The sequence below is a fragment of the Coccinella septempunctata genome, chromosome 4, assembly GCF_907165205.1.
Source record: "Coccinella septempunctata chromosome 4, icCocSept1.1, whole genome shotgun sequence".
Classification (NCBI taxonomy): Eukaryota; Metazoa; Arthropoda; class Insecta; order Coleoptera; family Coccinellidae; genus Coccinella; species Coccinella septempunctata.
Genome location: NC_058192.1, coordinates 20,194,527 through 20,266,615, shown reverse-complemented (window position 1 = coordinate 20,266,615; position 72,089 = coordinate 20,194,527). Strand labels below are relative to the sequence as shown.

Below are 72,089 nucleotides of genomic sequence, written 5' to 3'. Positions count from 1 at the left end.
CTCGGGCCCCGTCAACGATAAACAGAATTTCAATTTCACATAATGAATTTGATTTCCGAGGATAATGAAAAAATGAATTTTCGACGTTTATTGGTCCGGAATTCATTAGTGCGGATTGATGAACAAGATCAACACGTTCGTCGGGCGTCGAATAGGGGGCGGAAGGGGATGAGGGTTTGCGGCTGATGGATTAATGGATGGATTTTAACACACACGTTCTAATGAGTTTCAACAGGGTGTTCCATGGAGTTCTCGAAACGAAATTTAAATGTTATCGATCGATATTTCTGACGAAAACTGTGAAAAATGTGTGAGAATTGCTTTGTGTATGCACATGAAGAATGCCCTTTTTGTTTCCGAAATTGAAAAAATTATAATCATGATTTTATGAGAAATCTTCCGACTGATAAAGTGAAAAATTTTACCGGAGAAGTAACCGTTGTTACGAAATGGCGAACGCGATGGTATGGATTGAGCTTTCACTTCATCTCAAGTAGTAGCTGGATGTGAAATTTCCATTTCGTTTTAAATTTAAAACACCCTGTACAGGGTGGGCAAAATTCGTTGTCTACTGAGGGGATCTCGAGAACTTTAGCACCTAGAAGAAAACGGATGACACATTCTCGAGTTCTTTTTTCATGACTTATCCAAATCTAAAAACAGAATCGGCCTTTTATTTTTAGATTTCGAGTTGTAAACAAAAATTGAGATTTTGACGATTCCGAAAAGTTCTCATAACTTTTTTGTCTTTGAAGTTACAGATCTGAAAGTGAAACCTTCTTAGGCACTTTCATACGTAGGATCTACCGACAAAAGATTTTTTTCCAATTCCAAAATAAAAAATTCAATAACACATCTGTAAATTACATTAAGAGATGAGTCAGATATTTCGGTATTTAATAAAATACCGAAACCATGGTCAGCATCTGCTTTTCTTCAGTGGAACGTTCTCCATTTAGTAATCCCGACGATGGCAAATTGGCTAGTCCAATTCAGATCGTAAAATTTGTTGATATTCATTTCGGAGGGTTGTATGAATCTGAATTAATTTAAATTATTGTTAATTTTTATGTTGATTCTGACACAATTATCATGCACCTACAGGCGCCACATTAAACAGCTTGAACAAACGCAACAACTTCATCTAAGACAAATAATGCACATCAGATGGTTCCACAAAGTTTCAAATGCAGAAGTCTTGCAGCGCGCGAGTTGTATAACTACAATTGAGACTCAAGTAACGAGAGCCCGACTCAGATGGAGCGGCCACATTCTGAGGATGCATGACAGAAGACTCCCCAAAATAGCTCTTTACGGACAATTCACAGAGGGAGCTCGGAAACCAGGAGGCCAGTATAAGCGATTAAAGGACCCTAAAATCAGTAAATCCCAATAATAACTGGGAACAACTATAGCGTTAGACAGATCATGCTGGAGGTCTTTGGCCCACAGGAGACTCGAGAAGAATACAGCGGCGGCCAGATCTGGTTGGTGACTATCCATGCCTGGAGTGTGGAAGGATAAGTAGGTCACGATTGGGTATCTTCAGTGACAGGAGGGCACACAGAGACTTACTCTCGGTAACGAGATTCAGCAATGAATGAAATGAAAGGCTGTTGTCGATTTAACCCTAGCGAATATCAGAGATATCAACGAGATTTATTTGAGAGGAGCAATAACAATATTTGCAAAGGCTTCAAAGGCTATTTCAACTATGAAATGTTGTGGACCTATGGACTAAAACTTGTTAATATGGCAACATGTTTGAGTGAAGATGATACGGGCAGGCTATAAGATGGGAAGCCGCTCCTTAAATATTATGTGCTATGCAGACTACGCCTTTCTAACAGCTGAAAGTGAAGATGATCTTCAACGTCTTGTATACGAGTTCAAAAAAGCTGCAGAAGAACTGAATATGATCGTCTCCTGTGAGAAATCCATGACCATGGTTGTTGCCAAAGAGCTCATCCGATGTAAGATAGTAATTAACGGAAAAATCTTAGAGCAAGTGTCAAGATTTAACTATCTAGGAGTGACAGTATCCAGTGAACGATGCGTCGTAGAAGAAGTCCGAACACAGGCGCACAAAGCAGCTAAGATTGGAGGCTGCCTTGGAGATATAGTCTGGACCATGAGTCACAAAGCAAAAACTCGCATATATAAAGCGTGTGTGAGACCATTGCTCACATACACCGCCGAAACGAGGGCAGAAACGTCGACAATAAAGAGAATAGCGAGAACAACTGAAATGAGGATATTAAGATCTATCAAAGGGGAAACACTCAGAGACCATGTGAGGAGTTCAGACATAAGGGAGGAACTGGAGGTGCAGGATGTCGTAAGATCAGTGAGAGCTCGCAGGAGGTTCTGGGGAGACCACGTGGCAAGTATGCAGGATGAAAGACTGGCCAAATGGGCGGAATCACAAAAGCCTAGCACACACAGACCATTGGGGCGCCCTCCAAAGCGTTGGAAAGAGAGCTGGAACTCGATGTCCCAGGAATTCTGCCAATAACAGGCAGAAAACAGAAAACACAGGACATAGTCCTATTCAAAAGTGGAAGAAGAAGAATATGGCAACAAATTTCCAACAGTGAGATGAAAACAATTGTTGCAACCAATTTTACATCCTATACCTATATCTTGAACAACATTTTTATATGGCAAGCTTGTCAAAATCGTCTAGTAGTATCCCCAAATTCTGAATTCCTCTTTCGTTTGAGACCACCGCTTAAATAGATGCAGCACACCTAACGTTTTACCGTTTTTCTGGAAATGTTTTTTTTGTAGACTCTGAACAAGAGCCTAAGTTCCTGACTCCAGTCAGTGGTTTCAAATTTCAACTTCCGTTTTCAAATACACATTTTCATTTCGCAATATGTAGACTAATCGAGCAAAACTCCAGTCGTCCGACCGATTGCATAGCGAAATCAATTCAACCGAGGCTTCGAACTCGCTCGCAATACGATGGGCATGTTGCAAAACCCCACAGCGTGATTGCGAGCCGCAAAATCCCCGATATCCGGGCACAGACACATCGATCTCCGCCCGTTCGAAAATTCCCGCCGGAAGATAAATGGCGAACGGTTATGATGCATTTATCGTTTCGGTTTTATGTGTGCGCAAGGATTACGGACAGCAGACGTCGACTTAGATAGCGGCGCGATGAAAGGACGAGATAATGCCGGGATTCTCGATATCGATGTCAACATGATGAATTGCTCCACGGATTGTAAATCACATATAATCTAACAGAGGTGATTGTTGCCCGTGGAAAACCAAACAGGCCGCTAACGTCGATAATGCTGTTTGAAGACGTGTAAACATATGTTAAGCAACTATTTTCCGGTTCGCTCAGGCATACATAACTATTTCTTCTGCTTGATTTATCGCCGAAGTCTTCCATTAAGATTCAAACGATAGCTGCAATTTACAAGAAATTTGTACTCCAGAATGTACAGGGCGAGTCTTGACTTATACACATTTCAACAGTAGATTCTTGGGGCCAAAAAAAAAAACCTTTTTTCTTTACCACTTTTTCTGATTCGGCCTAGATGAAAAGATATAGTCATTTTAAATTTTCATAATGAGCTGTGCCACCCCTTGAAAACAAAATTCCCTTCAGAATAACAAGCTAAATCTATGACATCACACATCTGTGAATGTTTTAGGGGAAAATCGGGTAGTAACTGACATGATATGAAAAAACGGTAAAACAAAAATTTATTCTCGAAGTTTTCCAACAAACTTAGTTTGAAATGATTATTCCACATATAGGTACTTCATATATCGTGAAAAGGTACAAACATACACTTAAAAAATAAACATACATCGTTCGAAGAAAATAAAGTGAACATTTTGAATTTCTTCAAGACTAGCGGGTAACATCGGACACGAAAAAGAATTGTAGATACTGTTGAAAAAGCTAAATTTCAACAATAATCATACCTGCAATACGTATGACCCTTTTCTACGTCAGAGCATCCCCACAGACCCATCCATTATACTCACAACCAGAGACAACCTTGGTTGTCTCTGCTTACAACACCGGATCCTGTCTTCGTCGAAACATTCATGGCAAATGAGAAAATGAGTTTCCTGCTCTCGTGTTCTTTCGTTTGGACGAAAATTTTAGTTTTCGTTTTTTTTTTTCGAATAGTTTCGACACATTTTGATTTGAACTTTGGTTCAATTTTTTTTTTACTCCTTTTGCCTCATTTTTATTTTTTTCTTCCAAGTCATTCATAATGGAGTGCAAGGGAGCACTTTTTCCAAGGATTTTTTTTAACTATTCTGTGTTCTGCAGCATTCGGAACTGGCAAAATTTCTTCGAGATTATCACAAACATTTTATTGTGAATTTGTTCATCAAAAATATTTTCTTTTTGACCATTGGTTTCTGCTTTTGGTGGATTGTGCTAAGCATAAAGTATCTTGTTCGTTGATCTTTGTTGGAGTATTTTGGTTTTGAGGAGATTTTCTAGAAACTTATGACTTCGGCATTTTTATAACAAAATATTGAAATTATTTTTGTCCGGTCATGCCCGACATGCACCTTGCAATCAATTAGCCATTTACTGGGCAGATATTTGAAATGCAGGGTATTTGTACAAGGTTTCATACTCACTACTCATTAATGCTGGCACTATGCCTAGGAGACCATCTGAAATCCTACCAATCAAGAGAAGAGAGGCCTCAAAGTTTATTCTGTCCATGTCAATCACGAAAACCACAATTCAACGTTTATTTAATAAACGGCTAAAAATATCCAGGTCAACTGACGATATGTTTGTGCTTGCATAGAATCAATTCGCTTTTTTTTTGACAGAAGATCGAACTCATCAAAATAAGTCGTTTAACCAAAAATTGACTATATAAAATATCCAAGATGGCTTAGATACAACTCCTAAAAGTTCGACAAAATTTCATTGAATTTCAAGTACGGGCAATGGAAGGTGACTCCGTCATCGCAAAAACGAAACAAAACATAAACATATGGTCGGACAATTAATGGTTCAGTACCAAGTTCATTGGATTATATGAGTCAGGTCACTTTTGAGAGAATCATAATTGTTGTATCATGCAATTTAGGGTAAAACAAGAAATGTAGAAAATCGAGGCAGTTTCTTGAAAGTGCTTATGTTAGTTAAGTTGAAAAAGTGCTATGATGTTTCCCCATTTCATCCCATTTTTACGACGATTGTTGGAATGTTCGAACAAGAAGATTGTGATTTAGACGAATTTTATTGGTGAGATTTTGAAGTATCCTTCTGTTTTATACACTTGTGTTCTAAGTCTCTTCTGTCAGTTGGTATCGAAATGAGCCATTTCATAAAATCGTGTAAGTTACTAAAAAATAATGAAAACAATTCGGCCATCCTAAATTTCCATTTTCGTTACCACGTAAATATCGAACGAGCCAATATCTCAAACGAAATCACATGGTCGAATCCGGAAAAAAGTTTTTTACCACTGTTTTGCGATAATTCAGCTAACAAACGGTCTAGGGTCGTATTAGGATTTATTTAAGCAATCATTTTTAATTTTTTTTTCAACTTTGTCATTCTGAAAGTTTTGTATAGGTGATTTTTGGTGAAACGCTTCATTTGACCAGTTCTACTTTCTGTTGAAAAAAAAGCCTCACCTTCAAATACACCCTGTATGAATATGAATTTTGAGTGAGATCTTTATAAAAAGAAAACAACCAAATTCACTCGTTGGCAACGCCCACTGGTCATATGTCGAGGTAGCTTGCATCCGCAGGTGCTTCAAATAAATTCCTCGATAAATTCAAAAAGTGCAGTGGGTCGCGGTCGCCAGAAACGCAATGCCACTTGACGTGAATGTTACCGCAGGCAATGAGTTAGATCACTAGGTACCCAAAAAACCCACCCTCACCTACACCAGAAGCTCCCGTCAATCCAGACGTTCGCTCATCTGATTCATCCAGCCCGGAACCCCCAAATCCCGATTCTGTGCGGGGACGCGAATCCGGGAGCGAAACAGCGGGCAGGTTTAGCGACAAATCGGTCCTCGTTGTCGGAACGAATCGTCTACGTAGCCGTGAACGTGTTTCGCAGGGTGTAAATTGCTGTATGTCCCGGGGGCACACACTGCAATCCTGCCCTCTCAATTACGACGACATCGTCGTCCCACCCTCCGTCGACCGCTATTATTGCTGCCATTTATTAAGAGCCAGGGATGTGAGGCTGCTCGTTGGAAATTCTCGAAGTTCGTTATTGGATTGGAAGCGGAGAAGACTAATGAAAGGATGGTGAGGATCGGGGAGAATACATTAAGGAAAACTTTAATGTCCATATGAATACTATTAGATCAGAAACATTCACCTACTTCTTGAATGCGGAAGTTCGAGAAAAATTTATACCATTGTATGGCAGTTGGCGGCAAAATTTTTTAGATTAAACTGTTCAGGACTCCAAACTATCTCGTTTTTGTGAAAAAATTTCTCTTTGAACTTGGTAATCAACGCATGTTCCAGGTAAATTATTTCATATTCAAAATCGAATAATGTTCAAATCAATGATCAAATTTAAAAAAAAATATGTCATGCTCAGAAGGAAAAGACCTTTTTGAAAGATATAGCACAACCCATCTTTCCCTCTTCAAATTTAAGGGGTTGGGGCTATTGCGCAGAGGGATGAAAATTATATGAACATCGGCAGACCCAAAAAATTTCGAAAACCAAAGATGTAAATTCTCACTTGTGCCAAATTACCAAAATATAATTGCCTATGTAACTACATAATGTATACAAATTCATAAATCAATTTCATCAAACCTAGGCTCTCTCGCATGTTTAACTGTTTGAGAACGAAAAGTGTATGCGGACGAAAAGTAGACTTTTCGTTCGGAAATTAGTTCGTAAAAAGTAATTTTTCATTTTGGTCGTTGAAAAAAGTATTTAGTCAAGTGAAAAATTACATGTATGTAAATCATGAATTAGTGAATGATGATTCACAAGGTATTGATTCCCGTCAGCAAAGCACTCAGTCATCAAGAAGATCGAAAAAGCATCGTGAATCCATTCATGCATATTTTTGATATTTCGTTATACAGGGAGAATCTTTGACCCGAACACATATTTTAACAGTAGATTCTTGAGGTCGAAAGAAACACTTTTTTTCTTTAACATTTTTTCTGATTCGGCCCTGATAAAAAGATATAGTCATATTAAGTTTTCATAATGAGCTGTGCCACCCGTGAAAAAACTTCATTATAACTTGCTGAATCTGTGACAATACTCATCTTTGCACCTTCTAAAAAGAATTGCATTCGGTCCGAATACCGAAGATTCGGGTGACTTCGGATGATTTTGGAATTCAACTTGTCATATTTCGAAAACGGTGACCTATTTTCATGTGAGACGGAGGTTCAATTATGCTTAATTACTCAGACTATTGATTAGGATATATACCATGCTTCAGAATTCGGATATAAATTAAAAAAAAAAAAATTAATAAACTTGTCCCAGGTCACCCACCGGGTTGGGAGGCTTGGGACACAAGTTAAAATCCATTGAATCCTCAACTCTCAAAGAAAATAGGTGACTTGTATAGTTTTGAGAAATTAGAATTTGTGATTATATAGTTGAAATTCGGTAAGGATATTGAATGATAAACCCCTATTACAGCGAAAGTAAATATATTGCAACTCAAATGTAAAAAAAACTAAACAAAACAAGGGAACTTCGATTTCTTTCATTCTTTGGTGATTTCTTTGTGGAAATAACGTAAATAATAAAATCCCGCGAAATTCGGCATTTTTCCTGCTGCCAATGCGCCGCTTGTATCTATTCGGCATTGTCCCAAGTCACCCTATGAAACAACAAAATAAATGAATGAGATCCGTGTTGCCGTTTGATTTGTAAACAACCTTTTTTCATGACATATCTAATATCCCAATATCCCACGTATCCAGAAAAAAAAATTACACATGCACAAAGTGAAACACATGTACAGGACACTAGATAGTATAAGGGCCATAAAAAATGCGCTTTTACTCTCCTGAACTCGGTAATTTTTTCTGTCAATTCAAACGCTCTGGTCACGGCAAACTCAACAGGAATTAATTGTTAAACTAACCGAAAATACGCTACACAATCTTATGAACTTGTCCCTTCACTCATAAATGGTAAGAAACAAAGAAATCTGCAAGGGAGGTAATTGTCCCAAGTTACAGGACTGTCCCAAGTCATCCGAATCTACCGGTACCCAATTTTTCGAATTTCAAAGATATTTTTTATTTTTGAACATCAAATTACTCGAAATCGTTGCATTATATGAGAAAATATGAAGATTATTTTATAAAACGTTCAAATATTCATTAGATAGCGTTCAACTTAGTCTCAAGAGTTGGGTTCTTTGAATTTTTGGTGTTTTTATGGTACGTAATGATCATAATGAGAAAACTGGAAGACGTGGGTGATATCTCGTGTTGGAAAATGATTAATCAAATAAAGAAAAAACTATATTCGCAATTTCATGTCATTTGAGGAAACTGTTTGTGAGATAGAACTGAAAATAACATTTTTTTACACTTTTTCAACAGCCAATATTTTCGGACCGAGCCGATTAGGAAAAAATGGTAAGGGAAAAAAATGTTTCTTTTGACCTCAAGACACAGAACACACCCATGTGACTCACTTTATGCCTCAAGAATCTACTGTTAAGATATTTGTACGAGTCAAAGACTCACCCTGTATAAACGGCCTCATGATCCACCTTCATCATGAGTTTAAGGCCAAAACCATCCTTCAGATCCGCATTCGAATAAACCGTAAAGAGGATTCCGCATGCATGTCAAGTTACAGTTTTTATTCAAAGGATAAAGGACTGTTTGCCAACACGGTTGAATGTTGATTTTAGGCCGCATAACAATTCTTCAATGCTGTCGCTGTTTGCCAAACGAGATCGGTATCGTTCAGGAGACACGGAAGAAGAACAAACAGCGAGACACGACAACCTTTGGCTGAATTTTCAAGTGAGACGTGTGTGATATATCGGTTATGGAAAGGAGGGATATTACGTATGAAAAAGGGTCTTGTCGGAGGGTTATGCAAGCAGCAAGCGATTCGACGCATAGGTATAGGTTTTTTAGTAATAACTCAGTCTTAACTTATCAATCTGAAATTGACTGAATTTAAATTACTAACCGACACGGTTCGATATTTCCACATACAGGTCGGTCCAACGAAAAGTTAACACCTCGGTTTTCCGAATGTGGAAAATCGCTCGAACCGGTCCATTTCTGATTCGAGAGGGAACAACTAATCCGCTTTTTTTATACTCTGGACAATGACTAATAAATTGATAGTGCGAAAAGTTCTTATACGAGGATATGTTGAAAAATTCTTAGCCCACTATAGAACCGAACAAAATTTTAATGTCAAAATATTTTATTACTCAACATATTCTCCTCTTATTTGGATACATTTATTACAGCGAACCTGCAACGTCTCTAGACCTTTCAAAAAAATTTTTTCTTCTTGCTCTGCAAACCAGACCTCCACTGCTTTTATTACCTCCTCATTGGAAGAAAATTTACGACCTTTTAACCTTTTTTTCAGTTGAGGAAAGAAATGATAGTCGGATGGAGCCAAGTCTGGTGAATAAGGGGGGTGTTCTAGTAATTCAAACCCTAAATCACGAATTTCTTGCATGGCAACAGGAGATTTGTATGCAGGGGCGTTGTCCTGCAAAACCAAAACACCTTTGTATTGCTTTCCGCGTCTTTTCTCTTCAATTTTTTCCCGTAGAATGGTCAATAATGTCGAATAGTAATCTCCGGTTATTGTTCAACCCTTATCCAAAAAATCAATCATGATTACTCTATGGCAATCCCAAAAATCTGAAGCAAGAACTTTTTCAGCAGATTTTTGGACACGAAACTGGTCTTGGAGAACCAAAGTGTCGCCATTTCATCGATTGTTGCTTTGTTTCTGGATTGTAGAAATGTATCCAAGTCTCATTTGTAGTAACAATTTGGTTTAAGAAGTCTACATCGTTTTCACATCGAGCACAGATCGAACGCCATGCTTCTACCCTTGCACGCTTTTGGTCAACATTCAAACCTTTGAGGATCCCTTTTGCAGCAATTTTTCTAATGTCCAAATTGACGTGAACTATATGATGAACGGGTTCGTATGAAATATTCAGTGCTTCAGATATCCTGTTTAGCCCAATTCGACGGTCTGATAAAATCAGATCATGAACTTCATCTATATTTTCAGGGACTGACACAGAAACTGGCCTTCCGAAAGGTCATCATCTTCAATGGAAAATTCACCTCTTTTGAAGCTTGCAGTCCAATTTTTCACGGTCGCATACGAAGGACATTGCTCACTAAGAGTATTAAGCATATATCTTCGTAAATCTGCTTACCTCTTAACCCTTTTAAATACAGGTACTTGATGATGGCTCGATACTCCAATTTTTCGATTTTCACAATTTCGGTGGGCATCTTCTTTCTTTTAATTTATTGCGTAAATCTGGTTTATTTTTTTGACCTCAAACTTCACACTGACACTTCTAATGAGTTATTGTTCGTTGCTATGGTAACGCAATATTTTTTTTATGGCATTGAACTGGTCTAGGCTAACGGGATATCAATACATCTTCGTAGAATGTAGGAGAAAAGACACTCTTACTATTTGAAGGTACAAACATAATGATGACTAACTCGAATATATCTTGGATGGATATTATGAGGTGCACTTCTTCCAAAGAAAATTAATTCAAATGCAATAACACCTGCTGATATTAAACTACCAAATGTTAACAAATAAACGTCACTCAAAATATTAACGGAAATACCATATCGACGAGAAAGAGTAGATTCTGACTATGGTTTCTGTCTCATTTGACCTCGTCAGATCAACACAACTCATACCTCGACGAAAATGGAATAAATTTTCTTCCTTTTTATTCGATGTCACTAGCAGATATGATGTAGGAATACATTCTAGCGACATCTGATAGAAAATGAGGAATAACCCAGTTCTTTTTCCTAATTCTCAGAGAGCAGAATTCCCTACTCAACAATATTTCCAAAATATTTTCATTTCAAAATCGTAGATTGCTTACTTATCCACGAGGAAATTCACCAGAAAACCGAACGTACAGATAAGCGTATTGACAAAGACGAAACGTAATCCCCCAAATCAGTGCTATAAAGATTAGATGTGACAAGGTTTTAAGATCAGTCGATAAACCACGGATCAATACCTGCGGATATCGATAGTTAATCTGAGATTTATTTCGGCGCGCTTTGTTCCTCAACTCGAGAAATCGTAAAATTGATTAGGTAAATCCTGTTACCCCATTAGATCCTTTGAACATAAATATTATTCGATAAAATCTAATCTACGATGAGGTATTTATCGAATTGCTTCAGTTTAGTCATCCTTGGGAAATTCAGGATTGTCAAGATACAGATCGCGAATGCTCGAAAACATTGGCCATAAAACCAACGCCTTTGATATCTCAAAATAGTTCAAGGGCCCTTCAGGAATATTTGAATACTATTTTGTTATAATCATTTCATTAGACTCAGGGAATGATTGAAGAATTTCTCAAAGAAGACAACATCAATGGCTAGCAGTAACCATCGTTAGGTGGGAACAACTCCTTAGGAAATTATGTATTTGAAGTACAACTTCACTAGAAAAAAGTTTGGGGATGATCATCCACATTTCAACTAATTTTGAAAATGAATTTGAATTCATTTTGAATATTCCAAACTTTTCAATTTTTTTCAAAAGTGAACTTGGTTTGATCCAGATTTCACTTCCCGGAATGCATTTCCTCATTCTCAAAAGCTACCCTCTCAGGTCTACTATAGAAGAAATGCTTCTTCGCGAAGGACTGGTTAAAGACGTAGTCGAAGAATAATAGTCAAAAGTATTTATACTTCAATTCAAATAACATAAACATAAAGTCGTGCACGTCGCAAAATAATAAAATTGTAGGTAGATATTGTATATTTTTTTATGGGCTTATTTTGAGGGGCACCACTAGATGATCTCTTTTCTCACGCGATACATAAGAAGTAAAATTTTGAAACGTGTCGAACGATCATGGTGCATTCATTCCTTATCCTTTAATCTACCTCTAGATGTATACAATGTTTATCCCAGATTGATAAAAAACCTACATTTAAATGATATTGAGTCATAATATATATTAATGACGTAATGTTATATGATATATCTACTGGTCAAGAATTTGTCGAGCAACTTCATTGTAACCTATCCATGTGTGAATACACGTACCCGATATATGCCTGATAATAATGAAATTGAAAAAAAAAACAAAGTACCTACTATCTAGACCCACATTTTCTTTTCGAGAACTCTGAAGGTTAGTTTTAAACCCTTAAACTGAAGGGGTAGAGCTAGAGAGGTAAAATACTCATCGAGCCACACTACAAAATCAATTTTGTGTGATTAGTTATGAATACATTTGAATAGCAATTCTATTTCTTGCTTTAAGGAAAGGAACAGTACTATTCCAAGTGTAATCTACACTGCACTTTGAATCAGCTGATTTTCAGTGTAGTTGAGCATAGACATAGAGACAAGGATTGAGCAATGTCAGCATGAAAATGTCTTTTTTATAGAAAGAGAGAAATGATCGTCGGGAATTTACCTGTCTCTTTTTTGTTCACATAGAGGTGAGTGTGGACCAATCAAAATTCTAGAAAAAGACAACTGCATTCCTGACGTGCGTTTCTCTCTGTCACTTTTTTTGACCGTATTTCATGCATAGCTATAAAGGGAAGGCACAGTCCATGTCTATATGTCTATGAGTTGAACAAACGAATGAAAAAAACACTGACGTTAGTTTGTCACGCTCATAGACTAATATGTAATTCTGATTTAAAATTTACGTTTCTCAGAAGATTTCTTGCTTTCTCATCCTTTTGAAAATTTTAAATTTAATCGTATCCATTTTGAAGTAGATTACTGTGACGTCCGTGACATTAACATCAAATTTTGCATCTCACACCACAGGATACTAATATTACACCTCCTTTTGACCAGGTGTAGGGTGTAGATAAATTACACCTCCTCTACACTGGTGTAAATCCAATCAGCAAACGAATATCTACTTAAATCGAGAGTAAGTTACACCGAGTGTAGGAAAGTGCTACACTTCCTATGCAAAAGAAAGGACCTAATTATACTGGTCCAGAGTTTTGTTACCTGATACTTAATCTATGACTATTGCAAGTGAGTCGAGCAATTTTTTTCATTAACTACAATTTACAATTTGAGTTTATTCGATCTCATGGATGATTATGTCTGTTTAAGTTATCAATATGATGACTTATGATTATATTCCATTTGTGGATACCTATTTGTGTTCGATTATATTTTGTTAATCAATATATTCGTTAGAGAACGGTTAATTAATATGTTTAAATATATGACTGAACAGTAATAACATTGAACTGTTTTCATTTCTATTAAGTTTTTTTGTATATCCCTAAAACAAAATGGTATTCCATATTTGGTGATTATCCTCTAGTACATTTTTCAATATAACTGAGTAAATGCACAGTAGATGTAAACATAAACATAGAGATGTTGAACACACTTTTTCTTGTTGTTCACGTTATCTTCCCCTTCCTCTATCTAGCCTATCTAAGGGTCTATCCTCTTTGATGGATAGTCAATAGTTATAAACGGGTTACAACCTTATGGTCTATTATTCCCCTCCATCAGAGCTGTTCTCACCTCTGCTCCTTATAGCTCGCCTTCCAGTTCCAGAGTTTTAATGAACTCGAGTATCTAGAAAGGCTTCAAGAAAGATATACTTGGTATACAAGTATGGCGAGACATTCTGTAACAGGAGTTTCCTCCCGTCAGAATCTACACTTGTCAATTTCGGATAAACCTATTCTTATCTTATTCCTGAGGCAATAGTGACCCCTAAGGAAGTAGGCGAGAAGGTATAACTTATTCTTAGAGGGATCTTTTTGAACTTGCAAACTGTTTAGTTTATAATGTTATTTCAATCCAAAAGACTAAAAATTTGGTCCTTCCAGCCAGATTTATTTTTTTTTTGGCTCAGGAAACTGAAGATTACCTTCGCTGGTGCTGACGTTTTATGTCTTTGGACTCGTGATGTTCTCTGGGCTCGTTGATCGTGGCACAGAAGCTGAAATTCCTGTCTTTTTGGTTCAGGAAGCTGAAGATGTCATTGCTGGCTCTAAAATTTCGGCTCAGAGTACTCGTGGTGCTTCTTTGACTGGTCGATTGTAGCACTGCAAGTTTTCATCACAGCCGCTGGTATGGATGTGATCGAGACAAGGGTTGTAAATGCTCAATCTTGATTCGGTTCGAAGGATCAAAAAAAAAATTTCCAACTGAACAGGGGCAGTTTTATTTGAAGGGAATCTTAACTACACAGTGTGCCGCTTAGGTCTATAAATTAAACTCTTTGGAAGAGATTCTGTATGAACTGAACTTGCGATACTCCAGATTCGAATGTCAATATTTTTTACAAAAATATCATCGATTACTGTATAGGCTGAGCAGAAAGAATACATCCATTGTCGTATGTTGTTGCAACAAGAAATGAGGCATTCATTTGAAGTTTCAAGTGATTACGGATTAAGCACAACTGCAAGTTCTACTCCGAAATAATTCTCGAGTTCATTTCATAGAAGAGGACAGGGAAACAGGCGAAACAGAAAATAATCAAATCGAAGACCATTATCCAATCTCGCCAATTCCCCGTTCCGCACAAACGTTATGGCAAATTGCCGCGACCCAATCTCTCTATGAATTCCATAAAGACCGGTAGTCAAAGTCGCTTCCTAGAAACGTCAATTCGCTCATTGACGTCCGCCGATCGAAAGGCCGTCGCCGACAAAGTGGATTGAAGGGAATAATTCGCCCGATAATAAGTGGCGGTCGGTGTGTACAAACAGACGGGCGGACCTCACAAGAGGTCGTCGTGATGTCACATCCGAATCGGCGAACCCTCTGTCAACGTGCGGACGATTATTTGTTTGATTTGTGACGAAGCCGTAGGGGGATTTTAATCAACCTACTGGAGAGTGTTTGCGTTAATTTTCTAAGGTCACAACAAGACAAGACGAGTGGGTTCGCTGGATGAAAGGTGCACTACCGTTATGTTGGGGGCGCGTTGGAAAGCGTCAAAACATTTTGCTTCTTAGCGAAGGGTTTATCAAAGACGTATAAGTATTTTACAGTTCAAACTGCATTTTCATCATGTTATCTCGAGTGTTCGATTTAAAACGTTCATTATACAGGGTGAGTCTTTATTGAGTTGTATGGGAAGTCCTGGAGAGTTAAATCCCTTTTCACTTTGAAGCCACTTAAGTTGTATCTGTAAATGGCAGCAACTCATTTTTTGCTTAAAGGTATCATGCGCAACTAGGTAACGATAGATAATAGTAAAGTGACGATGAGATGAACATTTTGAGTACAGCAATTCTTTTTTTAGGAACCGAAAATTGGCTCATGTCTCCCTAACCCATGGGAGAGTTGAACAGGGGACGAGGAAGACTTGACCATAAGTTTGTTTATACGGAAAAATATTGAAAAAAACAATTTCTAATGACCGACGATTGTCTATGTCAAGATTTTCATTATCAGATGTATCACCGTATGAAATACATATTTTCTATTTCAGAGTCACTGTCACTTATTTCCGAGATGTTTTACACTTTTTTGAACCTTTTTATATTCTTTTACATTCATTTCTATTATTCAATTTTCTTTTTTGAAGCAAACTATTATCTAAGCTCAGTGCGGGAAACTTGGACCACTGATTATGACTCCCGGCCATAGCATGGTCAAATCTCCCGCACTCCCTTTTAGCCTATTCAACAGATGTTTTCTTGAAACTTTTACAGCTATTTTTAAAAAGGTTCATCGTTTGTAAAACGATATTAATCAATGAAGGCAATAAAACTGAATAACACCGCGCATCTATTTAACTTTTCAGACAGGGTAACAAACAAAAATTATTCAATTTCTTACTTCCTAACAACAAAACAATAATCCTCTCACTATCCAACTGCCGAAATAGAGCCGCCACTAGTTATACCCTTTTACGAGTATGCAAGCTATTTACGATACGGCTAGCGCGAAATTTGAATTGAAATATTTGGTCTCCTACCTGAGCAAGTCTCGCGGACTTCCCCTACATATAGGTATTTCAACAGGAGATTCCTGAAGTAAAAAGAATTTTCCAATTCGGCTCGGTTGAAAAGATACAGATAAAAAAATTATTGTTAGTTATATTCTACGATTTAATCGAATAGACTGATTTTCATTGATGTGCTTGATGAATCTTCTCCGAAGTTCCACACAAATCCAGTTTCTTCCTTATGATATAACTCTTAAAAGTAATCTGAACGCTCACTTATGAATATTCGACCACTTTGGAAAACAATAGTATTCGTGATATTTTCTCGTATAATACGCCGTTTTCAAATAATTTGATATTCAATAATGAAAAATATCTATCGAATTCGAAACATTGGGTACATTGGCTGAATGCAACTCTGTCCAAAAGATGCACAGAATTTAAAACATAACACATTACATATGTGTAGTGTCATAGACTAAGCTTGTAATTCTGAAAAGAATTTTGTTGTTTTTGTTATAGTGTTATGTGTTTGTCCACTTGGCAGCTTCCAGAAAATAGATATTTTCCTAGCAAGTGGTACTTAGGTATACCTACCACAGGGCAAGACACTTTTCGCAAGAGTTAAGAACAATTTCTTTTCTAGAAGGGCTTGAAAGATATAAATATATCTATTTTACGAAACAAATCAAATTTACTCTTCAACATTTAAGTGCGGAAAAGAGACTATTCACGACTTGAAATGCGCGCGGGAAAAGGTTGAACGCGCACAATTGTAGAAAAATAGTATATTATTTAACGAGCGGTAATGTAGGTCATAACTCACGCAGATGAAGTTTGCAGCGCGAGCCGTAGGCGAGTGCTGTAATTCATCAAGTGAGTTTTGACCATTACCGCAAGTTGAATACTATACTTTATCTACGACTTTAACAATAAATACTAAGATACAAGTACAGAGAAAGAACTTTATTGACAAGTCTCAATAGTGACCTACAACAGTACTATAAAAATTTTAGTTTAAATTTTCGGGCGATAAATTCTGTATGGTAATATTAGCAGCTCGTCTTACTTCTGGAGGTGTACATAATACTTCATCTTCATTATCTGAATTAATTCTTTCGAGCAAAATATTCACAATAATTAGTTATCAACTTAATTTGAAAACGTCAAAATTATTCAAGTGACATTCCTCCCCTCAATATCAATAATGGACTGTTCCCTTTCGGCCAACCGGCTTGTAGAAAAAGCACAGAGCCGGTTCGTAAATCTTTCCTGATTTATTATATTATAGTGAGTTATAGTAGTGAGTTATTATAACTCACATTGTTTGTTTACAAATACTATTAATTGCTCAAAAGCATTCGAATAATGAATATATAAATTAATAGGAGTAGATAAATAACATTTACTAATTTATATGAAAATGAAAAGTTGAATGGATTATGTTTCAATCTGCTAACTCTTGTACGATTATGAAAGATTAGATACATATTAGAGATGAAAATCAGAGCTTATATGGGTAGTTGCAAGGGGAATTCGTTATCATTATCGAAAATGAAATAAAAATCAAGAGAGGACCATTCAATATTCATCGCCAACGAAATGAGCATTCAATGTATTAAAAATACTACTTCGATCAACAAATGGCATGGAAAAAGTTAGTTTATGCGGACAAAAGTGTGCGTTTCTTTTGACCTAAAGAATCTACTGTTTATATATCCACAAGTGAGTGTCTGTCCCTGTATTAGTTATGAATAAAAAAGGGGAAAAATTACAGTGATGTGACTAGTGTTCCTACTCGGCATCCATGTCTAATTTTGGGGGTTATGTTCGCAAAATCATATCATGTTGATATGACAAAATATTAAAGGACAAGTGCGTTTCTTTTGACCTAAAGAATCTACTGTTTATATATCCACAAGTGAGTGTCTGTCCCTGTATTAGTTATGAATAAAAAAGGGGAAAAATTACAGTGATGTGACTAGTGTTCCTACTCGGCATCCATGTCTAATTTTGGGGGTTATGTTCGCAAAATCATATCATGTTGATGATATACGTATATATGCTTGTACAGGGTGTTCAACAGCATGTATCTTTCAAACCGAGCCGATTCGGAAAAAAAGGTGAAAGAAAAAAGTGTTCCTTTTGACCTCAAGAACCTACTGTTGAAATATTTGTACGAGTCAAAGACCTGTATAACATGCTATGTGCTCAATGTTAGAAGAGCGTTTTTTATGCTATTTGCCAATACTACAAATAGTAGTGGGAATTTCACGGATTTAAAACGAAATCCAAAATCCATCTTTCTAGATTGAAAACTTGCTTCCTTGGAAAATACATTCTTGGCAGATGAACCTGTTGCCTATTCGCTTTTTGCTCTGCATGTTTCTTTCGAAAATGAGAATTTTAATTCATAATGCTTCGAAAATGGAAACGTCTTTCCGTCTGTTCCGATATTCCTGAACAGTACTGTCAGTATTTCAGAAACGATGCCTATTGGCCCAGTCGTTCGAGTTCTATTGTTATTCGATTGCGGGCCAGTACTAGCAGCAATATCGGAACAGGCCCTTTGATTTGTGGAAAATTATACAAGTAATTTTATTATTGTCGAACTCCCTACCTGACTTATCCTCTGAACTGTCAGCACCAGGCAGTGCTATACTGGAGAGATATCTAGGACCGGCGGGTAACAAATGTGAACCCCATAACATTCTGCAATACTGCGCTGATGGGAAATGTAGTGGAGAAGAGTCATTTCGGTCCGTAACAACTGAAAAAAATACAGAAATTACGTAAAAAAAATTATATTACCAAAAAAAAACAAACTATACTTTTGTAGAATTTGTTCGAATTTCCAAATCCTCTACAAAAAAATTTCTGTTGAAAAAATATTCCATCCATGTAGGTACGTTTGTCGTTTAATGATTTAGGAGAACAAAAACACAAGTGCGTTAATTTTACTTTGATTTGAATAATAATTAACAAAATTATCCAGTTCATGTGAGATATGCATCACTGTAAGAAATTTTGAAATCAGACAGACAAATGAAGGAAATTCCATCATCATAAAGAAAGATGTTTTGGAAAGACAAGATGTGGCACAATTTTCCAGTTACATTTGATGAAGAAAAAAAGCTACTGAGAATCTTCAAAATTTGATGCAGAATTTCTCCATCGACTACTAGCCCAATATGAAATTATTGTTTGAGATTTTATAAATACATAATTACAAAAAGTGGTTTTCAATACAAAAAGAACGAATACACCCGATGGCAAGTATCTTTACAGATATCTAGCAACTGAAGACCCGCCTTATAAGGACTACCAACTCTCAAGATTTCATTTGAATGACGTCGAATGGAACGTTTCGAAGTGAGAACGTTCAAATTGTTTTTCTTCGAAATTAATGTATCTATCTGGTGGCAAAGAGATAGCGAAATTTCGTTACGGCGTAGAATGGAAACGGCCGATACAAATATCCCAAAGCACTCATTGATCTTATCAGAAAGGCTGCTAAATATAGGATTCGAGGGAAGAAATATCCGCAGAGTAATCCTCATTCGCGGCATAAAATATTGACAATCCTCGAGATTTGCCAGAAATCGGTTCTGCTGTACCGAATCCGTAATCGGATTTACGAGTTCGGTTCTGCCGGGTATTAAATCCTATCTGGAAGGCGGATCAATCAAGAGGGCTGAATTATTTATTTACTGATGGACATATTACGCTACACCGCGCTCAGATGTTCGAGGTTTTCCATTTCCGATAAACGAATAAGAAATTAACCTTGTTCCGAGGGTTTTCCACTTATTCTTTCTGTAATATTACAACTTAATCTACGATATTTCGATATTATTCTACCACAGTCAAGCTTCAACAGTTTGAATTCAACGAGAAAATACTCTATTGGAAGAAAAAATCCAATTCTTCATAAAACGCACAAACATTACGTCTTCTTACCGAAAGAATGGTCAGAAAATACTTAAATATACAGTTAGTCTGTTGGGCGTATTGCTCCAACACAAAAGACCTGCCATTAGAACGTGTGGTCTATTGTGGCACATAAACAAGCTTTTGAGGCTGCACCTCCCCTCATAGTCCAATCTTCTTGAGACAAGAGATTATTGTCAGTGGAAGGAGTCCGTTCTGAGTTTCCCCAGAAGCAACTTGAAAGAACCAAGGGTAAGATGTTGCACTCTACCGCCAGGCAGTCGCCAGGATATACTATTAATCTGCAGCATCCCGTGGAGACAGCTATATTATAGATTTCAGATTCGTTTTAGATGGCTCTATCAAATAACTGGTATGTTTTCGGAAGGTTTATGTGAATAGAGCAGACCGGGTTGGTTTCACCAATGGTCAAGGACCTTTTGTTCGCATGCACCTAACGTACAATTGGAGGGGTTCTATAAAACCCAAAGGAGGCGGGTGCACCACCTGATATATATCTACAGATAATGTTGGACACCTATAAACATAAATACGAAGCTTTAGGCCTTAGTTAGACTCAATATTGAAACCAAAATCCTGATAAGTCTGCCAGAAAGCCTTCAAACAGACATCCTGTTGGATCAGTTCAAATACTTGGGAAGCTTCATAAATACTAGGGCTAACCTGGACACGGAAATACATAACCGTATCAATTCGGCATTAGGTCTTTCTGGAAGCTAAAGGACAGAGTGTTTCAAAATCACGACCTCAATCTGAAGACCAATCTGTTTAGAAAGAGTGGTCCTCCCAACGCTTCTTTACGGAAGCGAAAGCTGGACGCCCTACAGGAGACGTATTAAACAGCCTGAACAAACGCAACAACGTCATCTGAGACAAATAATGCACATCAGATGGTTCCACAAAGTCAAATGAGTCAAATCAAATGCAGAAGTCTTATAGCGCGCGAGTTGTATAAGAATTGGGACTCAAGTAACGAGGGCCTGGCTCAGATGGAACGGCCAAATTCTTAGGATGCAAGACACAAGACTCTCAAAATAGCTCTGTATGGCGAATTTACAGAGGGAGCTCGGAAACCAGGAGGCCTTTATAAGCGGTTTAAGGATATACTGCATCAATCAAAAATCAATCAAAAGATATAGACAGCATTGAGCAAACAACTATCAACACGACTATGATCGTGTGAGAGTCCAGAAACCATGAGAGCCAACTGGTTAAGAGGCAAAATGCCCGGAACCTATGAAGAAGCAGTTTAGGGTTTTTTGTGAGTCTCGAGCTCAAGAGGGTAAGAATCCCCACACTGTTCCCCCTCAGGAGAGGGTGTGTTCATCTGTCTTGCAGATTTTCTCCCTGCTACACCAAAAAAAAATGCATCAATCCCTAAAATCAGTTAATGCCAATCATAACTGGGAACCACTAGCGTTAGACAGATCACAGTATAAGTCTTTGGTCCACAGTTATAATGGAGACTCGAGAAAAATACTGCAGCGTTCAGATCTGGTTGGTGACTATCCATGCGTGGAGTGTGGAAGGGTCTGTAGGTCACAGTCGGCAAGTAGCCCTAAGAAATTATAAGTTTGATCGCACCGATAGTTTTGTTTTTGAGTCTTTTTGTAGATTTATTCTCGGTAACAGGATACAGCAATGATGATGATGATGGTGATGATTATTGATAGGAGCATCCCTTGCTGGAAGGCACCACATCTTCATTCACCAGTGCCTCACTTTTGATCACCGTTGGATCTCGAAGCAAATTGATTGAAAGGGGAAAGATCTCAAGAAGATCAAGAAGTATTCGATGAGTAGAAGTCCCGAATAACAACTTTTTCTCGAAAAACTCAATGGACTTCTGACTTGGTGATGCAGAATCAGGGGAGTCCTTGCATATTTTTGGCGCCACTGTTAATACTTCTCTCTATGGAAGGTAACATGTGGCAAATATGAGGTGGTCCGCTATAAAAAAGCTTTGGTATATGTTGAAGGCTAGGAATATTTCTAGCTTCTAGTTTACAAGGCCCAGGAATACCTAGTGCACTAAAGTTTGGGGATCAGCGCGCAAACGTATTTAATCCAGAATTAAGGGTAGTAGGAATGATTGTCTGCCCAAGTTCAGAGTTAATGGATGATCGCTGTGGACAATTTCCAACTAGTTTTGCCAGCTGCTGCCAGATTGAGGAACACCTTATTGTTGTTCAATTAACAACTCCAAGAACTTCGTTCGCTGTTCATCACAAATCATTCTTTCATCGAACTTACAGCTGATATTTTTCCTTCGGAGTATTTTCTCTAGCGATTCAAGTAGGTTTAAAGAGGCCACTTAATGTCCGGGATAACAACTAGTGACATAGTTTTTCGTCTTCCCGGGCAGACAGATGGAAGAGAATCCGAAAACATTCTCTTGTCTTCTACTTCATCCTTCAACCCTGATATCTGACAATGATTCAATTTGAGCTCGATAATCTTCTCGGTGGCCCCCCTCGCGCGTTATTCAATAACTGCCTGGGAACCTTACGGAAGTCCCCCATAAAGAATCCGACTGAGGGGAGGTCAGTTATTGAACTGGCGCCTTCTACGACCTCATTAGAACATCCTCTAATAAAACAAATCGTACAATGGGATGAATTCAATTACGCAACATAAATATGTTATTTCCTATCGACTGAGACTCGAATGGCGCCAAGTTGAGTGGGTCGTGCAAGAAGACAGCGGAGAGAGCAGCCCCTGAAACCATAACCTTTTACGATTACAGAGGAGGATCGAAAGGACGATATGGATTCAGCAAACTGTAAAATCAAGCACGTGAGGTTGATGACCTACTGGTCTAAATGAACCCCAATGCGACAGAGAGAAAAACATCTACCTAGTATATTCAAGGGTATCTCCACAATATCTCAAGATCGTCGAACAACGCAACCCGCTTTAAAAATATAAGGGTATATCAATAACGCTGACAATGTATCCGAGTAATTTTTGTCGTAAATGGAAGAAATTCTCCCGTCATGATTCCTTCCACTTGCTGTAGAAACTGACCAAGATATAATGACGCTCTTTTGGATCTTTTCTAATCACGTCATCATTACGGTTTGGTAACATGTCTTGGTCACCACGTTTTTCAGATTGATCACTTTCGGCTGTGAGGTTATTAGGTACCTACCCATTAGGCATCGAAGAAATTAAATATCATTACAAAGAAATACAGTCACATGTATGAAATACTTTTTCAAAATTTTTATCCAGAATATTCACTTCTTTCGAACCCTCCCCAAAAGGCCAGGACATAGTTGGCCAACCGCCTCTGAATGTCTTGATACTAAATCATTGAATATTCTGATTTCTCGACAATGTCGATTCGGTGTAATTTTCCCGGTATTTCTATTGTTTTGGTTTGAATTTCCCTCAAGTCTTACTCTGTATGCAGGCGCAGGGTGAGTCTTCGACTTATACAGGGTGGGCAAAATTCATTTTCTACTGAGGGGATCTCGAGAACTAAAGCAGCTAGAAGAAAACGGATAACACATTTTTCAGCTTTTTAGTGGCCTATCATTTCTAGATTTTGAGTTATGAACAAAAATTGGGGAATTGACGCTTCCAATAATGCTGAATTAGAAAGTGATGCATAGGAAAAATAATTCGACAATCGGTAATTCCGATAACAGAGTATTGAGTTCAAAAATAAAAGCATTTCATACTTCTTATGGTAACGTCTACCTACTTTTTCAATAGTGGAACGGAAAGCAGGGAAAAGTTCATAGTTTTTGCTCATGAAATACTCAGGTGAATGGTTACATGTATGATACATTTTTTTAATCAGCAATAAATTTGTAGCAAGATAAAAGAACTTTCAACTATAGTGTACATTCGAAAGATCAGAAATACTTGCCATATCTTGACAATGGCTGAATCATATTCGAATCACTCATAAAAAATGTCTGTAGCATGTCCCAATCATTTTCTAGTACGAGTTAAAACATGGTAGTAATTCAGCATTATTGAAAATGACATAACTCCAAATATAGATACTTGAAGTCAAAAGAAAAACTTTTTTCCTTTATCATTTTTTCGATTCGGCCTATGTAGAAATATATAGCCATTTTAAGGGTTCACGATGATCTATGCCACCTCAAGAAACTTTACACTAAATTTTTCCAAGCACTGAATATACCAATTTAACCTTGGAAATAAGCAATTTTATATCAGAAAAAGAATCATAAGCTCACTTTTTTCATTCTATTTGGTCAAGGAACAAGTATTTATTATACAATAAATGACTAACCGCAATTTCCTAGGCGATATTGGATATTCTTCTCTTCATTTGTATTTCATTTTCGGTAATAATATCAAATTTTGCAAATTTTAGCTCTATATTCGTGTATTCATCTCCAATATGTAATCATTCATTATCGTTGTTTATATCAATTCATACACAAATTACCAGATTCATATATTAAATGATTTCTCTGATAGTTCAAACGTTTTTTTCTTTATCAAGTTAACGAACCCTAGAATAATAATTTTATTCCCCAAAACAATCAAATATTCATCAGTGGACTTTCAACTTACTTTCAAGGGTTGGGTTTTTTGTATTTCTCATATTTCTAAGGTATATCTAAAGGTATGATCATATGAAACTAGAAGATTCGGGTGCAATTTTGTGTTCGCAGAACATTCATAACATCCAAGAAAAACTATGTGGGTATATATATAACGAAAATCATTCCATTCGATGAAATCGTTGATGAGACCTAACTTGGTCAAGTTAGAAAATCACATTTTTTCGGTGATTTTCAAAAGCCTGTACCTTTTCAACCGAATTAGAAAAGTTTTAGAAAATTGTAAGGGCAAAAAGTGTTTCTTCTGTTAAAATATATGCAGGTGCAAGTCAAAGACTCACCCTGTATATTTTAGTGGCCCTGCATCTCTCTTTTTTCCAAAATTCAAAAGTATTATACTCGGTATTATCGAAGGTATGTAAAGGACGAGGATCTTCAATATTCATAAATTTTTTTTGATTTATGGCCGGTTTCATGATCAAACCTGGTGTCGCTTTAATTTTGAAGCTTCCTTCAACCCTATTTAAAAATGACACTTAAGGAAACTTCAAGCTTGAAGTGATTTGATTATGAAACTGGACATCACTGTAATCATTCAAACCTGGAACTTTTCATGCAGGATATTTTAAGGTACGTGAGCCTTCGTCTTTTATGAAAGGTATAAATCTTAGAAATACTGGTTTAAAAAAAATGTATGATGATGAAGTTGGACACTATCGATAAAATAGATCCTAATACAAACCTGGATCATTTTTGATCTGCATTATCAGAAAGCCACGAGAAAAAAAGTACAATCGAAAAAACATTTCATTTCGTAATGAATGTGACCATAATATAAGTCTTCTTGAAGATATGAACCTTTTCGGTTTTTGACTTGAAATGAACATTTATACCAACTTATGAGCTGAATAGTACTTGTATCTCCTCAAAACTGATCTGCAAAATCCAAATCTGTTATTTCCTACGCTTACCCAAATATCCATCAAAATCAAGACATGGAAAACTTTCATAGAATTCAATATTTTTCCAATTCTCCCGGACCTGTTAAGGTTTTTCCTCGAAAACCATTCTGTTCCTGCCACTTGATTGTATTAATTACAGCGTAGCAGTTAATCATAGTTGAATCGAGAACGTCAATTATTGGTCAAGTTGCCCTTTAATTGAGATAGGAGGTTTTAATTAATCCATTAATTGAGAGTTATAACTTTTCACAGACATCCGATTGATATCACCAATTACTGCTAATCACGATCACAACACTGCCACTGATAAGTCGATTTGGGGGCTCGAAGCTCTCTTGCACTCGGACAGTATCGCCATAAAAGATGCTTCTAGATAATATGTGTGCATTTTACATTGATATATTTCTTTTCCCTGCCTTCAACTTGGGAAATACGTCTCCGCTTGAGTACAGACATTAAACTGAATTATTCCTAGTGCATAATATTATAAATATGTTCTATTGTAACTGTTTGTGATTTGTCAACTCAATTGAATTACAGTATTAAGGGTGTCCCGACGCTGCGTGACTCCTTCTGAGGTGTGAAAAATAATGCTTTAATTCCTGAAATTTCCTTTTGAATTATCAAAAGGAAATTTCAGGAAATAAAGCTTTATTTTTCACACCTCATAAGGAGTTCATTTTTATCAGTGAATACAGTGATAAAAATGAAGCTGCAGTTTCTCGAAGTTACACCGTAGTACCCTTTTCAGCACAAGTAATGAAAAAAATACATAAATGGAGGAATTTAGCCGATACCTTCAACCAAAAAAGTTTTTGGCCATTAAGTGCTAGGGTCAGTGCTTTGCTAGCGGTCCTGAAAGCTCCTGTTGGAAACAAATCATTCCTGATATCTGTAATGACTAGCATCACCAGAAATGGCCGAGTCTTTCGGAAGTTATCACAAGAAAACTGAATTATGGGAGAACCATTTAGAGGCACATATTTTCTCAGGGAAGTGTAGTAGGAATAAAACTAAAGCATTCCTTACTCGTCCATATATGTACTTTGTTCACACATGAGAAAGAGTCACGTAGTGTCGGGACATCATGTACGAGGTTGTATTGATATCTAGTTAGCCTAGACCAGTTCTATGCATAAAATATTGCAAAATAAATATTGCGTTTCCATAGCATCGAACAATAACTCATTAGAAGTGTCAGTGTGAAGTTTGAGGTCAAAAAAGTAAAGCAGAGTTAAGCAATAAATTAAAAGAAAGATGTCCACCGAAATTGTGAAAATCGAAAATTTGGAATATCGAGTCATCATCAAGTACCTGTATTTAAGGTAAGTGGTAAGCACATTTACAAAGATATGCTTTATACCCTTGGTGATCAATGTCCTTCGTATGCGACCTTGTAAATTGGACTGCAAGCTTCAAAAGAGGTAAATTTTCCATTGAAGATGATGACCGATCGGGAAGGCCAGTTTCTGTTTCAGTCCCCGAAAATATCGATGCAGTTCATGACATGATTTTATCAGACCGTCGAATTGGGCTAAAACGGATATCTGAAGCACTGAATATTTCATACCAACGCGTTCATCATATACTTCACGTCAATTTGGGCATGAGAAAAATTGCTGCAAAATGGATCCCCAAATGTTTGAATGTTGATCAAAAGCGTGCAAGGGTAGAAGCATCGCGTTCGATCCGTGCTCGTCTGAAAACGATGAAAACTCCTTAAACCGAATTGTTACTAAGGATGAGACTTGGGTACATTTTTACGATCCAGAAACAAAGCAACAATCGAATGGAACAATGGAATGGCGACACTCTGGTTCTCCTAGACATAAGAAGTTTCGTGCCAAAAATCTGCTGGAAAAGTTCTTGCCTCAGTTTTTTGGGATTGCCATGTAGTAATCATCATTGATTTTTTTCGATAAGGGTAGAACAATAACCGGAGATTAGTATTCGACATCTGAAGGTGTTTTGTTTTTACAGGGCAACGCCCCTGCACACAAATCTCATGTTGCCATGCAAAAAAATTGTGATTTAGGGTTTGAATTACTAGAACACCCCCCTTATTCACCAGATTTGGCTCCATCTGACTATCATCACTTTCCTCAACTGAAAAAAAAATTAAAAGGTGGTAAATTTTCTTCCAACGAGGAGGTAATAAAAGCTGTGGAGATCTGGTTTGCAGAGCAAGAAGAAACATTTCAATGAAAGGTCTAGAGACTTGCAGGTTCGCTGTAAAGAATGTATCCAATTAAGAGGAGAATATGTTGAGTAATAAAATATTTTGACATTGGTTCCAAAGTAGGCTAAGAATTTTTCAATATACATATCCTTGTATATGCCGAAATAATCTAACCTCATCTCCTTATGAAGATAAAATGATCTTAAGCGATAAAAAGACAAAATTTTGTCTCATTCAAAACATACGAGAATGTATTTCTCTGTTGAATCATAGTCGTTACACTGAGATCGCAGCCTACAGGAATAAAAACAGTTATAATTAGGGACAATCAAATGGACAACAGTTCCTAATGGTGACTAATTCTTGACAAAAAGGCCGCTGAGAATTTCGGAAGGGCTTTCGTCTAATCAACAACTGACTGGCTTGATTGTCCGCAAGCATCGTCATCCAATGAAGATATTTAATGTCATTGAAGCTTTGGACTCGCGGGTGGTCCCAAATAAAAAATAATACATAAATTACCATACACCTACAACAGATCCAACCATTTTCATAATCCTCTTGTTCTGTTATTACTTGAGAGTTAATAGAAAAGAAGAATGTTTGTTTAAAAATTGTTAAGTTGTATATCATTCGTGGTTTCAGTCCAAGGTTGAATCGATTTTCAAAACATGATTTTGGAGAAACATTCTAAGCAGTATATGTACCTATGGTTGGTCAGAAAATTCAGTATTAATTATTAAAAAGTAACGAATAAAAATAGAGAGAACTCAGTGAATGTTCAATGAGAGGAATATGTGGTCGTTTTGAAGGATAAATAATGTGAATAATGATTTTTATAATTTCTGACTGAACTACAAATCGTAGCTATCTATAACTTTATATAGAGCTTTAGGTATATATTTCCTAAAATTTATGAAAAAAAAACCCACAAAACTTTGAATGATTGGATAGGTACCTATAAACTTTCATACAGGGTGAATGTTTGACTCTTACAAATACTTCAACATTAGATTTTTAAGGTAAAAAAAAACTTTTCTCACCCTTTTTCTGAATCGGCTCGATTTGAAAGATACAGGCTATTGAAAACCCATAAAAATTAATTTCGGAATATAGTTTTTCATTTATTTGATGAATCTTTTTGGAACACAAGATATCACCCATGTCTTCCACTTTTCTCTTTATGACCATTACGTACCATAAAATTACCAAAAATTCAAAGATTCCAACTCTTGAAATTGAGTTGGACGCTATCTAATGAATACTTGAACGTTTCGTGAAATAAAAGAATCCTTATATTTTCCCGTATAATGCACCGTTTTCGAGTAATTTGATATTAAAAAATGAAAAAAAAAAAACAACTGGAAATTGGCTACTTTGGCTGAATTCAACTCTTATCTTATTATTCTTAAGGGAATTTTGTTTCTCCAGGGATGGCAGATGGCAAGCTCATTATGAAAACTTAAAATGGTTATATCTTTTTATCAGGGCCGAATCGGAAAAAATGGTATAAAAAAGTGTTTCTTTTGGCCTCAAGAATCTAGTGTTGAAGTATGTATACGAGTCAAAGATTTATATTTAGCAAGCAGTAATTTTTTTCAGTAAAATGATATGCTTACTTGTATTTTTTTAAAGTTACAATCAAAGATTATAGAGAAAGATGGGAAACGAGGCGACTAAAGCGATTTGAGCGCCATCTGTGTGTCACGCGTGTTTTTAAGACGCTAGGACTGGTTAAAATATTAATTTGAGTGCCATTTGCAGAAATATATGAAATTTTTTAAGATTTCAGACGTCAATTTTGATCAAAGAGGTTTTGAATGTTTTGATTCTCATTCCGCTTTTTGTTTATCTGGCTCGTTCTAGTTGCTGATTTTTGAATTTTTTTGTCTTATTTCTTGGTGAAAACATCAAAATATTGTATGAAAATTATTGAATGGTGAAGAACGGTTGATCAAATAACAAAATGTATTTTACGTGATTAAGTTTTTCACTCAACTAAGGAAAATGGAAGCGTAAGTATTGAAAATCGTAACATGTGAATCGGTCATTCATTGATTCTAATTTTCAGTGCTCCGAAGTGGATAAAATTCTCAGGGCTTGAAGACAATTACTTCAGCAAACACTACTAACTACACCATGTGCAATGAACATTTTACTGCAGGTCAATTGAGAACTGTTCATCGACGTAAATTGTTGTATGCAGAAAGCATCCCTTGCATGAACGGCCTATTAAGGGGAAATTATGATCTTTATAGGTCCATTCAATGATTCTCAATTGCTACTCTTTCAATATATTCAGAAATGCAGAGGTTTTATTGATTTCCATTTGGGAACCGAGTGACTGTCAAATTATTGTTTAGAAAGTCAAAGTTTTATGAAACCTGCTGTGAGTGTTTTGTTCATTCATTAATCAATTTGTATATTGTGTCATGAAGAGGCCATATCATAAGGAAATCATAAAAAAAAGCACCAAGAAACTATACTGACATACAGGTCTTGAATATGTCTGTTAGGTTTTTTTTAGTGTGGTTCTGAAAATTCTTTAAATAATACCTACATATGTAAGTAACTGGAATATGTATGCTATGATGGTATATTGGATATTGGTTCATATTAATTTCTGATATATGTATATTTTACAAATTCAACTAAGTTCATTAATTCAGAACAACCTTTTGTACAGAAACAACACCTTCGACGTATAGCAGAGCACCATACACTTTAGTGTCCTAGTTAAAGCTTCATTTATTGCCCACTATTTCAATTTTTGTAAATTTTTTATGAATTGCAAATAAACATATAGCACATCCAACAGCGTTTTTCGTTGATATCAATTGATTCCAAACAATGTTTAGATGAAAACTAACATCCTGATCACAAAACAAAACCATACTTTTGTTTTGTCGCTCAGGATGTTTGTTTTCTGATAGAAACAAAGTCAATATTGGAATGCAATACGAGAAATAGAATTCGAATTTCGCGCCCCTCAATTGAAAAACAGAAAACTGTTATCAAAAATTTTTCCTGTATTGACAGTGCGTTTTTAGCGCCATCTCATTGTCACGCGTGTTTTCACTGGCCAAAATGTAGTCGGTTTTTAGTACTAGCGATATGAGAGCGTTTCCTATCTTTCTACTCTATAATCTTTGGTTACAATTGCAAAAACAGACCAAAAATTTGTTTAGTGAAATTTCGAATTTTAAACTTTGCCAGAGCTCATTTCTATATAGAAACTTCAAGTTAACCATAAAATAGAACAAATATTGTTTAATACTGAATAACTGAAAAAAACTCGAGAATGATTTTCTCAATAAAAACGCAATACCTTGGTTTGACATTTATTTAAAATGGGTTGATTCAAAAAAAGATATTTCTAAGTATTTGAATTTTTTCGATATGAGGTGCAGTTTTGCCGAAAATCCTAAAAATCTTTACTCGCCCCTAAAAACGGTCACCTACCCCAGTCCCGAAAACATTCATATTAAATTTTTCGCCAACCACATACTACTAAAATATTTTTCAACATTATTTGCTCTGTCAAAATTTTTTTTAGCTATGACTCTAGATTTGGCATTCAAATCGTATTAACATTTTCGAATTGAATAATTCATGGATACAAAATTCATCGTTCATTTTCTATCGGAAATTTTTAATCCGAATTGAATTCCTCCATTTTCGACAATTTCCACCAGCCAATCGTCCCGTGCAAAAAGTGCAGGTAGTTAAATACATCCCGTTAAAAAAAACTCGAATCAAAATTGCAAATGTAATTTTCGTCCGATGCCGGGAGAAAAACTAATTATTTTTTCGTCAATTTCAATTAACGCCAACGCCGAACAATCAAGCGCTTCACATCAAAGGGAATTCTATATAGAAATCAAATTATTCCGACTCTCGGCCCACTGGTTGAGCTCTTTCATCTCTATTATTTTTCGACAATCGTTGCGCGCGAGATTATCGGTTTTCATCCGTTTGGACATCCCTCGAATAATCTCGGAGATTTGCAGAGGAACGGCGTAAAATTCGATGGGGGATTAGGGCCACAGATGGAGGACCAGAGATAACGGAGAGATCGGTGAATTATGAGCTACGCTCGAAATTACGATAGAAAAAATGAAGTTGCCTTAAATTCGAGCACTTGCGCATCAAAAATGCAGCTACATGTGTATCAATAATTGGAATTCACTTAATTCTTCTAACTGATAAGGCAAAATTTGAATGGATTTCTAGGTATCGGGTAGGTTTTGATATGGAAAAGCCAGGATGTACACCCATCCATCTAGGTACTGAACTCATCCAACGCTTCTTGGTTAAAATTAGGAAAAATATTTTTTCAGTATTTTCCATTCGATTCGGTTTGTCCTCTATACCTTTTCAAGTTCAAATTGGCGCAAATCAAAATGACAAAATGAAATTCCAATTGTAAAAATCGAACATCAACGTTCGAATGGAACTGAATCAGTTGATCACACAGATCAACACACCTTTCCAGCTCTTTTTCTTTATGTTTTTCGTTCAAAAATTATGAGTTTTTCTGGTTGCAACATCTCGAAAAGTATTACTTATGAGTATGTATTGGGAGTCTCTCAAATCTTTGCATACTGTGCGAAATGAAATAAACAATACGTATCCAAAGAACAGCGAACAGAAATAAACGTTGATTCTGAAACACAATGGGAATCTGAAATCGTCTCTTTTTATGATAACTCATTAAAAAACAGACGATCTTCCGTCTCTGTTTCGTAATTGAATATCCAGAAATTAGAGAATATCGTTCATAATAATATTGGCAAGGCAACCGTTGTTAATTGTGCAAAATTCATGGCTCATATCCAAAGATTCATTTTTCCTGCATTGGATGTGCAAGATATACATTTTTTGAGAAAATTCGTTATTCTCGAATAGTTTCAATTAATTATGACATTATTTACTGCGAATATCATTCAATAAAATTTTTTCATTAATACATTTTATTGCAATGGAGAATTCAAATTAAGAATTGCCAATTTGATTTTGTTTATTGCCAATTTGTAATTGACTAATGCCAGATTGAGCTTGAGTAATGCCAATTTGCTTCTGATTAATGACCTTTTGAAATTGATGTTTCCCGTTTGATTTTGACTATTGTTATTTTGAATTTGATTAGAGCCAATTTGAACTTGAAGAGGTATAGTTAAGTAAGGAGAAATTTCATAAAACCAACCGTATTCAACAAAGGATGTTGTTCACCGTCACCCAAAATATTGGCAAATTGAATATAATTTGAGAAAAATAAAATATTGTCCAAATTCCTGAGAAAATTTTTGTCAAAAAATTCTATTCATGGATGATAACCAAGCTGATCTTTGGTATTTATCTATCTTCTATTTTGTAGTTCAATGCTCGAACAAGAGAATCAGCAACTCTTGTTGCTGAGGAGGATTTTGTCTTCGAATGTGTTTTTCATCGACATTTTTCCTTAGTAAAGGGATGAAATGGTTAGATTCATCAAATGTAGATTGCAGCGACATGGTGATGACATCAGTTCTAACTAAAAAGTTAAAGCAGTCATCGTCATTTTTGAAGGGAATTTTGAGATTTTCGTCAAATAAATACTTTTTTTTCAGTTTATAGTTGTTTTTTTCTCAATTTTGAAGATTGGTAGGTCAATAAATGTCATGAAATACCTATTAGTAAGTATTTATGAAAAAAAATTCGACTGTTCTGAATCAGCTGATAAAAGAGAGTAATATTCTTTGAATCCGACCTTCTTGGCTTTTTACACGATCATAATAAAAGGAAATTGATTATAAAAGAGCAATGGCTAAAATTGCAATATTGATGCTTAGAAAACTTGTTCAAGTTGAACTGGAAATCAGAAATGATTTTCTAAATGAATATTGTGTGAATGTTCTCGAAATTCATATGTATATCAACTCACTAGATTGAAAAAGTCCTCTCTGGGGGAAACAGATTTGTTTTTGGTCCAAACCCTTTCATTTTGAGCTTATATATCCAGGTTAGTTTAGGTACCTTCTATTCTTTGTAACTAATTTGAAATGTACAAAAACTTCACCATGCTATAAGGACGAGATACATATGTCCCTAAACATTGACTAAAAGTTCATGTCATCGTTGAAAATAGTAAAAACTGACATCTTCACAAGAAAGTCGTAATCGATGATTTGCTCGAAGAATGCAAATTGTAAAAACTTCACTAAGCTCTCCCCATTGTCACGTGATAGATCAAGATATATTCAAGAGATTAAGATGTATTATTTATGAAAACTCTCATTGAAACACCAAAATATTCTCCGTTCCTCGATGTAAACAAATAAAAGTGTATTATCTTTTTATTTACAAAAATTGACACCAGAGGGCGTATCGCTTGTTTGGAATTTCCAATTGTCGTTTTGTGATAGATCACGAACAATTTATGACAATGTCGAAAGTCGCCGATGGTGAGTTTAAATATTCAATTCAGTGAATCAATAACATATGAGTTACATGCTCATTTATGTCTATAATAATTTTTAAAATCCCATTAATGAATGGCCAAATCATCCACAGCAGCAAAAAGGTCGATATTTCTGGCACTTCCTTCCTGCTAAGGCGTAATCACTCCTTCATCGTTTTATCGCTACTGACTCGAACGCGTTCCTACCTCTTCTCTTCTCTCACGTATGTTGTCTGCAATAAGAAGTCCAGCGTACTGAATCATAAAGTAAATCAACGGGCATTTTCTGTGTACTGAATCAGAGGAAATATGGGACATCTTTGAAAATGATGGGAGATTGGTAAACTTGTGGAGTCAACGAAATTACTGTCCGATTCCTCAACGTTGCAAGCAGTGCGTTTCGTCCCATTTCATTCTGAAGGGAACGAGGAGCTTGCAGCATCTCGAAACAAAATGTTGCATTCAATCATTTGCAACCTTCAGTAGAGCACCTACTAATTTTGATGCGAAACATTTCGCAACATTTCGTAACGTTTCGGACCAGTGTTGCAAGCAGTGCCTGCCGTTCCATTTGGTTCTGAAGGAAATGCGGAGCTTGCAACAGCTCGCAACAAAATGTTGCATCCGCTGCGTTTCCAGCCTAAACCATTCTGTTCGCATTCACGCAAACAAATTTTAATGCACTGCACGAGTACCCTTATCGATATAATGTTATATATCATGATGGCCTATAATCCTAAAAAGGTATAACATATGGTCTCCGATTTATGTTTATCTATCGATTGGAATAGGTGAAAATGTACGGGACCAATTGAATCGGGCTCTTTCATCTGAGCGTTGCGGCTTATCAAAGATAAGAAAGTCTAGTTGCAGACAATTTTTTTCCGAAACGGATAAGCCTATTCGTTTATTGCAAATTCATTATTTGGGGTTATCGTTGATTCGGATCAACGATAATCTGACGTGGATATCTTATGACTTGCATATGAACAGGTCAGTTTTGAGCTACAAGACTCCAAGGAATCAACACACCGCGTAAATTCTAAGCAAGAAAATATCTTGTATAAGTATTGGATGTTTGATACAATTTTCAATGGACTCAAACAAACTACTCATTCATGAATAAATGACAATCTTCCAAAACCTTTCTTTCTTGTTTAGAGGCCTTCCTCTAAGAGTTTCGAAAGATTCCATTTGGAATTCTCCGCATCAGTTTACCGTCTAATGACTACCCTTCAATGGTTTTAAGCATTCAATGTAAATCGTGAATGTTTACATTGAATGTCGCCAAAACATTTATTTTTATAAAATTATTCATGTATTAATTCATAATTTAGGCCTTTAGGCACATATCCATCAATAAAAATCGATAAATAATAAGGAAAAACTCAGGTGAAATGCCACGTCTCTATCGCCAACTGTCAAAATAGCGCTGATACAGAATCACTTCCTTTTTTTCATCATTATTTGTAACTTAGCCAATCGAAGTGCAAGATTAACAGAACGGAAAAATTTATATTTTTCAACATTTTTGAGACTTATTCAATGAATTTATACTATTATTTATAATATGATTGACACCACAACGCCTTGGTTTTGATTAGGGATCAGGGGTGTTGAGATAACTGATTGTTAAGATCGTGTCGAGTGCAACTCGAAATTTGACACCAAAATTTCGCTTCAAAGTATCCATGCATCGAGAATAAAAAAACAGCCAAAACAGTGAAAGGGGTAATGTTGAATTTATCTCGAGTGTTATTCGTATTCGACACATTTCAAAGGTATGTATTCAGTAGTTTTATGTTGTTAATTTTTTGTCCAAAAAAGTAGACGGACCATGTTTTTGATATACCTCAGTCTACAAGTTACAAGTATGTTAAAGCGATTGTTAATTTGTATTAGAATTAAAATGGCGTATTCCGTAGAAGAAAGGGTGGAAATTATAAAATTTCAGAAGCAACAACTCAATCGATGTTTCACTACGGAAGTGACAGTGTAGAAGTTCTGATCATCATTAGGTACGACAATGATGATCTCTTTGGAAATTCATTGTTGGAGTGAAACGTAGCGGATATTAGATATTTGATTTGTCTCTTCAGGATAATAACTCTCTGGTTTACACTAGTTTACTACTACTACTATAATAATAAAATTATACGTTTAGATGTTATTTTCCAATATTGTATTTGACTGGCATTGATCTTACGGCGTTTTGAAAGCTGAAAGTTTTGATTTTTGGATTAATTGCGAGAATTTGGCTGTAGAGATAATTTTATGGAGTTATCAACATTAAAATATTTAAATTCGATAAAAAAAAATATACATAGCAGAAAAAAAGAAATATTCTGTCAGCAATCTTGAAAAATTCCCTATAAGTGTAAATTTGAAATCCCATTCATTGGACCTGGTATTTTCATTTTTGTACTACTATTCAGAATATACTTTCGATATATTTAACAAATTCTTTATAACACCTCGAACATTTTCCTGCCTAATATATTTAGGCCTTCAGCAGACAAACTCATTACTAGACGATTATCGTCTTAATAAATGCGAGTACATTCGACGTATGTAACGCACATGGTGAACGCAGAACGAAAAAATAAAAAGATTTATTTTTTTGTCGCGAACGAAGTGCGTCAAACGATGTGACACTTAATTTTTTCAGCCGTTTCGATTCAACCGCCTAGTTAATGAGGCTAAATCAGGAAGTTGCTTTATTTATGACGCAAAAACGCAGCGTTCACTCGGATATTGGTTTACTAGTATAGAATTACAAGAATTGTCGTTGCAAGTATGAGAAAATTTCATGAAAAAGCGCGGAGCATCCGTTCATAATTTTTGTTCTGTGGCTTAATACTTTCAAGCTTCCATATTAGAATATGGCGTTGAAGAAAACAATCATACAGACACAGACGTTCAGAGACTCCATTCAATCAATTCAATTTTTGTATAAAATTCCAACGTTTTTGGAAATCTGCAAATATCTGGGAATTAATTATCGATAACATAATTTAATCTTCTTCATTGAATCCGAGATTAAATCTTTCCATAAACCAAAAAAGGGGTTTGATGGCAATGGGTCGAACAAAATATGTTTCAACTTTCTTGAGTGCTTCAATGATGAATATGTGATCTAACGAAACTCATAATACTAAAAGAACAACTGAGTAGCTAGATACAATTTGACGGGAGCTTTACATTTTTCAACACATGGCAAACATTCAGATTTATTTCGTTTGGTTGGTGTCGCATTTCTCTAGTCTCACACATGTCATGACAGATAGGAAATACTTGTTACAGTACATATATCGTTTCTTCAAGAGGTCATCAAACCGTTCATCTATGAATTACATAATCTCGAAAATAAAAGAATTGCCCTATTTCTTGAAAATGCTTTCGATTTTATAGGTAAAAGGTTGGAAGTTTCTTAATTACTAAATAAACTCATCATTTTCCGAGAAATTGAAAAATTCAATATCAACTAATAGACTTGGCGAATATTGTTGAGCAACCACAGTGGGAAAAAGGGTGCGGGTGCGGAAGCAAAAAACAAGCATTATAAAAGGTCCTTATAAATGATCATCGCAGTTGGCTTTGCCCGAACTTTATTTACCTTTTGTAACTTAATCGTTATGGTCAATGTGAGTGACGACGAATGTATATCTATACAGGTTGACATTTTTGACTTGTTCATATATGTCAACGTTAGATTAATTTTTTTATTCAAACATTTTTTCTGATTCGGCATGGATAAAAGGATATAGCACATATTTAAGTTTTCGTAATGAGCTATGTCACCCCTGGAAACTTGACACCTGAAGTTTTTCCAACCCTTTTATATACCATTTTGATCTTGGAAAAAAGCTACTGTACATTAGAAAAACAAGCATAAACTCACTTTTTCCATTCCATATGGTAAACGAAGTACCTAATATTTATAATACAATACAAATGAGTTACCACAATTTCGTTGGCGATAAATATTGAATATTTTTATTATTATTCATCTCCAATATGGCATCATGTGTTATGTGTTATCGTTGTTTATTTCATTTCGTATAAGATTTACCAGATTTTAAATTCAACCTTTCATTATTATACTTATAAATGAATAAATGATATTTTCTCTGCATGCTCGAACACAAACACAACATTATAATGACAACAAAATTAATAACAAGCTAGATTTATGACAATACACTTCATGTGTTATGTTTTTAGATTTTTCTGTGGATCATTCAAACTGAGTTGCATCTTTGAGTATTCAACTTTAATTTATAAATTCAACTTTAATACTCAAGGGTTGCATTCAGCCAAACCCAAAGTAGGTACCCAATTTCTTGAATTTAAGATATTTTTATTTCAGGAAACAAATCAAATGACTCGAAAACGGGACAATTTTCATTAGAAAATATGAAGAATACTTACTTTCAGCTCCCAAAATGGTCGGATAAGTTCAACTTATTTCAAGAGTAGGGTTATTTAAATTTCTGTTATTTTTAAGGTATGTATAATGGTCATAATGAAGAAACTGGAAGATGTGGGTAAAATTGTGTGTTCGGCGAAGATTCATCACATCAATAAAAAACTGAGATACTTATAACGTGAAAATTAAATTTTTCATGAATTTTCAACAGCCTGTATCTTTTCAACCGAGCCGAATCAGAAAAAATGATAAGGGGAAAATTGGTTTTTCTCACCTCAGGAACCTTTTGTTGAATTATACGTATCTACAAGTCAAGGACTTACCCTGTAGGTATTCGGTTTGACAACATCGAATTCAATATTTACTCCCTATTCTAGTGCGACGGAAAACAGTTACTTTTTCACTAGATAAATAGGTAGGTATTTCAAATTCCATTTTCGTTTAACAATACTTTTTTGTAAAGGGCACATGATTTATTCTGTTGAAATATGACAGGGATAAGATACTAATATCTGATTTAAGAAATGATTAATTAAACTGAAAACGATGGTCACTAAATTGAATTTCCAATTTTGGAAATATCTTTCAAGTGCAAAAACTGAAATCTTGAATCATCACGAAAGGACTAGTAGTTTTAGTGATTCCCTGTGATTATTAGTGGAAAAACGCGTGACCATTTCAAATTGTTAGTGAAAATAATCACTCAAAATATTCCTCTGTCATTAATATTAAAAAAATATTCAATAATTTTACGATGGTATATTCATTAATTGATATAGGTATGACAACAATAAAAATAAAAAAAATCTACCGAATAAATGATAGATGGGGTAGAAAAGTAGGTAAGAGACTCATACCTAAATCAAATGCGGACCTGAAAAAGTTATATTCTATCAACCCCAACGTTTTCTATCAAAAGTAGAGGAACTATCACGATGTCTGTAAAACTAATCTGATTAACATCATTGAACTTACAAGTATAATAACTAGGAAAATATTTATACGCAAATTTTTTCTCGAACATGTTGGAAATGAATTTTTCAGTATTTGTCGGATTCATTTTCAAACTCATCTTATGATGCTTATAGAGCCAGAAAAAGGGACACAATGTTTCAGAATATTTAACAATGAATTTCCTACTCGCTTTCCTATTCTCACTTCAAAACAATAGATTCAACATATGATGATCGGATGGGTTTGGTACTTCTGAAAAACTGTTCCAACTCGATTACTAAGCAAGCTTTGTCCAAATATCGCTAGTTGACGAGGAACAGGGCGTAAAATTTACAAAAATTGAAAAATTGCTATAGGTAATCATAATCAATATAACTTTGAGAGGAGCAATATGAAAATTGACCAGCTGGAGTATTTTAAACAAAACATGTTCTAGTATTTTTCATGTGTGAAAATGAAAAAACACACCGTTCTTGTTAGAAAATGTATTCGTGATCTATACATCATCATAATTCTTATAACCGTTACGAATGTTTTGCTGCGTTTATGAGAATTGCAATTATTTATGCAACTTGAAATAGGTACTGAGTTAGCCGAGGCAAGAATTCTTCTGTGAACTAATAGTATTTGCCCGTTTTTAAATAGACCTTTACTGTCGCACCCTGTATCTCCTGAACTCGCAAAATTTGTATAAAGCAAGTTTGGCCTAATTCACCTAGTTTATCTCCAGTTCCTGGATTTCCTTTAATAATAAGGTTAATATTAAAATTTTTCATATATCTGAGAGTCTCGTGATGCTGGTTTTCAAATTATCCTATCTTTGAGAAGGTATCAGATACCACCCTGTATACTTTGTTGTATATTAAAAAAAAATTCGTTGATGTCAGACGTTATTGTGTTTTTGATTTTTTCTGAGCTACTAGGTACTACGAAATGTTGAGGATTTTTCCTACCTTTCGGTGTAACTATAGTAAAAGCGCTACTACCCGGAGGGCTTCCTGGCTGAGAACCGGAGATGCCCTCCCTAGCACCACTGCTGAAGTCCAGGGGCATCGTGCCATGCGAACCCAACTCCAGGGCCATCTTCACGAGGAAAATTCGAAAATCAACACCAGAATCCAAAGTCCGCCACCGATGCACAAAATCCGCGATTTTCCCAATTCACAGTTTTTCCCGTCGCCACTCTGGCATCCGGAAAATCATCGCGGAACCCTGATTCTTGCGGCGCGTGCAATCAAAGAATCGTCCGGAAATCTACTAAGGACCCTCGTCGCAAAGTTCAGGATGATAAGCTCCGTCGAGTGGTTAGAGGACGTCCCTGGATCGCGACTGTGACTCTTAACGCGGAACGTAATATGGTCGGGGGCAGAGCCGACGCACCAGGTCACGCCCACTCCGGGAAATTGATTCAATGAATGGAAATAGTGTACAATTTATTAGGATTTTTAATTTCCCGTCGTAGTTTGCTCGTTTTTCTCCGTGTCCTTTCACGGGAGTGTCTTTTAATATGACGTTGATTGATAAAATATGGTTAATGACTTCGGATTATGGAATTCGCGTGATACATACTGACCTATATTTGAAAACACCAACATAGATAAATAAAAATTTATTAAATGTAAATTGTTCACCTATTTATAATTTTTTATTCATTTGTAATTTTTCGTTTATTTTTCTTTTTTATTGAACCTATTATACAATCTTTGACTCGTACAAATATTTTAACAATAAATTCTTGAGGTCAAAAGAAACACGTTTTTCCTATACCATTTTTTTCGATTCGGCCCTGATAAGAAGATATAGCCATTTTAAGTTTTCATTTAATGAGCTATGCCACCCCTGGAAAAACAAAATTACCTTGAGAATAACTAGCTAAATCTGCGACACTACACATCTAGAGTTCGGTCAAAGTAGGTATATATCCATTTGTCCCAATTTTTCGAATTTCACAGATATTTTTATTTTTGAATATCAAATTACCCGAAAACTGTGCATTATAGGAGAAAACATAAAGAATACTTTTATTTTATAAAACGATCAAATATTCATTAGTTATCGTCCAATTTAGTTTAAAGAGTTGGGTTCTTTCGATTTTTGGTATTTTTATGATATGTAGGTACCTAATGGCAATAATGAAACAACTGGAAGACGTGGGTGATATCTTGTGTTCGAAAAAGATTAATCAAATAAATGAAAAAATTGAAAAATACATTCCGAAATGTATTTCATTCGATAAAACCGTTTGTGCGATAAACTACTATACTAAAAATAAGATTCTTTTATGGTTTTTCAACAGCCTGTATCTTTCAAACAGAGCCGATTCGGGAAAAATGTTAAAGGAAAAAATGTTATTCTTTGACCTCAAGAATCTACTGTTGAAATATTTGTAGGAGTCGAAGATTCACCCTGTATAATTATTATTTTAAATCTTCTACCCACCGAAATGAGTCTTTAGATTTTTCATTGCACAATACCATTAGGTACATGTTCTCTTTTAATAATTATGTATGCCTCAGATGAGGTTTCCAAAATATAGCATTTTTTGGGAATTTCCATTTTTCGGCCTTATCGTATATGCAATAATTTTTTGGAAATATAAAAAGAAGAGCAGAGAAAGGAATTCCTAACAGAAGGGATCCCGACAATCCCTATGTCATAAACTCGATTTTTAAAAGATGGATAATGGTAAAAAACCGTACCCAACCCTCTATCTTCTTTTGTTTTCAAAAGTTATAATTGAAAACCATTTTTTCGGCTTATTGAATTGGTGCCTCTATTTCGTAAAGTTTTATTATTATACAAAATCAAATGTTTCATTCTACAGTCACTTTTTTATATTAAATCCAGCGTCGTAGATTTTCTAGAGCAGAGAAAGGAATTCCTAACAGAAAGGATCCCGACAATCCCTATGTCATAAACTCGATTTTTAAAAGATGGATAATGGTAAAAAACCGTACCCAACCCTCTATCTTCTTTTGTTTTCAAAAGTTATAATTGAAAACCATTTTTTCGGCTTATTGAATTGGTGCCTCTATTTCGTAAAGTTTTATTATTATACAAAATCAAATGTTTCATTCTACAGTCACTTTTTTATATTAAATCCAGCGTCGTAGATTTTCTTCAGTCCGCCACTTCAGGGTGTTTCCAAATTAGACGTGAACCTTGGAGCAGGTGTTAGTATCAGTCATTTGCTGACGTTTGAGCCATATTTATTGATAACCAAAAATCAACAGTTTCCGAGATATTTGAGTTCTTGTATTTTTCAAAGAATTTCTCACCTTACTTCATTTTTCGTCAATTTTTTCTACATTGACCAAGTTGACCAATTATAATTTTGGATTATTTTCATCAGAAAAAGATATGATTCGTATGAAAAAAGCAATACTATCCTGTAATAGATGTTGAAAAAGAATTAGTATGATTCAAAAGTTGTTATAAGTAGAAAAGAAAAATCAATTTCTAATATCAATTTGCATGCAACTTTCAAATTCCAAAATTTATGTATGAAAAAATTTATATTAGAAATTGATTTTTCTTTCCTTCATATACCAACTTTTAAATCATACTAATTCTTTTCAACATCTTATACGGGATAGTTTTGCTTTTTCCATACGTATCATATCTTTTTCTGATGAAAATAATCCAAAATTATAATCAAAATTGGTCCACGTAGAATAAACTGACGAAAAATGAAGTAAGGTGAGAAATTCTTTGAAAAACACAAGAACTCAAATATCTCGGATACTGTTGATTTTTGGTGCATGATCTACTCTTCAATTATACATGAAAACCCATTTAAAAACAGAATTGACATTTTGTAGTATTTTTCCACAGTATCATTAGAAGCAAACATGTTATAGTGACTTTGTATAGCGTAGGTATATGTCTATGACATCTCAGATCGTTGTGAAAGACTCTCTCCCCGATCCTATAGGTACTCAAGAATATTTTCGGAAGTCAATCAGATCATTCATTATCCCTAATTTCAATAGGAATCTCTCATTGAGTAGGTTCATTGAGGGGTTATCAATACCCAATGATTCTTTTAAAGGCTAGCGTGTATAAGCACTCTAAGGTAAGGGTAGTAGAGCAGGGTTGCAAGGATGCGGTTCAAAGTTTTGGACACCGGCAGTTGGTAGGCGTGCACAGATTGGGGCCAATAAATCCACATTCGTCCCCTCCATGGTAAGTTCCATTATAATCGTCCTTGTGGAACACGTTCTGCACAGTTGATCGAAACCGGTATTACCAAAGCTTTATTGAATCGATAATTCAAATATTGAATTATTCAAATTATGTGATGTTTATGGACATTTGCACCGTTTCAGTGAATAATGAAAAAATTTTTTAAGCAAATTATTTTCTATATGAACCAAACGTTGTTTAAGAATTTAATCATTGTTTACTGAAGTGGTGCAAAGGGCCATCCCAATGTTCTGAATAGGTAAATGCATTATTTGAGTAGGACGCCTATCAGTACTCAATCGAGTTAGATTTAGAAATTTTGAGGAATTACTTTTTCGAGTCATAGCCCAAATAAAATAAAGGTTTCGTGTTTGCATTTGTATTATCATGGAAAATATAGAAAATTGAGTGTAGTCTTCCGTAATTTTTTTTAGGAACATAACTTCAATCCCAAATATCTTGGAGTTAAGAGTTAAGCTTGAATTTCAAAGCCCATTTGAAAAGTTTGCGTCTGAAGTTGAAAACTAGGCATACCTAATATCCCGCATAAACTAGCTGGTATATAGGTATACTTCATAGGATGGTTATGCAACTACTCTTTGAACGTAGCCCTAGCTTCTGTTCTTTCGCCTGCTGATTATTTTTGCCCCGTTTAGATTAATAGTGCTCATGTGAAAAAATTGATGCACAGCTTTCTATGAGAATTAGAACTAGAACTATTGGATCTTCACCTATTCAATGTCAAACATTCATTGTGCCGCCTCATTTTCGTAGACATACTGCAGTTATAAATTCTTGGAATAAGTTTCACCTCTCTCCCGATTCCTTTTCAATTCAAGACTGAAGTCTTGAAATAGGATAAAGGTTTATTCCACTTCAGTGGAGTAAACCTTTATAGTCCAATCCAACTCTTTTCTTAATTCAAATGTAAGGGACACGGACATTTGGAAGTCTGAATGTTGGGGGATCTGCAAAGCCAGAACTTCTGTGTCAATAAACGGAATTTCTATCTGGTACAGTTTGAAAGATAGTAGAGGTGAGCATCGAATTTTTCACCACCCTGTACACTCAATGGTAAAATGGATTAATCTGAGGCGATTCTGGCACTCATAGTAGTTGAAAAAAAAAACAGAATCTAATAGTACATAGGTATATTCTAGCAGATGAGACTTCTTCTGAGAAAAGACCACCATTACTATTTGACTTTCTGAACTTCACCTTGGAAGGTGAGCTTGATAGTTAAATATGATTTATCTTAAGAAGATAGATAATGCAAAATTGCTGTGTACAATTAGAAATCCGTAAATCCGTGTACGGCATTAATTAATGATTTTTCTATGGATTCATGGTTCAGATGGTTGTTCTCTTGACAGTATGAAAAACATTTCCTGTTAAATGTTTTTTCCATGAACTTACAGAAGCATCTATTATTCAAGCGGAGCCTTTCCCCTGAACAGGGGGTTATTGCCCCCCGCCAGAAAAGAGTGTTACTCACGGAATCTAGGTTAGGAATCAATCAGTTACCCCCCCTGCTTCGATCATTATACAGGCTGTCACTGATATTCTACGTCGTTATGTAGAGAGCATTACTTTTTGATAGATATATTTAGAAAGATCAATTGATGAAAGTCTCAAAGCTGGAATACAAGAAAAGGCCAAAAATCGATTTTTTCAAATGGAAACACTATATATTTTTTCACTTACATATCAATTTCTACCTAAGGAAAAAATTGGAGTAATTTGAGAGTTCCCTATATCCAAATGTTCCATTTTAGTGATATTCGGGCGTTTTTTTTGTATTACAACTTTATGAGACTCTCATTTGATCTTCCTGTATATCAAAAAGTAATGTTCTCTACATAATGATGTAGAAAATCTTTACGGTAACAAAGCTCAAAAAACTGACCTGAGATTGTGCGTTGCGGTTTCATGAAATTCCTAGTCTTCTATAAGCCTGCATTTGTTATTTTTTCAAAAAACAGTAAATACCTCTGAAACAATTTAAGATTCTTAAGGAAAATGTACACAAAATGAATATGGAATTCAAAAATACATCCGAAAATGTCGTAATATATACGAGTGTACCATTTGAAACAAGAAATTTGGTGCCATTTCCGATAGGTACAACGGGAAGTCATTGGTATTTGAAAATATTTCAGAAATGAAGCTCTAACTGACCTATATCTTCAGACAAAATTTGGAAGAGATCGAATTATTATTTCTTCATAAACTTCTAATGGACACTCCCGGTGGGACACCCTGTATAATAACCTAAATTTGCCAGTACCCCCTCAAACTCAGACTCTGGATGCGCCACTGCTTCTGAACAAAAAATTCTGTTTGACGGAGAGCAACCTATTGAAGAAACAAATGTACCAGAATGCGCATCTAACCAAATAATATTCTGTCCATTTGTGATTATTTTTTCAAAAAACAGTGAATATCTCGAAAACAGCTCAAAATGGCTTTAGGAAAATGTACACAAAATGAATGTGGAATTTAAAGATACATTCGAACATGTTATAATATGCAGGGTGTTCCATTTGGAAGAAGAAATTTGGTGCCATTTTCGGTACAACGGGAAGTCATTGGTATTTGAAAAAATTTCAGAAATGAAGCTCTAACTGACTTATATCTTCAGACAAAATTTTAAAGAGATCGAATTATTATTTCTCCATAAACTTTCAATGGGCACTCCCGGTCCGACACCCTGTATAATAATTTTAATTTGCCAGTACCCCTTCCCCCCCAAAACTCAGAGTCTGGATACGCCACTGCTTCTGAACAAACAATTCTGTTTGATGGAGAGCAACCTTTTGAAGAAACAAATGTACGAGTATGCGCATCTATCTATTACCTATAATATTGTCGTTTTCCACTAGGAAAAAAGTAATCGACGCCCCGCGAAAAGATTGCTTACAAAGCTTTCGAATTTTTCCGCGAAAAACCGAACAAATTTGCATAATAACGGTATGCTGATGCCGCCGTTCGAACGAGGTGAAAACGTAGGTTGCCGGCAAATTAGGCAAAAACTCCATCGTAGCGGAGGACAGTTATGACATTTTACGGGCAAAAATGCATTAGTTACCATTGTGAGATGACAACGTTGATGGTAAATTAAGTCTGCGGAGACAATAATAGAGATTAAAGACAACGAACAATTAGATATCGTGGTGGGTTGGCGCTGTTCTCACAGGATTAGGGGATGCTGCTGATTCACGACGAAGCCGCCGACATCCGGGCATGATCTTTCGTCTGCGGGGATTATTTCCCCATTCGAACTCGCATTCGCTCGAGCACCAGCGCCTTCTATTGTTTTTGATTTAAGTGCGCTTGAAGTGACAACGTTTGCTGACAAATCATGTCCTAGTGATCGCGCAACTTTCCTGTTTCCTCTGCCTGTGGTTTATGCTTATACAGGGTGTGGCGTAATCAGTGAACACTAAAAGACCTTTCTTTTAGAAATAAATATAGATACCTACCGTTCTGCGGGTACAGAACGTTGTGGTGGTTCACAAAAATAAGTTTTATCTTTAGTAAGTCCCTTGCAGAGATTATAGAGTTAGAAAGATGGGAAACGAAGCGACTACACTTGCGTGAGCGCCACCTGGTGGTTCAATTTCAATTGTGTTACTGAAGTACTAAGACCCACTTAGTGTTAAGTGTCCCTTAAAATAAACCCTTGACTCAAATTAAGTTACACCAGCTGTTAACTGACATTTAAATGGCTAAACCTTACCTTTAATTTAAGTGCTCCTGTAATGACCATTTAAATAATATTTGAGGGTGGGATTCTAACCTATAATAATTTGTTGAACTGGCTTCAGACATGCTTCAGAACTTTCTTTTGCCTTTATCGTAATGACATCAGTTATTTTATTTTCAATTTTGTGTCACAAATCATACTGTAGTTAACAACAAACTCTTCTGTTCTGATGAGAAGTTCAGTGCTCTTTGTAGACTACCACCACCTGCTTGGCAATCATTCACTGTATTCTTATTAACAAGGACAATACGGACATTTTGTTCACGTTCCTGTCCTGTTCAACATTAATGAAACAAATTCACACAAGACCTCACAGAGAAAGTGTTGTACTTATATAAACTGAGGTACCTTTTATGTGACAATCCATATCATTAGCAATAATAATGCTAATTCAAAAACAAAAAGTTGTCACTCTTTGATAATAATATAATGATTTACTTGAAATTGACTGACACGACAATAAAGTTAGGTTAATGAAATGACAACGATCATCAGCAAACCGCCAACCGGTTAAATGACTTTATTGGACTAGGATGAAGTTGCACCAAAACAAAAAACAGAAATATTATTAGTTAGAAACTTAAGGGCTCCTTACTTAAGATTCTGTTAAGCCACAGTCGTGCAACTGGGAATTAAATTAAGCGTCCATTAACTTTAAACTACACTTAGTTAAGTACTCGTTTTAAGGGGTATTATATGCAAACGGGCCTAAGAATGATTAAAATATTTAGTCGACAGCCATTTGCAGAAACATAATTTGACTTCTATAAGATTTGCCGTCTGTTCCGATATTCCTGAACAGTACTGTCAGTATTTCAGAGACGATGCCTATTGGCCCAATCGTTCGAGATCTATTGTTATTCGATTGCGGGCCAGTAAAACCAGCAATATCGGAACAGGCCCCATAAGATACATATCCGTTTTGTTTTGATTTTCGTACATTCGTACCGCTCGTCGTTTATCTAGCTCGTTCTGATCGCTCTTTATTAAATTATCAGATCGTCGAATTGGGCTAAAACAAATATCTGTAGCACTGAATATTTCATACGAACGCGTTCATCATATAGTTCACGTCAATTTGAACATGAGAAAACTTGCTGCAAAATGGATCCCCAAATGTTTGAATGTTGACCAAATGCCTGCAAAGGTAGAAGCATCGCGTTCGATCTGTGCTCGATTTGAAAACGATGTAGACTTCTTAAACCAAATTGTTACTATGGATAAGACTTGGGTACATTTCTACGATCCAGAAACAAAGCGACAATCGATGGTTCTCCAAGACCTAAGAAATTTCGTGTCAAAAAATCTGCTGGAAAAGTTCTTGCTCCAGTTTTCTGGGATTCAGTATTTTTGGGAAGGAGTAATCATGATTGATTTTTTGGATAAGGGTAGAACAATAAACGGAGATTACTATTCGACATTACTGACCACTCTACGTGAAAAAATTAAAGAGAAAAGACGCGGAAAGCTATCCAAAGGTGTTTTGCTTTTGCAGGACAACGTCCCTGTACAAAAACCTCATGTTGCCATGCAAAAAATTCGTGATTAAGAGTTTGAATTACTAGAACACCCCCCTTATTCACCAGATTTGGCTGCATCCGACTATCATCTCTTTCCTCAACTGAAAAAAAGTTTAAAAGGTCATAAATTTTCTTCCAAGGAGAGGTAATAAAAGCTGTTGAGGTCTGGTTTTAGCAAGAAGAATCATTTTTTTTTGGAAGGTCTAGAGACGTTGCAGGTTCGCTGTAATAAATGTATCCAATTAAGAGGAGAATATGTTGAGTAATAAAATATTTTGACATTGAAATTTTGTTTGGTTCTATAGTAGGCTAAGAATTTTTCAATATATCCTCGTATAATATGGTGAGGAACTGTGGAAACTGTAGAACAAAAGATTCTCCGAGTATGAGTTTTTTCAGTTCCTCAAAAAAATGGAAACCTGAAGTGAATAGGATTCTCAGTACGTCAAGACATTGACTTGGTGAACTGCATTAAAAATTGAAAGTCCTGGAATATGTCCAGCAATAATAGAATCTATGAGGTTGCTTTTCTCAAATACTGAGCAGAAAAAAGAAATTTGTTCCCTAATGTTCGATGAAATTAGTCTAATGAAGAGTTGCACTTTGACGATCACCACGTATCCATGCAATGGGTGAGAGGATGTTATAAATGAGTAAGCGCAAAACTTCAAGGGAGAAAGACCTAGACTTTGGGAAACAAACAGGTCGAATTTTCAAAAATACTATTTGAACAATAAACCCTCTTTCTATTTCAGGATCAGATAGTACCCGACAATATCTTCAACATGAGGTGTCGCAACACACCTCATCCCTATTCAAAATCAAGGGATTGTGCTCACCCCAATTAGGGAGTTGCAGTTACGGGGATACAAAAAGCGAAAAAGTTGTTCCCGCTCGAATCAGAAATTGACAGGTTTTCCACATTTTCATTTTAAAGACGGAAAACCGTGGTGTAGAGTTTTCGTTGGACTACACTGTATATCTCTACGAACTCCTCAAATAACTTTCCACTAGCTTATCGATCAGTCTTCACGAGAATTGGACCGGGACACACAAATAATAAACATGACTCACATCATCGTAACGACTCAATAAAACAAATCAGTTCTACAAATTAGTATTTGACCTCATCGTCGAAAGATACCATTATGTATAGGAGCCAATTGATTGGAATAACAGCATTAGGAGATCTGATGATCCACCCTGCACAGAAGTTGTCTATTGTGGAGCGGAAGTTATTTATAGCCACTAGTGGAAAACGGCCTTTCATGAGATTGATATCATTTATTACAGTTCGAAGATGAGTGCCTAGCAGTATTGCCAGGGAAGTACAAATTAAGGTCTGCCATCGATTCGAGAATTTTTCAAATTGGTGGGATATATAATTATGTTGAAAAGACTCTGCTATTTCAAAACTGCCATTTTTGCATTCACACTGTCGTGCTGATGGTGGGGTCTCTTCGTTTATTATTGTTCATTCTCAACTAAATATTTCTGCGATATGTCCTATAATTTGAGGAAATGAAGACGCTATTGAGCACATTTCATATAAAACATTAATCTTACCAAAAGCATCGAGATATGTAATACAACTTTGACTTTTCAAGTGGAAATCAAATAAACATTTATCAAGATATCAAATATCAAGACCATCCACCATCTCTATTGTCATTTCATCTATAGGCTGATGCCGAAGAAACAACTAGAGCATTTGAGGAGACTTCAATTCAATTGGATGACACTATCTATAAAGTCATGTAGACAGCGGTTGTGTTAGGGGAAGAAAACCATCCGCTTCGACAAGAAGTGCGCAGGGATCAGGAACCCAACCGACTATCTTGGAAAAACACAACCATATCAATTCAGCATCAAGGTCATTCTGGAAGCTAAAGGACAGAGTGTTTCAAAATCACGACCTCAATCTGAAGACCAAGACAGCTGTTTACAAAGCTGTGGTCCTCCCAAAGCTTCTTTACGAAGCGAAAGCTGGACGTCCTATAGCAGACATATGGCACAGCTTGAGCAAACGCAACAACGTCATCCAAGACAAAAAATGCACAGATGGTTCCATAAAATTTCAAATGCAGAAGTCTTGCAGCGCGCGAGTTGTATAACAATTGAAACTCAAGTAAGGGGCCGACTCAGATAGAGCAGCCACATTCTGAGGATGCAAGACACAAGACTCCCCAAAATAGCTCTGTACGGCGAATTCACAGAGAGAGCTCGGAAAGCAGAAGGCCAGTATAAGCGATTTAAGGATATACTACATCAATCCCTAAAATCAGTTGATGCCAATCATAACCGGGAACAACTAGCATTAGATAGATCACAGTGGAGGTCAGATCTGGTTGGTGACTATCCATGCCCGAAGTGTGGAACAAGGATCTGTAGGTCACGGTTGGGTCTCTTCAGTCACAGGAGGGCACACAGTCGCAATTAGCCTTAAGAAATTATAAGTTTGATCGCACCGATAGTCTGGTTCTTTAGTCTTTTTGTAGATTTATTCTCGGTAACGAGATTCAGCAATGAAAAAAATATGAATGAAGTGAATGTAGTTAATTGTGAAACCCGCAAGGCTAAAGTCATAAATGAGCTAGTCATTCATTCATTGCTTTATCCCGTTACCGAGTATAAATCAACAAAAAAACCCAAAAATAAAACTATCGGTGCGATCAAACTTATAATTTCTTAGAGCTACTTGCGACTGTGTTCCTGTGACTAAAGAGAACCAACCGTGACCTACAGATCCTTCCACACTCCGGGCATGGATAGTCACAACCGGATATGGCCGCCACTGTATTCTTCTCGAGTCTCCATTATAACTGTGGACCAAAGACCTCCACTTTGATCTGTCAAACGCTAGTTGTTCCCAGTTCCCAGTTATGATTGGCATTAACTGATTTTAGAGATGGATGCAGTATATCCTTAAACTGCTTATACTAGCCTCCTGGTTTCTGAGCTCCCTCTGTGAATTCGCCGTACAGAGCTATTTTGGGAAGTCTTGTGTCTTGCATACTCAGAATGTGGCCGCTCCATCTGAGTCGGGCCTTCGTTACATGAGTATCAATTGTCATACAACTCGCGCGCTGCAAGATTTCTGCATCCGAAACTTTGTAGAAGCATCTGATGTGCATTATTTGTCTTAGATGACGTTGTTGCGTTTGTTCAAGCTGTTTAATATGTCGCCGGTAGGGCGTCCAGCTTTCGCTTCCGTAAAGAAGCGTTGGGAGGACCACTGCTTTGTAAACAGCTGTCTTGGTCTTCAGATTGAGGTCACGATTATGAAACACTCGGTCCTTTAGCTTCCAGAATGGCCGTTATACAGAATTGATAGGGTTGTGTATTTCCGTGTCCAGGTTAGCCCTAGTATTTATGAAGCTTCTCAAGTATTTGAACTGCTCGACCTGTTCTAGAGTTTCATACTCCAGGCTGATACCTGTTTAAGGCTTTCTGGTGGACTTACCTGGATTTTGGTTTTGTCAATATTGAGTCCAAGGCCTAAAGCTTCGTATATGTTTATAGGTGTCCAACATTATCTGTAGATCCTCTGAGCTGCTAGCGATAAGTGCGCAGTCGTCTGCATATTGAAGTTCCGTGATAAACTTTGCACGGGCTTTTGCTCTTAGGTGCTTCAGATTAAACAGGCCCCCATCAAATCTGAATCTTAATTCAACACCTCTTAGAGGCATACTCATGTCAGCAATTATCGAGACAGCTATGGCGAAAATATTGAACAGTAAAGGCGCTAACACGCAGCCTTGTTTAATTTCAGAGTTAGTTAAGAAATGGTCGGTTGTAAATAACACATTATGGTGTATTCTAGCAGTGTTGTTGGTCTATACCAACAACACTGCTAGAATCTAGAGACTTTTACACACTGCTAAGAATTTTTCGGGTACTCCAAGGCGTCCCATGATTTTTTCCATAGCACTCTCCGGTTCACCGAGTAGAAGGCCTTTCTCAAATCGATATGGGCTGTATCTATAGATCCTTGATTGTTGTTCACGAACCTTCACTTGCAGCTGTCGCTGTGTAAAAATTAGGTCCACTGTACCTCGATTTGGTCAAAAGCCGCACAGTGATTCAGGTAATATCTTTTCTAAGAGTGGAATCAGACGATTAGCCATAATCTTCAAGAGAATTTTACCGGCCACACTAAGCAACGATATGCCCTTGTAATTGTTGCAATTTGACGTATCTTCTTTGTTCTTATAAAGGTTGATAACTGAAGCATCTCTGAAGTCTCGTGGCACATCTCCTTGTTCCTAGATCTTTCGGAATAGTTTTAGGAGACGATTGAAAATGTCTTCATCCAGGGCTTTGAATATCTCCGCTAGAACGCCGTCTAGACCTGGTGACTTATTATTGTTCATGAGATAGTATAACTTTACTAGCCAACAACACATAAATTAGTTCTTTCGTCCTAGCCCAAAGTTGAGATGATTTTAGGAATCTGAAGAGATCTCAAATGTTTGTAAAATCCGTAACGATAGTGGAATAGATGAGGTGAGCTTTTATTAGACGTCCTAGTTTCCCGAAGGAACTCATCACGATTCACAATGTCGCACAACACGAGGGTGTGAGTCCATTCCTCAGAATATCAAACAAGCCAGGACATCGATCTGACCCAGGAGTCGATTAATCAAGAACCCCCTTTGTTTCCGAAAACCCCCAATAACAATGAAATTGATTGCTTAATGCCGGTTCTTCGGGTATAATAAAGCGCCGCCTTCAGATTATTAATCGTTTTTAAATTGATTTATTGCTCAGTTGTTAATAGATTGATTTGTCATTGTTTAACTTGAAATGAAGTTATCGCCTGAACATATAAAGGTGAAACGTGTTTTAATGATCGTTGTGTACACACGATACGCGTTTTTAGTTCGAAATTGGTACGTTTTTTATGGCCTAATGCCGAACAAATACTGGGTCCGTTTCGGATAGGTATTTATTGCTTTACGATAATGAATCTTTAAGGTGCACGCGCTGTTTACTGATTTAGTCGTAGGAATCATTGAGTATTGAAACCTCAATTTCCATACTCAATTCTGCGACACAGAAACATAAAAGCAGATAGTTTCACTGCAAAACTTAACTTCTTACTGATCTACAGTCAGAATGAGTGTAGGGGTGCAAACAATACATCGCGATATTTTAGACACATCGATGTTCCACTTCTTGAACATCAATGTTTACCATGGAAGTTCCCTTTCATAAATCGTCGATTCTACAAAACGATGTTACTTATATTGATAATGCGAGGTTCGGCTAGATATTTCTGATATGTGACAGACACTTGATAACAGCCCTATAATTAAGCTGTTTCGATAAAACTCCGAATAAAACTGTATCAAGTTCATAGTTATAGTTCAGCTAAAATATCAATTGGGGAAACAAATGATTAGGCGAATATCTATAGAAGGAATCAAATTCAAATCCACCACGCTACTGCAGCATTGGATCCAATTTGAATGATCTATTGGCCAAAAATTAAATTATAGGTAGCACTCAATGAAAAACTTCAATATTAACAACAATAATAACCCAACAAAGAAATCGTTTGACAGGAAAATGACTTCTGTGATAGATTGAAAACCTAATTGCAAAACATTTAAAACAAATTAATTTTTTTTTATGTCGTCGAAAATACAATACAACAATTTCGTCAATAAGCCACCAGTTTTTGCAATTATATTAACTAAAACTTGAGAAATTCCCATTTATGACACTCCATATACAGGGTGTCTGTAAACAAAGGCGACGAACTTAGGGAGATGATTCCTTGTTTGAAATAAGCAGGGGTAGTTCCTATAAATTTTTTTCGAAATCGACCTCCCTTCCAAGATACAGCCGATAACTTTTTTCTCCGGAATTGAATGGGAAACCATAAGAGAATTTTATTTTTTAAAAATATATCCCACGAAAACAATTTTTGAAAGAAAACCATAAGGGGTTGTTATTTTCAACCCCTATTAATAAAATTATGAGATCTGAAAAAAATGTGTATCAGCTACTTAGTGCTTCCTATTATGTATAATTTTATGACTCAGTGTTTATTAGAACCCCTTAAAAAAAATTAAAACTGTCAACATCATCGCCTTCCATCATCAGGCCGTAAGGGCCGTAAGGGTTTCGAAAAAAAAATTATAGTAAACTACCCTTGCTTATTTTAATCGAGGAATCATCTCTCCAAGTCCTTCGCATTTGTTTACAGACTGTATAAGAAAGGGTTCATATTGTTACCCTTTAAACTCAGTGTGTCCATTATTTTCAATCTATTTTCTGTTAGTTGGTGTAAATACTTGTCTTTATGTTGATCGAACGCATTGTACGCAAGTGTAACGTGAAATACCCATTCAGAATAGTCATAAAAAAATTATCTTTGACGTTATATCTCAAATATGGGACACGCTGTATTACATTTTGTTACACGAAAAAGATCAATCAAGCTATCCAAGCATGTTTACAACAAAAAACTGCCTTTGATTTACCGAATTTATTCGTGGATCTATTCTTTTGCTTACTTAACCTTACCTTTTCATGCTTGTTTCCCTCAAACATGGCTCGGGCCTGCGGCCCTCGCCTTGTTACTAATCAAGCTATCCGAGCATAATAACAACAAAAAACTGCCTTTGATTTACTGTATTTATTCCAATTTGATCATAATACAGTCGAACAACTATAGATAGAGGACAAATAAAGTGATTAAGGAGAAATTTAATCTTTAAACGAAAACTGTCTTGTTTTTTCGGTAAACAAATATAGAAAATTAGGAAAATGAAATTCCTGAAAAAATTTTATGGATACATTATATCAGGATAGAGAATTTCAGGTGAGAATGGACATCGAGACCAAGAACAAAATCCAGAGTACCTCAAGGATTTGCCCTTGTACACCATATCATTACACATATAACAGATATCTTAATTAATAAAAACTAATCAAACAATCACCACCCTCTTTGGACGAACAAGATACAAAATGGGAGTAGGTATAGTATAGTATAGTATAGTATATTTCAGTATTATATGTGATGATACACAAAAATACAGAATTTAATTCGTACAATAAATATTGCAGAATTCGTCAATTTGAGCATTTTGAGTATTCAATTAAAATAACATAGAGCACATCACAAAACAGTACCAAAATCCAAATTAAAAGTAAACACAAACAAAGGTATCATTATACACGGTTAAAATCACTGTCGTTTATGTCCATGGCGAGATACTCTTCGAGAGTATAAAAGGAATGGCCAAGCAGAAACCTCTTCACCAATCTACAAAAAGATCTCTCTGGCAGCGTTCGCACATTACTCGGTAGTTTATTGTAAAGTCTTGGTCCCCAAACATCGACGTAAATCATATTTCCTGTTAAGCGGTGAAAGGGAATGGAATGCTTCCCCTCATTCCTGGTGTTGTACCCACTCGATTCAGTCGGGAACTGGTTCATGTGCCTGTGAACATATTTCAAACAAGTGAGAATATACAATCCAGGTAAGGTCAATATTTCCTCAGATTTAAAGTAGCTTTTGCAGCTCTCTGTCGATTTCAGCCCCATCAACGCTCGAATAGCCCTCTTCTGCACCAAGAAAACCTCTTTGGCATGCGCTGAGTGGCCCCAAAACATTATAGCGAAAGATATTATGCCATGGAAGAAGGAAAAATACGCCATCCTAGCTGCCAGGTGAGTGGATGTTCTTTTCATTTGCCTGATTGCAAATATTGCTCCATTGAGTTTCCTCTTCATGGAATCGATATGCTCCCGCCAACCTAACTTCGAGTCCAGCAAAACCCCAAGGAACCTTAAGGTGGCTGTGTCGCCAGACTTTGAGAAACTGATGGTTTGAGTTTTTTCACTATTTAAGATGAAACGATTAGCCACATACCAGTCATTCATTCTTCGAATTTTTTTGGTCACCTCCTCGTCAAGGACTGCCCGTGTACCGCATCGCATCAAGAAGGAGCCATCATCTGCATACAACAGAACCTCCAGAAGACCCAGGTCATTAATGAAAATTATAAAAAGGATTGGTCCTAGAATGGACCCCTGTGGGACTCCCATCTTCATATCATCATCCCTGGACCACTCTCTTCGCCAATAGACTCTCTGTTTTCTATTGCTCAAATAGGTCTCAATTATTTTCAAGGCAACTCCTCTTACACCGTACCGATGAAGCTTCTTAAGCAGAATATCGTGGTCGACCAAATCAAAGGCCCTTGTCAGGTCACAGCATGTCATCTGGCAGAGCTGACGATCCTCAAATGCTTCTAGTAAAGTGATTAAACCAAAAAAGACCAAGAAATAGAAAGGAAGGAAGAAGTGAAATACCTAGATGAGCATCTGAACTACATAAAATAAATGATAGGAAACAGAAAGAACACAAGACAGGTGCTTGTAAACCTACACTTGTAGCTGAATGCAAAGAGCAAAATGCGTTTGGAAAATTAAGTTAAAATCATGAAAACGATCATAATGCCTTGTAGTTATACCTTTCGCAAGCATTATATGGAACAACGTGGAAACATACATGCAAGAAAAATTTGTTGAAGAGAAGATATAAAAACAAATTAAGTAATCATTGACAATCAAGGTGAAGATATTTACAGAAATGATGAAAGAACACAAGAATGAAGATCTGATAAAAAATTAGAGAATCTGTCAGAAAAACTGGTAAGAGAAAATACCTGAAGATGAATGAGGAACAAAATAAGAAAAATTGAAAACCGAAGAAAAAGAATGCTTCTCTAAAGGCACCACAAGGTAGAGAGCGGCCAGATCATCTAAAAAGTGTTGGTTGTTGGTGATAGTTACCCACCTTGCATTCGGTAGGACCCCCCATTATTAACTCAGATCACTATTGATGATTGCAAATCTAAAATAGCTCGAGTTTTCACGCAGTAATCATCCTTAATTCCGATCCGCCACGTTTCGTGCCTCGATCCCGATTCATCAGGAGATAATCCTTTAACGGCCTCGCCCATTTGCAGGTTTAATGAAGTGCAATAACCGCTCCTTATTTTGATTTTTCATTCCCGTTTGATTCGAGGTCGAACTGGCTCGCATGAATGCAATTTCCAAATGAGCTGCATGGAAGGGTTGACAGTGCTCATTACCATATCGGGGTTTCGCCCACGATCGTACGGACGCGATAAGAACCCTCGCATTATTTGCGTTTTTTTGCCAGGATGGTCTTTTTAAATATGGATATTTCCTTTGAAATGGGTTAAAACTTCAATGATAAATCGAAGATGGAATATGATATTGATAAAAATTTGTGAAAATAAAGTACATCCAGTTATACCCACATTAGCATACATCCCAATTTATACAGTCCTGCAACAGTGTACCATATCTCCACATCATAGATTTCTATAATGTTACCTATACCTATATAATTGTTTGAGATCTACCAAATAATCGTTATTTATCAAACAAGTGCGGTGAATGAATGTTTTTTCAAGAGAAGAAAAATTAACCCACGGGGTTGTATCTTCCAATGATTAAACATCAATAACGCACGTGTTCTATACAAAATTTTATTCCATTTCGATTATGATTCAAATGATAGCACTTATATACTTATACAGGGTGAGTCTTTGACTTGCACAAATATTTTAACATTAGATTCTTGAGGTCAAAAGAAACAATTTTTTCCCTTACCATTTTTTCTGAATCGGCTCGGTTTAAAAGATACAGGCTGTTGAGAAACCATAAAAAATTGTTATTGTTAGTTCTATCGCTAACGGTTTTATCGAATGAAATGAATTACGTAATATAGATTTTCATTTATTTGATGAATCTTTTTCGAACAAGAGATAGCACACACGTCTCACAGTCTTCTAATTAAAACTATTAGGTACCGTACCATAAAAATAACAAAAATTCAAAGAACCCAACTCTTGAAACTGAGTTGGACGCTATCATGAATATTTGAACGTTTTGTGAAATAAAAATATTCCTCATATTTTCTCGTATAATTACGAAGGCGTAGAAGGGCCACATAATATTTTAAAAATATTTTTCCTTAAATTCCGACTTTGAAGTCGGAATTTAGTTAAATTCCGAGTTCAAAGTCGGAATTTAACAAAATTCCGAGTTCAAAGTCGGAATTTAACTAAATTCCGAGTTCAAAGTCGGAATTTAACAAAATTCCGAGTTCAAAGTCGGAATTTAGTAAAATTCCGACTTTGAAGTCGGAATTTTATTTACTTCGAAACTGATACAGGCTAGATGCACAGGGTGTTGTTCTACGACGACATAGATTATTTCTCCATATGTATGTACTGAGGGGGGGGCCTGGGAGCTCGATGTTATTTTATGGTTACTATTTCAGTACTGGGGTGGGGGAGGTTGTGCCCAACCTTACCTCTACCTGTCTACGACCATAATTTCATAATTATCCAAAAACATGGACCTAATGACAATTTTCTCCAATAAAATACATCAAGTTCAATATTTATTAAAGAACAACGCGTGTTTATTTTGTGAGATCTGAATCCTCTCGTGAATATCTCAGCATATTTGGAAATGAACCAATTCGTCATAGAGCTGCCTATATGAGGTTTTCTCACCGTTGTAATGACCTCTTCATGTAAGAAACATCAGAGCACACCGGGTGTACCTCGTTGTGTACTGATTTCTTGTCCATTGAGCCTCACGAGTACATATGAGAAGGAAATTTATTCATAAAATATCCGGAATATACCTAAAAACCTGTTATGTCTGAAAAAATATTCATGTCATGTCATGTCATCTCTGTAAAAGGTTGTGATATCATTGTTATGACCTCTCATAGAAGAAAACTCAAATAATAATGTACACCCTGTGTACATAATTATTCATTCATCATAAATGTGGGAACACCTTGTTATATCAATTTGACTATTTGTAGAAACGCAAACTGTAATTCAGGAACAAATCTACGTCGTCGTAGAACATCCTGTAGAAGTTCGGAAGTGAATAAAATTCCGAGTTTGAAGTCGGAATTTAGTAAATTCCGACTTTGAACTCGGAATTTAACAGAATTCCGACTTTGAACTCGGAATTTAGTTAAATTCCGACTTTGAACTCGGAATTTAACAAAATTCCGACTTTGAACTCGGAATTTAACTAAATTCCGACTTCAAAGTCGGAATTTAAGGAAAAATATTTTTAAAATATCATGTGGCCCTTCTACGCCTTCGTATATAATGCTCCGTTTGCGACTAATTTGATGATCAAAAATTGAAAAGTATCTGTGAAATTTGAAAAAATGGGTACTTCAGCTGAATACATCACTGTTTCAAAAATCCACGCAGATGTGGAGTGTCACAGATTTAGCTAGTTATTCTGAATTCCGTTTTTCCAGGGGTGGCACAGCTCATTATAAAAAATTTAAATGGCTGTGTCATTTTAGCAGGGCCGAATCGGAAAAATGGTATAGGAAAAAAGTCTTTCTTTTGACCTCAACAATCTACTGTTAAAATATTTGTACGAGTCACAGACTCACCCCGTATATGAAATGACATCTTCGATTCATTGTTGCTGAGGCATTATTCAATCCATAACAACAAGAGCAAGATGACATTTATCCAGTCATGCTCATGTTATTTTATTTAACTTTTGAATAAAAATTTTTTTTTTTTCACTGAATGGATTAACGAAAGCGCTGGCGGGCTACACAAAAAAAATCCAAATGTATAATTCCGACTTGCTAGGTCAGAATTCTGAGTTACAAGTCGGAATTCCGAATTGCAAGTCAGAATTCTGAGTTACAAGTCGGAATTCTGAGTTACAAGTCGAAATTATGAAATACAAGTCGGAATTCTGAGTTAAAAGTCGGAATTCTGAGGTACAAGTCAGAATTCTGAGATACAAGACAGTAGTGGGGCTAGAAATGGTCGAATGACATTTGTTTTGTTGCATTCGATTGTTGCCGAATCATGTGAACAAAATGCCCTCTGTAGAGCAGATTTGTCTCATTTGCACTCTCAACCTACGCCTACCCTATCTCTTTTCTTTCAAAAGTTTTAACGGATGTTATTGATTCTGACAAGTTCACAGAGCTTCTGAGGGGTTCGTCGTACTAAGGATTAACGGTCAGTTTCATAATCAAACTTAAAGCCCCTTCAATTTTAAAGCTTTTCTTTAACCCTACCGAAACTGACACTAAACGAAACTTAAAGTGACTTTGAACTTGATTATGAAACTGGATGTAAGAATTTCGATAAAGTGCTCGAATCACTAAGCACTAAGAAAGGTTTGGAAAAGTTCCCAGGAGCATAATTCTCGGGAGTACAAAAATACTCCAAGTACTTTTACAAGCACTGAGCACGAAGCTTCGGGACAGCTCAGCTATGGTGCAACCGAAGAGAAAATTAGAATATCATTTCATCCATCCAAAATTCCTCCAAGAAGCCAAAAACACATTCACGGATCAAATGCAAAAAAACAAGAGTCCTTAGACCTATTTTAGCCCTCCTCCTGCCTTGCATCTCAAAATTTCTACTTGTATCTCAGAATTCCGACTTTTACCTCAGAATTCCGACTTGTATCTTATAATTCTGACTTGCAACTGCGAATTTTGACTTGAAAGTCAGAATTATGACATGTATCTCAGATTCCGACTTGCAAGCCGGAATTGTACAGGGTGGGCAAATTTCGATGTTTTAGTACTACAGTTTTTAAACTAGAGGAGATAGACAAAATCTGATACCCCATTCTCGTTCTCTTTTTCTGAGAAACTCACAATAGTAGTAGTGATTTTTGGCCACTTTCTTTTGTTTTCGAGTTATAAGCAAAAATTGGAAAAATGGCGATATCGAAATAAATTTATATCTCCGCTAATACTGATGATAGAGCTCTGAAATTGAAACAATATACAGGCACTTTTTTCCGTAGAATCCAGTGGCGTGCTCGCTTTTTTTGTAGGATTTTTAATTACGAAGCTATTACCCAAAGTAATGTTTTTTTAAATGGGAACACTAGCTTTCTGTGCAATTTTTTGAAAGCTTAATTTTTACTGATTTCAAAAATATATAACATCATATGGTTTGTATCAATATAAATAATATAAAATGGTCAAAAACCTTTTTTCTCAATATTTCTATGGTTTCAACTTTTGACGAGCACAGAAAAATAGAGTTTCCTATAACAAAAGCAGTCTCCTTCAGGCAATGTCATTCTTTCTATGCTTTTTACCAATTTTCACAAAATTTGAATCAAGATATATTTAATGAATTTTCATAATAATGAAAAGACTTATAGAAGGAGACAGTGGTAATCATACGATGCTATATGTTTCTGTGCTCATCAAAAGTTGAAACCATAGAAATATTGAGAAAAAAGGTTTTTGACCATTATCTGTCATTTATGTTGATATAAACCATATGATAATATATATTTTTGAAATCAGAAAAAATTAAGCTTTCAAAAAATTGCATAGAAAACTAGTGTTCCCATTCAAAAAAACATAGCTTTGGGTAATAGCTTCGTAATTAAAAATCCTGCAAAAAAGGCGAGCACGCCACTGGATTCTACGGAAAAAAGTGCCTGTATAATGTTTCAATTTCCGAGCTCTAGCATCAGTATTAACGGAGATATAAATTTATTTCAATATCGCCATTTTTCCAATTTTTGCTTATAACTCAAAAACAAAAGAAAGTGGCCAAAAATGACTACTTCAATTGTTAGTTTCTCAGAAAACGAGAACTAGAATGGAGTATCAGATTTTGTGTATCTGCTCTGGTTTAAAAACTGTAGTGCTAAAACATCGAAATTTGCCCACCCTGTACATTTGGAATTTTTTTTGTGTGGCACTTCAGCGTTTTCGTAGGATCAGGTATTTGAAATACCGACTACAAACTATATCTTTAAAAAGTATTAGGATGTCAAACACCGAAAATTTGTATTTCTGTACTGCCCAACACTGGCTACAGCCTCCTCGAACCTGAGATAAGACCGCTGTGTCACGGCCAATTAAAATCTTCATACACCGAAAATTTAACTTTAGCTGACTTTCATGTAAATATTTTTTTTTTGCCCGGAATTGAGTTTGATGTCCTTAGGGTTGATGGAGGATCCATTCCCGGAATCCCTTTTAAACTTGACCGCCAATTCCTGATCTATCGACGCACCAAATGAATCACCATCAACGCCATTAAAGTATGATGTCATTTCGATCCTCGGACTTGGTTCGGGTTGAAAGATCGTGCGAATTTGCTGGGGATTTATGTGCAGCATATGCCCCAATTGACCGTTGTCTTAATGAATTGATTAAACGAGTTAAGAGAAACACAATCTTGCCTATCGAGACGCGCAATTAGGACAAACCTCTACTTCGTAGAGACGTGGTTTCCGTAGATCAAGAATGGAAAATTTCATTATCATACATGAAAGATTGGATGATGGGATCTCATCTACCTTTAAACGGCTCCCCTCCCCGGATATCCAGCCTGCAGAAATGGAACAGGCGTTTCATCCAAATGACAGATGTCATTTCCCATGATGGTGGCAAATTTTTGCTCATTCTTATCGCATGATACAGTTCCCAATACGGTGGTGACATTAGATGAAAGGAGCTAAGACAAGTTCACAACGTTGAACTCAAAGATAATTGAGTAGAAAGATAGGAAACAAAGCGACTAAAGTGATGTGAGCGCCATCTGTGTTCCAAAAGTGTTTTGGAGGCCCTAAGACTTTGGGAGGACTGGGAGATTTGAGATGGCCATTTTGATCAAAGAGGTTTTGAATGTTTTGATTCTCGTACCGCCTTTTGTTTATTGAACTCGTTCTAGTTGGTGATTATTGAAATATTTGTCCAATTAGTTGCTGAAGCCTCAAAATATCGTTCGAAAATTATTGTATGGTTAAGAACTGTGGATCAAATAAAAAGAAAAATGGAAATGTAAGTATTAAAACTGGTAACAAGTGACTCGGTCATTCATTTGTTTTTATTTTCAGTGCCACTAGGTGTATAAAATTTTCAGGGGATAAAGGCCTGCAAACACTTCTGACTACACTATGTGCAATGAACATTTTACTGCGAGTCAATTGAGAACTGTTCATCCACGTAAATTGTTGTATGCAGGAAGCATCCCTTGCATGAAGAGACTATTTAGGGGAAATTATGACTAATTATTATCCGTCCATTCAAAGATTCTCAATTGCTACTCCTTTAATATATTCAGAAATGCAAAGGTTTTATTGATTTCGTTTTGGGCATCCAGTGTCTGTCAAATTGTTTGGAAAGTCAAAGTTTTATGAAACCTGCTGTGAGTGTTTTGTTCATTCATTAATCAATTTGTATATTGTGTCATAAAGAGATCATGTCATAAAGAAATTATAAAGAAACTATACTGATGGACTAACATGCAGGTCTTCTATTATACCTCTGTACTCTGTAAGGTTTTTTAAATTATGGTTCCGAAAATTCTGTAAATAATGGGTATGCGAGTAACTGAAACGTGTATGCTATGATGTTATATTGAACATTGGTTCATATCAATTTCTGATATAAATTGTACAGATTCCACTAAGTTTATAATATCTAAAAAACGTATTGCGCAGAAATAACACCTTTGACTATATAGCTAGTCAGAGCTCTATTCGTTGTCCATAATTTAAAATTTTTGTAAATGTTATAAATTGCAAATAAAAATATAACACATCCGACAGAGTATTTCATTGATATCAATTGATTCCAAACAATGTTCAGGTGAAAACTAACATCCTAGTCATAAAACAAAACCATACAATTGTATTGTCGCTCAGGATGTTTGTTTTCTATATTTAAATGCGTTACAAGGAATAGAACTCGAATTTCGCGACCTTTTATAAAACAGAAAACTGTTATTAAACAGTTTTTTTGTATTGACAGTACGTTTTCAACGCCATCTCATTGTCAAATGTGTTTTCACTGCCCAAAATGTAGTCGGTTTTTAGTACTAAGATATGAGGGCGTTTCCTATCTTTCTACTCTATAATCTTTGGTTGAACTATTATATTGCTCATTTGAATGATGTTGAAATAGAAATGAACCGATTCAAAAACGGTGCAAAATGTTACTCAGCAACACAATCAGTTCATTCCAAAAACATTTCGCAGATATTACCTATATCTATCAAGGATAATAATCTTCGGAAGTGGACTGAGAATATCCAATTTTTTGAAAAGTGACTTATTGCTTGTTCCAGTAAATTCAGTGAGAAGTTAGATCATCAGATATAATTATAATGTGAGCTGTCCAAAAATATGAATCTCATTATTGAGTAAGTGAGTCTTTGACCCGTACAAATATTTCAACAGTAGATTCTTGAGGTCAAAAAAACACTTTTTTCCCATATCAAAATTCCGATTCGGCCCTGACAAAAAGATACAGCCATTTCAAGATTTCATAATGAGCTATGCCACCCTTGGAAAAACAAAATAGCCTTCATAAATAGTAGCTAAATCTGTGACACTACACAACTGTGGACCTAAAACAGAGTTGTATTCAGCCAAAGCACCTAATTTTTCAAATTTCACTGAGCATTCATTATACGAGAAAATAGGAATAACACTTTTATTTCACAAAACGTTCAAATATTCATTAGATAACGTCGAACTTAGTTTCAAGAGTTGGGTTCTTCGAATTTTTGGTATTTTTATGGTACGTAATGGTCATGTTGAGAAAACTGAGTAATGAGGAGACGTGGGTAACATCTTGTGGTCTGAAAAAATTCATCAAATAAATGAAAAATTCTATTCTGAATTTCATGTCATTCGATAAAACCGTTGGGAGAACTAAAAATAACATTTTTCATGGTTTTTCAGCCTGTATCTTTCAAACCGAGCGGATTTGGAAGATAAGTAAACGAAAAAAGTGTTTCTTTCGACCTCAAGAATGTACTGTTGAAATATTTGTACGAGTCAAAGACTCAACCTGAATGTTTGAAAATCACTGTGATGGTTTCTACTCATGGTGAATTTGAGACCGCATGAGTATGTAATACAACTTGATCAAAATCACACGTTTGTGTATCCAGAAAATCCAAGAAAATTCCTTCTCAAACTACCAAGCTACGAAATTCGAGTCTGAAATTTCTGAAAAGGAAATTCAAAAACCTTAAGAATGAGGTGCCGCTCATTGGGGCTCTGAATTGTGGCACCCTGATTAGTCGGAGGTCCATCAGCCCATTAAGTTCCTAATTGAAAAATCCATATTGTTTCATTTCAAATGATAATTATTAAGTGTTGAACAACCGAAATATCATGGCTTCATTCAGTTATGATAACCAAGCCTTCATTTATTTATTTCAAATTGCTGTAGGTATTTCAATCTCATTGTGATTTGAAGTTTTCATTGATTTCATCATGGAAATTATCTATCTAATGGTTGATTGGACAATCGATGTGAAAACTATGAAATATACGATTGATGGGCCACGAAAAGCCATAATTGAACTTAAAACTAGAACTGTTTCGTTATTGATGTTCAAGTATCTATTGGTTTAATAAGTAATCCTAGTTAAAATCATGTATTTCAGTTTTAGTTTAATTATTGCAGGACAACATCCGCAGAAGCAAACCGACAAAAAATGACCTCACTGTGAGAAATCCATTACTTACAATTATTGAGATCAGAGTGTTAATTATTAATTAAGTAGATACAACACAGAGTTAGCGTGGGAAGTGTGAGAATCAGAAGCGTCAGATGGACATTTTTGCACTAGAGGTTGCTGAATTTTATGATTCTTCATAAAGAACCAGCTAATTGTTAGTTTCCGGTGCGTTCTCATATATACGAAGGATATTAATAGACGTTCTAATAGAATTGGCGCGTACATAGTGTGTAAACGTATTTGGCATAACACATTCATTCATTGAGTATTTCATTATACTGCTAGCTGAGCAGCCTGATACAGTTTTCACTCGTCCATATACAAATCCAAGCTATCGAGCTATGTCCGATCAATTACACGATTTATATAATTAAACCGGTGATTGAATCATATATCCGTATAATTACGGAGGGGTGAACCCCATGCAATACTCTGGAGACTTTAATTTTCCCTCCTTATACTTTCAAATTAACCTCGTGATCCTGAAAGCCATTGATTGGAAGAGTTCGCAATTATTCTGGAACTGATGCTTCCAGGGGAGTTCCACTTTGAAATAAAATCGGCATAATCGATACTGTTTATTTTCCGAGAGAATGAATGAATTACAAGATAGCCTGATTCGCAAAAGAAAAGGAGGCACAAAAACCTTCCGTTTATTTTTATTATTCGGCGTTTTAAAATGAAATGGCAACGTCCAACGTTTACGAATATAAAAACATAATATAGAGATTCAAACTGGCACAGAAAAATGCAAGACTTGCAATGTTTGTTTCTTCGTGATAATTCTATGAATTCCTTGGATTGGTGAAATACTGATTTGCGATTTTGCATACAACATACAATTTTCATTGGATAATAAATCTCCTGAATATGCCTACTTTCATTCGATGTATTTACTACGTTCTTACTCCTTCTGCATAAAATATCAGTTGGGTAAACGGTTCACAATCCTTGTACAGAGAGATAACAAATCAATTTGTTGTGCAGTTTGTGGTTTCCATCTTTGGGAAATCTTTCACTTTACTATCTGCACTAGCTCTCGATACTAAGATGTGCCAATTATACGGATTCTTCATGTCACTTTTAGGTCAGTATGTTAAATTCTAAGTAAATTTTGCACAACAGTTTTTGTGAGCCTTTTTTTCTATTTTTTTTAAATTTGGCTATCTTGTCGTTCATTCATTCTCTCGGAAAATAAACAGTATCGATTATGCCTATTTTATTTCAAAGTGGAAGATTCAGCAGGAATAGGGCATAATGACTGACATGAATGAGAATTTACACCTAACAATCTTGTATCAAACAGTTTTTCATAATATTTGAGCAGACCCTTTATCTACTTCAGAAATCGTAAGAAAGATTCAATCCCAGCACAAATCCCAGTTCTCATCTCGACGTTTAAAAAAATCTCTTGTCCTTGGCATGCTTTTTAAGTCGTGGCAATATTGCTGAGTGGAAGGCTGTGACTCTCGAGTAGATATAGAGGCTAACAGAGAGTGAGGTCGTACTGGTCGTAGTTAGACCCTGGATTATTCCTACCCTTATTCAATGCATTATTATAACTATTTAGATCGTCAGCGAACAACGCACATGAAGACTTCAACATTTGTTGCAGGTCAGATGTATAGGGAGAGAAGTAATAGCCTTAGCTCAAAATGAATCCCTGAGGCACGCCACTGGAGAAAACGGCCTCCAAAGATCAATGGAAGACCCCACCCTCATACGATAAGATCTATACTCCATTCCCATTTATAAAAGCACTCGGTTGGCCATAGAAATTTGACACATTCCACACTGTGGAACGCTTGTCAAAACATGTTTGGGTTTGAAATCAACGCTGTGTTGTCCGCTCTACGTAAAAGCCTCAGTAATTACGTATTTTATCACAATATCAAATCGCTTCGAAAAATATGAAGTCGAAATTGTGCGATGAACATAATTGATGTTTATACAAACTGATTGAAGGGATTCCTGATCTAGCCAATTGCATAGAAATTACGAGAGATCAGTTTTCAAATATATTTATTTTTACCATGGAAGAGAATTGAACTATTGACACATATACATATATGCAGTAGCTTGAGAAGAGTTTGGTTATCTTCATTGACTAAAGGTTGAAGACGTTAAATCGGTTGAAGAATCCAAAAAAAATATCAACCCAAAGATGAAATCCATCTGATGCAGTGGTAGGGAATGGGCATCTCTCAAAGGAATTAACGTAACGTGCGTTCAAAAAAATTCGTCGTCAAGTAGGCTATGGAATTTTGAACGTCGATATTTCGTGTCTAAACGTAATTCTTAGCTCGTGCTTTACTATTTTCCAGGTGAACTGTCATTTTAGCATTTTGGGTTGTTGTTGTATTAAAATTATCAGCAAATTATAAAGATGGTTTTTACGGACGTGTGAAAGACTTTTACTATTGAATTCTACTTCAAAATTGAAAAGAAAATTGAAGGAAAATGGAAATATTCTGTTCCGGCAACTTCATTGAAGCCTATGTTGCTGTTGATTATTAAGAATGAATTTTTCCATTGTACTCTTTTGCGATGTGTTGACGAAACAGGTGGTATACCAAAAAAGAAAACTCTAGAGTTCAGTAATAATGAAAACATGGTGACAGAAGCTCGACAAATCTCTCTTCAGATTTTATCTCAAGTGGATGGAGTATCCGTTGGCATATGCCACCCGATTTTGAAAAAAAGATATCCATTTGTTTACATAAAGATTGACATGTTATCAGAAAACTGAAAAGGTTGTGATTACCTAATCTTGTAGCATCCGAGAAAAATTGGAGTTCAGTATCATACTGAACTGATGCATACTGACAGTATGCATCAGTCAAAGGCAAAATGTGGACCTACTTTCTTTTATGGAACTTCAATAGCAGAACGTTATGAAGGAGAAAGCATCATGCCTTTTTATAGCTGAATCGAATTTTAATGAATTGTCCAATAGCTATTTTCATGTAATTCAGTTCTTTTAGTTTAGTCATGGATTTTCAGTAATGACTGAATCAATTCAATATTTATAGAGAATTAATAAACATATTATTGAGAATCTTACTGTGATCTATTCATATGACTGAAGTAACTAGAACCTTCTTACAAAAAAAACATACTACCACGATCAATTCAAGATTCATGTCTCTTACGTATGAAAATAGTGGAGGGTTAAAATTTTTACGAAGAACTTTTCTAACCGCCTCAGATTGTTTAGATTCTTGTCATCTTACTCAATGAAAGAAATGCTTTTCGAACGTTGGGTGACTTTTTCTAAAAAGTGCCTTTCCGTACAAAATTATGATATACAGGTTAATGTCATCATTGTTTACATTTTGGGAAGATGAAGTAATTCAAGGAAAGACATACGTTCAGCCACCGAACATCAGCCTTCAAAATTTCATAGCCTACTTGACGACGAATTTTTTTGAACGCACGTTATAATTACAAAAATGTTAAATTCTTCAACAAAAATCATCATGCATCAATGGAAGTCAAAAATTTACAAGAATAAATTCACAATTGACAGGACAAGTGGCTCGTATTTATGGCTGTTCATTTTTAATGCGTCGATAAATCATGATATATTTATTGATCCCTTAAGACATTCAGAATATATAGGTCAAGTCAAATGAAAAATAGAAAAATTAAGATTCTGGAACTTATTCTACGATGGTCGATGACCTTTATCGAAAATCCTGTACTTTTTGCGTTCTTTCAACCCTTAAATGAAAGCCTCAAATGCCACCATTTGAGTCTCCCAATAGAAGGAAACTCTTTTTTTTATCCTCTTCATTAACAATCTGAAAGACATTTTGCTGAAATATAAGTCGTTTATATTCAGATGAAACATAATATGAATTTACTTACATCATTGAGTTGAGTGTTTAATACTGAATGCTTACATTGAATATGTTCGATACTGCCTAATATACAGGGTGAGTCTTTGACTCGTAAAAATTCATATTTCCACAGTAGATTCTTGAGGTCAAAAGAAACATTTTTTTCCTTTACCATTTTCTCCGAGTCGGCTCGGTTTAGAAGATACAGGCTGTTGAAAAACCATAAAAAAATGTTATTTTCAGTTCTATCTCAGAAACGGTTTTATCGATTGAGATGAATTTCGGAATATAGTAACTCATTTATTTGATGAATCTTTTTGGAATACAAGATATCACCCACGTCTTCTAGTTTTCTCATTATGACCATTACGTACCATAAAAATACCAAAAATTCAAAGAATCCAACTCTGGAAACTAAGTCGGACGCTATACAGGGTTAGAACTATTTAGAGGCTTACCATAGAAATATCAAAAACCGTTAAAAATAAAGGGTGGCTTAAATTACAAAAAAGTAGTACACCAGTGTAATCGCTATATAGGGTTATGACTACGCACCGAATTTCGTGTAGTTATCTCCAAAAACAAATCAGTTATGAAGAAAAAATGATAATCTTGATTTTCAGTTTCTTCGAGATACCTCAGGAACCATCAGAGATATTTGGGAACTGTTTACACCCACCCACTCATCCTTGAATTTCTAACGGTTTTCGATAACCCTCTAAATAGTTCTAACTCTGTATAATGAATATTTGAACTTTTCGTGAAATAAAAGTACCTATTCTTCATATTTTCCCGCGCATTAGCTTGAAATGGCTATATCTTTTCATCGGGGTCGAATCGGGAAATTATAAAGAAAGAAAGTGTTTCTCTTGACCTCAAGAATCTACTCTTCAAATATTTGTACGAGTCAAAGATTTCAGAATATCAGGGACATTAGGGTAACTATTTGAATGACCGAACCTGGATTCTAAACAGCTCTTCCTGATACTTTGTCTTCTATCTTTTTCAATCACTTTTAGTCATTTTGTAATATTAATTATGATATTAGTTGTGGCAACCGCGTTATGACATTAACGCTTACTTACTCCGTTCTAGTTACAAAACTTAAGAAAATTATTTCATGGCCAACCGAATGTTTTTATAAAGTGAATGGAGTATATATGCGTGAGGAATTCCCTGATCCATGACAGTTGAAAACCTCTTAAGCTTCAAAGGAAGGCGTCGTTGGAAGAATTCTCACTTATGAGTCGTGAAAATTATCTTTTCCGCCCCATTATTTTTATGGGTGTTTTCCCATATTGATGCTTGGGAGCAGACTTTTGTTATTTCATTTGAAAATCTTGTGAAGCTCATATGAAATTTTTGAAAATGTACCAGTTTTCAGGCGTCATCGATAATCAAACTATTCCTGTCTCTTTTATTCACTCGCAAATCTAACCCTCAGACCCCCTCACTAATCCCTTCAATCTTCAATTATTCAAATTCCTCCCACCAGACTACGCGACACCGTCTTCCTTATAATTTTCCGAGTCGGATTTTGGCATCCCTTCAGCTCGGGGTGCGCTTTCCGAAACCCATTCGTAAATATGGAA

General features: G+C 35.8%; 2 protein-coding genes across 2 annotated transcripts; one reads left to right on the top strand and one right to left on the bottom strand.

Moving 5' to 3' along the window:
- The first annotated feature begins 1,795 nt into the window (after nt 1–1,795).
- LOC123310880 lies at nt 1,796–2,515 on the top strand. The gene has a single exon (XM_044894564.1). The coding sequence runs from the start codon at nt 1,796–1,798 to the stop codon at nt 2,513–2,515; it is 720 nt and encodes a 239-aa protein (XP_044750499.1).
- Nucleotides 2,516–14,103: 11,588 nt separating this feature from the next.
- LOC123310879 lies at nt 14,104–40,925 on the bottom strand. The gene is made up of 3 exons (XM_044894563.1): nt 40,556–40,925; nt 18,762–18,911; nt 14,104–14,285 (listed from the first exon to the last, which is right to left on the bottom strand). The coding sequence occupies exons 1-3, from the start codon at nt 40,683–40,685 to the stop codon at nt 14,104–14,106; spliced, it is 462 nt and encodes a 153-aa protein (XP_044750498.1). The 5' UTR covers nt 40,686–40,925.
- Between the last annotated feature and the right edge of the window lie 31,164 nt (nt 40,926–72,089).

Excerpts from the sequence above, each read along its gene's own strand:
- LOC123310880 (XM_044894564.1), top strand. The coding sequence starts at position 1,796 with ATGGGAAGCCGCTCCTTAAATATTATGTGCTATGCAGACTACGCCTTT.
- LOC123310879 (XM_044894563.1), bottom strand. The coding sequence starts at position 40,685 with ATGGCCCTGGAGTTGGGTTCGCATGGCACGATGCCCCTGGACTTCAGC. Across the intron at positions 18,912-40,555 it reads TACTATAGTTACACCGAAAG|TTGTTACGGACCGAAATGAC; the intron begins GTAGGAAAAATC and ends TATTTTTTTCAG. Across the intron at positions 14,286-18,761 it reads CAGTTCAGAGGATAAGTCAG|TGCTACAATCGACCAGTCAA; the intron begins GTAGGGAGTTCG and ends GAAAACTTGCAG.